This window comes from Nyctibius grandis, chromosome 6, assembly GCF_013368605.1.
Source record: "Nyctibius grandis isolate bNycGra1 chromosome 6, bNycGra1.pri, whole genome shotgun sequence".
Taxonomy (NCBI): Eukaryota; Metazoa; Chordata; class Aves; order Nyctibiiformes; family Nyctibiidae; genus Nyctibius; species Nyctibius grandis.
In genome coordinates, this window is record NC_090663.1 from 75,335,507 (window position 1) to 75,407,595 (window position 72,089).

Here is a 72,089-nt window from a genome sequence, read left to right on the forward strand (position 1 = left end):
CCCAAGTCACATGATATACTTTTAAAAATTATTTTATTTTGTTTTTCATTCTATGAGAGCTAGAGGGCAACATTGTTTCAGAAGACACTGCAAAAGCACATCACAAACTGCGAGAAGTTTTGAGCTAATAAAAGTCTCTGTTCTGACATCTTCTTTAATTAAGTTGAGTTACTTGCCTAAGACATCGTTCTATGAGGTCTACTTAATAAGGCATTTTAAAACTGATCTTTTCACGTCCAGTGACTGGTAAAAATTTATGATGCTTGTGGATTTGATAATACATAAGATAGTCAGGATGGAAGATATATTCTCTGGCCAGCAATAAGGAGGAAGTTAATTTACAAGATAGTATTATTTAGTGAAAAGTTTTTCACAGTGTAGGTGTAGGACAAACAAACATCCAAATAAGATTAGAGACATCCAGGGATTAGAAGTGACCATAACTAGGTGACAGCTACTTTTTCTTTTATACGAATGAATGTTTACCTGAAAATGCAGTAGCTCCAGAGTTTGTGCAAGCTGGTATCACGTTGTTTACTGTCTGAAGTGGATGTGTTTACTACAGTTCTGAATCTGGTCAGTGTTTTTTTGACAAAATTGTCTTAATAGATAATAATTCATTAATTTGTCCATTTGACAGATTTACATAGGTACTGTTGAGTTATGTTCTACCAATGTGTGGGTAACTGCTCTTGTTTTATTCCAAAGCATGTTTGGTGTTTTTTTTTGTTGTTGTTGTTGTTTTTTTTTAAATAATGGTCATAAAAGACATTTTATGGAGCTTGTAAAGTTGGTAAAATGTCCCATCTTTAAATACTCAAGAAATTCAGAAAGATGAAATAAAAATTTCAAATAAAAAATAATCTCATCTAGCTATAAATTTTAATGTTGTGCATTTGGCATCCAAATGTACAGTGGCAGTTCAGTTAAATTGCTACTCCATGGAAACAACGAGCTCAGAAGTTGTATGGCTGGATCATCATGTTCCACTTGGAAAGGAAATAAACACTTCAAAAATCAGTCCTCAGTTCTGAGTCGAATAAAACCTGAAGTTGTAGAAATTATCCATATCAAATTGCTGTTCAAGAAAACTGTTTTGAAAATATTGACTTAGGGTCCAACAAATCTGCCTATTTCTTCCTATTTTATTTTATTTTTGCCTTTGGAAATTGGATTCTAAATGAAATTATTTGATTATAAGAAGCATTCTGATTTCAGCGTAAAGATCTATTGTAATGGAACACAGTCTGAGCAAAAAATGTTATGACCATGGTAACTTGGTTTTATAGTTGCTTATGGTTAATACATTTTAATTCTTGGTTAAAACAATTTTTGAGGTTTTGCTACAAATGACTACTGAAATATGTAGAACAGCAAATTAAAAAATGTCTACCTTATAGAGGTAAATTAACAGAATGAGTAAAAATGTCAAGCTGTAATTTCAGTTTTTTTAATCTCAGTGTTTTTTACTATTCAGGCATGCTATTCTATATGCATTTTTAGAGGATTTTGAGAGCATTAGCGGGCTTGATATGTTTTTATTATTTGTTAATCAAGACCTGATAGAATATATAGTAATATTAAATTATTTCATTCTCTAAATATAGTAAAAATACAAAAAAATAAAAAGACTTTGTTTATCCTTCATTGATAAATGTGAATATATTCATGGTAGCTTTGCAGAAAAGTATCGTTGAATTCAAAACTGTGTTGTCTATGTGCATGTTTGTGTCTTAATGCTATATCTGTAAATACGTGTGTAAAAATATTTATATAGTATCTATTTACCTTAAAGGTGTACTTATATTTTGACAGATGGCACATAATGTCAGAGTCAGTTTTACTTTTCTTCACTTGTCTGATCTGAAAACTGTTTGATAAAACTTAGAAGCTCAGTCATCCCATTTCATTTATGTAATCTCCTGCACGCCTTAAGTGTCCCTGTCTATTTTGCTCCACAGGAATCTTGCAAGGACTATTACTCTCGTGATCACCCAGAGTTCTATTCATCCCTCATTAAATTAAGTTGTTTAATGAGTATATTAATTTCCTTGCATCTTTCTCATGCTGAAAAACACATTGGTGTTTAATATTTTTATATTAAGGAATTATAGTTTAAAACGGGAGAAAAAAAACAACCAAACAAACAGAATAGCTATGACCCCATTCAAAACTGTACTCCAAAAGTGGTGACATAAAAAACAGGAATGGAATTTGGCCCCCAGATTTGAATGGCTTTTAGAAGAAAAGAAAACAAATAGTAGTATTGAGTTTACATTAATTGTGGCTGCCTTTACAAACCAGAAGGGAAATCTATTTGTCATTACTTTCAGAATGATTCATTTATATCTGCCATCAGAGCTTCAGTTTACTTCACGTACTTGTAGAGTATGAGAAGTCTGTAGTTCTTCCATAACCCTCTTTCTCTTCTTCCAAATCCATGATTAATTCATCTGAAAGTATACTACACATAACGCTGTCCTGGTGTTTAGTTATTTCTGTTTTGAGGTCCCTCAGCTCCTACTCGGATCACCTTGCTGGTGGCACCCTGACAGGCTTTCATTAAGAGATCAAGCATGGAGCATCAATATAGGCATAATTTGCCTCTCTGAATTATGGACTCAGTATAGGTTCTGATACTTAATCTCAGACCTCTATGAATTCAATGAAGTGGCAGTCTATCATCAAACATAAGAAGTTAATGCACGCCATGTACTGATGCATAAAACCATGACTTTTAGGAAACATTTTCTCCTTGTGTCTGATATTTGTGTGGTACTTCTATAAAGCATATTTGTTACCACATGACATTGTGGAAGCAGTTATAACAACATTAGATTTAAAGTACAGCTGAAAGTTTGTTTTAGTATCAAAATTATGTCTGTTGTGACCTCAGTTAGGGTCTGTTGAGCATCACCTCTGCTGCAGTTAGGATACCAACTATAAGGCTCATCACAGTGCGTGCTTCAAGGGAAATGTTCTTCAGACCTCAGTCTTTAACGCTGCTCAGGCATCAGGTAGTATGTCCACTGTGTCCAAGTAATGATATTGGCAATAAACCCTATGACCTATATGTTACCTTAAAATAAAACTAAAAAAAGCAACAGATACCATATTTCTATGTTTTCTAGATTACAGATTGACCCTCTGCTTTTGTATGTTTATAAATTTTATGAGAAAATACTAAATTTTTAAAATACACTACTAATCCTGATGATTTATTTAATGTAAATAACAACGGCTCTAGTTTTTTAATCTTCACAATATGACTTTTATTTTCCAAATTGCTTATTTTAGTTAATCGGCTTTGTCTAAATAATTCTGTTGCTATGAATAGATTTTAAGCCTCTCTTTGAGTCTTAGCGGAAAATGAAACCATTCAAGGTGAAAATATTTGAGTCAGGCTTATTTTTATGATTTGCTAAAATAAATAAAAGAAAAATTAATCATCTTTTCCATCATATTTGCACATTAGTAGTTTTTAAAATAAGTCTGCTGATATGAGAACTGAATGCTGAATATCACTTTTGCTTTTATATTTCCTATTGCTGTTAGTATCCACATAATGTGAAAGATTCATTTTGGTACCTTTCAACACGTACTACTACTTGTTTTTATTTTATTTTTATTTCAGTGTCACATAAGCGGAAGCAAACATAAAAGAAGTCAGTGGATATCTTTTTAAGTGAGAAGGAAGCACACAGGTCCCACAACTTCACAAGACGTACATGCTAATCTAATATCACTTCAGGATAGATATTCATGGAATGTTGTTTCAAGAGTTTAGTAGTTTTCCCCAACATTCATTGACAACAAGAAAAAGGTGTGATTTTTTTAGATCTTATGTTCCAGTCTGAACTTTGGTATGGATTAGCTAACGTGTTCAGTCCTCAGATGTCATCAGGAAGGGGTATAATTAGGAGTGTTTTAATTATACATCTTCCAGTTCAGTTTCTGATAATGGTCAGTTGGGATGACATCAAGGAATATCCTTTCACAGGTTTGCTTAGGTAAGTGAAGATGACATTTTTAAATATAAAGAACAGAATAGCGATAGTTATACAAAAGGATGATTCCTTGCCATCCTCAACCTGTCCTTGCTTTACAAAGGTCACTTTTCTGCTGTAACATTGTATTTCTCAACTGAAGCACAAAAATACTACACAGTTTGGATAACGTAAATCAAGGTGCTCTTGTAGGTAAGAGATGATTGCCAGCTTGCTGTACTTTAAGCTAGTACTCTCATACTGCCCACCCTATTTAATCATTTTCCTTATCCAGTTAGAGTATTTTCATGTTTGCTTTTCTTTTCCTCACCTAATTTCAAGCTTTTTCATCACTCCTAATACCAAGACTTACCATTTTGCACCAAAGAATAATCATATAAAGGCAACAGTTTTAAATAGTTCTGTCATAATTTCTTAAATTATTTTTTTTTAAATTAGCACGACTGTAACCTCCCTGTGTCATAAAAACACTCAGTATAATCTCCTAATCTAGAAATTAACATTTAAGAATAACTGAAGAATTATGTATTCTCTATTCTTCTTCAAGGTCAGAAATCTAATGATCTTATCTATTTGCTTCATAAATACAAGCATTCCATCCTAGAAACATGCCCTTATTGCATACTAATTATGTGCTTTTTGCAGCACGGCATGCAACTATGAAAAATATTTCCTTGTGAAATGATTCATGTTATTAAATATCCACATAATAATTATATAGTGGCACAAAATTACTATGAGTACTAGGTAGCATTGAGGTATTACTGATTTTCAGATTACTTGCTACCTGAAACTCCTTCCCTCAAAGACTGACAACATGTAGTGCATTTTCATGGTTCCTTAAACCTGCTAATTCCTTTCATTATACAGATATTAACAGTTGAAAGCTGTCCTGGGGAAAAAAAAAAAATAAAGGGAGATATTTTTATGGGGAATATTCAGCTTTGAACGTTACTTGTTCTGCTAAATTGCTGTAAGTCTGATTTCCAGATGAAAATACAAGAAAGCTGGATAGTTTCCCCAGAAAGGTCTGTGGCCAGACACAGTGTTAATGTAAACTGTAGCTCCATTGATTCAGCAATATTGTTAAAGTGAAGATGACAACTGATTTTTTTAACTATCCTTGTATGATTTCCCATACATAATTGGTTTGTTGTGATGGAAGAGGGAAGGTAACATGGCATCTCAACTGTGCCATGAACAGACATCAACAGGAGACAGGCAGGTTGTGCAGAACTTGAGCCAAAACTGGAGAATCCGTTTGCCTGAATACATCTCTCATCCCTCTTCACCTTCCCGTGCCAGGAAAATGCTGGCAGCAAAGCTGACTCCTTGCGTTGTCCTCTGTGGTTGCAGGAGGACAGCTGTGCCATGTGGCTCACAAGATGATGATCACAGTCTCCATGTGAGCTCTGACTACTGCTCTATGAAAGATTAACACCTCCGAGATCTGTGTCTGATACATAAATTATTCACGGGACTATGTCACATAAAGGTATGACTAAACTCATCTTACAGGGTTGACTTCAGTTCCTTCTTCTTTTACAAGAGGACTGTTGATGGTTACATACTGAGAAAGGGGAAAGTATTAGCACATGATCATCTTTCCTCTCCATTAAGTTTATGCACTTTGGCTTCACTTTACAATGCACAGCATGGTGGAACAGAGCCTCCTATAGAGAGTGCTCTTGCTCTTGCATAGCCTATACCACTGCTATGGTTGAACACACTCACATAAATTTTTGAAGTAATTTACTGCCTTGGAGTATGCTAAAAAAAGTTTCAGATAAAGCAGTGATAATTCAACACAAATTTCTCTGTTTAGCTCGTGAAAACATCCTGACAAAAACCTTTTAAACCGGTAAATTCAAAATTAACGTAACATAGTGTCCACAGTGGGTTATACCAAAGGAACACAAAAGAACTGGAATGAATTAAAGATGGAATGTCTATACTAATTTCTGTGTTTCTAATTTGTTTCATTTTGTCATGCATTAATGGTTTTTACTTTTCTATATTTAATTCTTCCATTTCAATTTTAAATGAACCATATTTTACGGAAAATTATAAACTTCAGGCTACATATGTCAGGACCATAATGGCTCCTTAAAGCAATTTCTGGGGTTTTTTGTTTGTTTGTTTCATGTGATCTTTATTTTGCTCATTTGTAACAATACTTTAGAAATCTTGTTCTTCCAAAAATTTACTGATTTTAAGCATGGCTTTTTAACAATCAGTGTGTGAGGTTATTTCAGAGTAGAAACAGGATTGATGCATGTAGTGCAAACTCAGAATTTCTCAAAGGCAGTTTTGAAAAACAGATCTTCATTCATCTTGTCTCTTGAGTCTTTACATACCTGTTAATAGCACTTGACAGTGGTTTTCTGTTCCTTTCTTCTGTCTTTTCCTGTTAAAAATTGATCATAGCGATTTGCATAAGGAACAAAGTCTTTCCAAGTGCCAAAGAATGTATTGGTGGTAATTTCTCTTATCCTTATATAAAAAAAAAAAAATAGAAAAAGAAAAAAGTTAATCTTCAGTTATATAGGGGTTACAACAAAAGCATCCTCCCTGCATTCGGATCCACTAGATGAAAAATTATTAGGATGATTTTCCATCTAGGATAGGTCATCTCAGCAAAGCAAAATTTTGGGCATTTAATCAAAGGAAATTAATCATTTTTGTATCATTTACTTGCTTATAATCTCTACTTAATTGAAATGCAGATATCATTACTTCGAAGCTGTTTGTATTGTCTTCAGAAACAACTAACCGAAAGCATAACAACGGCTTACTAAAGCAGGGCTTGAACAGGGGTTATGAAGGTAGGAGATTTGTTTGTTTGTTTTTATCTGTGGCTCCTGGAAAAGCAATGCAAGATTTGGTTCCTCAGCTGGGGATGCTGTCTTAGGATGTGCTTCTCCCTTTCAAAGGGCACCTGGAGCATGTCAGCAGATTGTATTTTATGCCAGTTTCCATGCAAAAAAAACCCCAACATTTGAGGTCACATGAGAGTTTTCTAAAATGCTGTTCCATGACCCAAAGCCTGTCAGCTTTGTATCCATAGGTGATGTTTATAAAAAGAAACAACAATGAAAGAACTACAATGCCGAACCATATGGATTTTTGTGCGTGTACTGTTAGCACCGAGCTGCTTCTGCTCTTTTCTTTCCAGCACTTGCAGTCATTTTGACATGGAAAAGTTAGCTGTGAGTTAAGCAAGGGAGCTGCCAAACTACAAAATGTCGTTTTCCTGCTGAACAGAAAACTGGGTGAAGTTCCCTGCTGTCCTGTGAGACCTGAGGTGATCACCAGTAATCCCTCAGGCTCCCTCTGCTCTTCTGGTGATAAAGACAATGAGTGGTTTGGCTGCCTGCCGATTATTTTGCTGTTTTGTTTGGTGATTCAAAGGAAGGGTTGTTTGATCACTCCTTTCAAAATTAATTTTTATTTTCTAGAATGCTTGATGGGAATGAGCCTCCTCTACAAGTTAGTCTCTGCAGTCCTGAAAGCTTTCAGTATTGTTTAGCACTGCAGGAACTTTGCTTAATATAGGAATATTTCAAATTTGCCACAGAGGTCTCATGTTCAGGAGATATATGTATACTGCTGAAAAATGCATCTGTAAATAATACTGTGTGAGCTCTGAGGTTTTTCAGCTTGTCATTATTTTGTTTATTTAATATTAGCAACTTGCTAACAAGAACAACATTTATGTGAACTATGCTCGTTACATGACAAAAAGGGAGAGAGATTTTTTTCTGGTTCCTCCCAAGGTTATATTTCCACAAAGTAGCAATGATGTGGTGGTCTTTGTAAATGTTGGCAGTTTAATAACTGTTTCTATTTGAAATTAAGATTTTATTTAAAATTGTGATGATCATTGATATTTTGGACAAAAAAAAAATGATTATCAATGCAGATGTGTTACTCATAAGTACAAGAGGTATTGTATGGTACGCTTCCATAACTCACAAACGTCTTGTAATTAGACAGAAGACATGCTTACATAAAAAGCTGTAGGCAAATATTTTCTGCTAGTTTCAGCAGAAGAATTTCCATCAAGTGGGAATTTGCTGAAGTGAAGCGAGAAAGAATTTGGTCAATCACATTTTACAGAGAGGTACATACAAGTGGGCTTGGAATGGCAGTTTCACGTACAAAGGTGCTGGATGTGTAAGTCTTTCAAACCCAGAGCTGATTACATTTTCACAGAAAGGTAAATTTATATTATTAACCATCTTATATCAAATAATGCTGAATAAATGTGTTCAGAGGCAACATGTGGTGACTAGTTTTTAAATTGTCTGTGTTATTACTTGGCAAAAAGTGAGAAAGTAATTGTGGATGTGTTTATAATTTCGAAGTAGCAAATTGTGTTCTAGTTGTTTCTCAAGCATTTTAATTCTCTTTTTGAAGCCCTGATCCTCATTCAGTCTAATAGAATGCTTCCAGAAATTGGTTACAGAGACACAGACACCTAAAAAAATAAAATAATCTATTGTGCATACAATAAAATTAAATTTTAATGTTTGATTCTTGCTTGCATTCCATATCTGTACTGTTATAATCAGTGCTTACCTTTCTTAGTATCAGTCCTTGTTTTGGCTAAAGAAGTGAATAAATATTCTAACGTTTTCTATTTATTTTAAACTTTGTGTGATTTTTTGCATTCATCCAAGAGTTAATTTTTTGAAACCACCTTAATGGACTCAAATTTTAAGTGTAATTTGTAAACATAACTTCATGCAAAGATTACAGTAAATCAAATTGGAATTTAATTTATTCACCTATATCATGAAAAATAAACATTCAGCAGAACAGTTAAGGTAAATATTTTCTTTTAAATGCTGTTTCTCTTCTATATGTTATTTGTTGTAATTTCTCAAATTTTGTTAACAAATGATGATGTATCTGTCCTCTTCATTTTCTGTTTAGATTACAATGAAGAGATCATCCTATTGATAGTTCCTTTCTTTCAGGGTCACATTGTTAATGTGTTTTCTTCTAGCTGCTTCTCTTGACTTATACCAAACAAGAAATCATTTCTTCATCTGTTCAGTAGGAATTGCCATGTAAGTAAAGTTGCAAAAGCTGGAATGTAAGCACTGCATTAACTAGACCAGAGCACCATAGTGAACCATTGTTAACATGCTAGTGTGCAATTAATCTTCTTTCTTCCATGCTGGCTAAAACCATTCTACAAAACAAACCTATACCATAGTGACAAGAATCACATAGAGTGATACTTAATGAATTTTTCTGTTATCAAGAATATAATGCAAATATTTTCAAAAGCAGGAGGGGGAATATTCATTAAAATATTCCACACAAATCAAATCTGTTAATTCTATTGCTCTTTTCATTGCTTTTCCATTACTATTCATTAAGTTTATATTCAGGAAGCCTAGTTCAATATGACTGTGAAAATGATTCATAGGTGTACTGAATGCTGTTGGATAGGATCAGCAGTCTACCTTCTCTGATGAGCACCTTATTGTTAATCTTTGCAGCGCTATTCCTGGAAGAGCAGACATCCAATCGCTTAGCGCAAAGTGGAAGAGTTTCAGGAGGGTGAGCGGGTTGTCTCATCGCCAGTAGCCAGACTGGACTCTGTGCTCTGTTTGTAGAAGGTAAAAGGTTTTCAAACCTCTTAGAGAAAAGAATTGAACTGTGGTTTCCGAATAACTTCTAAGTGCTTTAACCACAAAACCATCTGATAAAAAGGATATATATACACTTATAACTGATAATCTTTGTAATAAAAATCACTTGTGCCTATGGCTGTTGCAGCAAATTCCAGCTCTGAACCCCAGGTTTATGAAGGTATCTCTGTATAACTGTCCTGAAGAGGGATTCAGTTTAAACAACCACCTGTACTGCTGTGTTAGGTTCAGCAACTCTGTGTTCACTCTTGTTAATCCTCTTTTAAGGCACCTAACTCTGCTAATAAATTAGATGAGAAACCTAAAGCCAGTTTAAGGATGCGAATATATTACAGGGACCAGGTACATATGAGATATGTTGTTATAGTCCCTCTGCCTCTCTTCTCTCTTGGATTATTAGTGCTCTAATAATTTTAAGAATATATTTTCTCCAGACTCCAGTCATTTTATCAGTTTTCCTTTCACTGTTTGAGGGTATAACATTGGCCTATTAGATTATTATATACTTCACATTTTAGGATTTTTTTTTAATGATTTAATGTGGCAGGAAAGATATTCTTTTATCCCTGGCTAACAATATTGTTATTTGCAGAAGAAAAATGTCATAATTTCCAGTGTGGCACTCACACTCCATTCAGCTTACTAATGAGCAAAAGGAATAGAAGAGAAAGATGAACATATTGGGTTAAAAAGCCCTTTTGGGGAAAAATCTAAACATGCTTTATATGATCTCTATAATTTTATGCATTTAGTGAGTTCAAAACTACTACGTACTTACACAGTCCTACCAACAAGAAGGTCTGTCGACAAGCCTGCTACACAATAGTCCTGTACTTTTTCTACTAGTTAGTCCTTTCTTTTGTAACAGATATCAGCTTCCGTTTTGACATTATAGCATTAACTGTTAATGGTTAAGAAAAGGGGGAAGGAGAACGGTGATAAAGGGTGGTATGCCAGTACATAAGTGAATAATGAAATGCCATCCTATAATTAGCCTTACTTCAACATTTTTTAAAAAAAAAGAAAAATATATAAGGCAAATTTACCATTGGCTTGATTAAGTCATGTAGTTGTAGATACCCACTTCTAATTTGGTAATGGAAAAGTTCAGCAGCCTGTGGTGTACATGAGGTCAGCCTTCATGGTCACAATGATCCTCTCTGAGTAAGTTGTGAATCTATATGGATGAATCATTTTCTTGAGGTTTGATTTACTATAGCATTTTTTCTGAAAAACAATTCTTAAAACTTTGAATAAAATATGAACTTGTCTGATGCTAAATTTCTTGAAACCAGTCATTAAGATTTACTATTTCCATTATGAATAATGTCCATTATAAAAGAAGAAAAACATGACTGTAAGGCAAGCATATATTTTCTGTCATAGCACAGCAGTTTGTCTTCAATGACTGATGTTGTTTGCAGTTTGGGAAAGTAATAACAGAGAAACAGCAAGTAAGAATTGTATTTTTAGGAGAAACTCATTGTTCGTCACATACGTTATTTCCATTCTTCGACAAAGTGAGTGCTATTACTGTCAATAGTGACAACAAAAAGCCAGCTGACCTCTTCTTATAGATTAATAAAACTACAAATATTGGTGAACAAATCATAATGTAATAACCATTTACGACAGGCCTCACCAAAATATACACATCGTGGCATATGTTATGAAGAAAACCTTCCTTAATAAGACATAATTGTCTCCTTTTGTAATGAGAAACAGTTGGATAGTGGCTGTTAGATACACACTGAAACATATATGTTTCTTGAAGTCCTTATATATTAAGAAACATACATATGTTTCTTAAAGTTCTCTTAAAGAGAACACAATGACGATTTTGGCTCATGAGTTAGCAACCTCACAAGCTGGCAGCAGCTCAGCTCCTCTGGAGGTAGGTTGCAGGCAGCTTTACTTCTTCCTTCTCGTTCGTTCTTATTCTTGTGTTCAACCTCTTTGTCTTGAGAGGAACATCTTCCAATCTCTTCTTTCTCATCCCCCTGCTCTGTTTAGAGGAACACAATTGCAGTCAGCAACTAAATAGATATTTCCTGCCTAGTGTAAATACTTGAAGCCACTAATTAAAGCCCAGTCTCATTTTCCACCCTCAACTCCCACATTGTTTGAGGAACTGAATTGCTGATGACTCTGGGGAACCTGAAGCTGCTGCTGACTGCAGGCAACTAATAGTTGGCAATATTCTCAACCTATTTTGTGACCTTGGAGCGCTGTGATCACCTGCTTGAGAAGAGAATGAAATAAAATATTTCCCCAGAAGCAAAAAGTTATTATCAAAGTGACAGTAATTTTCTGTGCAGTATCCCATTGGAGGAGTCTGTGGTGTGTCCTCATAAGCTTGCTTGCTCAGGCTTAGCAAGGGTGCTGGGAACTTGTACACACTGTAGGTGTTGCAGGATAGTATAACTCTACAGGAAGCTCTCTGAACAAGAAAAGTCCCATACCACATTGCGGACCTCACAGGTATTTATTTCCAGTGCTCGTTTTCTCTTTGGTCTTGCCTGCTTGCTTTGTACATCATTGCAAAGCCAGAGGCTGTTGCCATCTCATCTCTTCGATTCCTCAGGGATCAACTGCGCTTATCAGAGACCCATACTGGTGCTGTCACTGTGCATCATGGAAGGTAAGTGAAAAAGCTGAATGAAAGGACAAGAGTGCAACAATTCTTTGTGTCCTCTCAGCTTCCACCTCCAGTCAGTCAGTACAACCCATGGCTGTTAGGCACCACAGTCTGTGTTCCCACACGGTGTCTGCAGTGGCTGTGGGGGCCATTAGGAAGGATGCACACAAAGCTCTTCAAAATTTACACAAGCATTTCCTTCACAAATACAGCTTAGAAACCAAAGAAACTGAACTTAACTTTTTCAATGTAATACTTCAGATGTGTAAAACATTCTGCAGCTGAAAAAATCATTATGAGAAAAAACACAACACTAGGACTCCACGACTGAAAGCATGAGGTTCAGTGCTAGGCCTACTCTCTCAAAAAAAGGCTATATACTGTTACAATACATATGTTTGAGCTGATGAAACTTCTATCAACCCTACTATGAAATATATGGTGGTGTCTTTTTTTCCACATTGATTCTGACTCTTCCTCTCTGTCAGTGGAAAACTCTGTCAATTTCTGTGTGAATATCTCTAAGTATCTAAAATAATTTCATTTAATATGATCAAAATATTATAGAAAATCATTTTACACAACATACAATAGTGTGTAGCTACAATATATTTGAAAATCTGACCTTTATTATCTGTATATCTATAATGCAATTTAGATTTGTGTCTTCACTATAAAAGAGTTTTAGACAAACTTTCCAAAATGAAAATCAAAGAACACTTGGGGAACAGAAGAAATAAATTCATAATGAAGACTTAGTGTTCTGTACGATAGTGAATGAAACTCTAGGAATACAAGTATTTTTCATCATAATTTTTCATAGTAAAGATGTCATTGTAATAAAAGTATGTTTTTAAATTAGTGACATTTGCAAATTGGTTTCAGATTTACGAGAAAGCTGTGCTGGTGGGAAATAATCCAAGAAAGAAAGCTCAAGAATCTGTTAATTACAAAGTACGATTCTTGCTATGTCTTGAGCTACCAGAAATATCTGCTAATTGCTACCAGCCATCCCCTTTCACTTCAAGCTGATCTAATTAATTTCAAAATACACTTGAAATTCAGAGCCTGGATTTCTAGGTTTCAGAAAAATTATTTGCTCTTGAAGACTTTAATAAAAACTCATGTATCATCTGAATCAGGCAGATGACTTCAGACAGATCTCATGTTAGGTAGATCCATGGCACGTTTTCCTTCTTGTATCCTTCTTTCGTTATATAAAATACTTCTGATACACAATGTTCTTGATGATAACTGTACTTGTAGTCAGGAAATGTTAACTCTGCTTGTATGTAGCACACTTAATAATTTAAACAGAATCTACTTTTTTTTTAGTGGCATCTATTGATGTACAATTTTTGTTAATCCCTCACTTCACATGAAGGTGAATTATTGCAGAAATTTACTGTAGATTATAATATGCATGTTACATTTTGCATTCTACAGCCCTTCTTCAGTATTTGACTTGATTTCTATTTTGTGCTTAAGGGTTACCCTAGACCCCTATGTTCTTTTAACAAATTTAGAAGCTGTATTTGGAGACAAAGGTTTGTTTTGAATTGTGTCTAATATTAGAAAATTCCACCTGTCAGCTCTTTGAGAGGCATATTTGAGTGGGGGGGTAAGAATTCTTAAACACAACTGTACATTAATCCTAGATGAAGGTGATATTAGCCATTAAAGTAGGTCAACCCTATCAAATGCAAAAAGGCCACATAGTAAGTTGAGGTTTGCACAAGTGCTCAGAACATTATACTTAAAGTTTTTGAAGTAGAATAGGAAAGTATGTACACATTATTTCCTTAGCAATATTTCTATGCTTTCCCACCATAGTGAAATCAGGTGTGTGTTGGTTTGTTTATTACCTTCAGAAATTACAGATGTGATGAAGGTGCTCAGGTTTTTCCCAGCTTACTTTCCGGTGTAAAGGCAGACTTTGGATCCCTGTTTAAGTCTGATTGACAGACTGTTAGCTTTAGACATTTGACTAGTCAAAGTAGTGTGTAGTGAGTAACCGAAAAGAGTTCTTTCCTTCAAGTATCTGCCCAATGATCTCCCTTTTAGCCTGAAGCAATAATTGTCTGTGCATTTTAACAGTTCATTTGCTTTCACTACGCTGCTTGTTTCTTAGCACATTGGATTTTATGCAGTTTTGAAGAAACCCCTTGTGATGGTTCAAATGACCATTTATATTAGATGCTGTGCAGTGGTAAAAATTACTGATACTAGCCATGTACGTTTTTACACAGATAAGCAGTATCCACGGATGCCACCTCAAAAAGGATGTATTTATATCTTTTGTCTTGTAGCAATGACAGATGAAGGTACTGTATTTAACATATGATAGTATTTTCCCAGGTTTTGTTTTTTCGAACACAAATACAACCATAAATCTAATACTCTATGGGCCCCCAGCACCAAATTAGAGACAGAGATACATTTATGTAATATAGTCTTAGTAGTTTTCAACCACAAGAATCATTTCCCAGATGGATAAAGAAAGCAAAAGAATTAAGCACGCTGATTTCTGAGCAGTCCTTTGGCTCAAGGAATTACACGAAGATGCTATAACATTCGTAAGAGTCCTATAAAGTTATGCAGTCAGCTTCTGCTGCAAAACAGCAGTCTGTACTAGAGGAGTAATAAGGGATGAACTGAACTGTGTGCTGCAGCCTCAAGGGGCAACGTAGCTAGGGATTATAAACACACTTTTATTCTGTTTAAATACAGTACAGTGAAATTAACCTCGTTTCAAATGCTTTTTGCTATTGCAGTTTGTTGGAATGAATTACTAAATTTTCTCTCAATATAGTGGAGAGCTTATTATTTATAGCAGAACAACTTTGGACCAAAGAAATTGGAACTGCATTATAACATTGAAACAGGAAAAAAAATACAGAATAAAGACTGAAGTGTGTTGCACTCCCTTACTTTAGCAGGACTGTCCCTTCTCTCCAGGTTTGATCTTAAACAAAACAAAAAAAAAAGGATGGGGGGAAGGGGGAGCTTTGTTTTTTTTTACCCTGTGTCATTACAATATTACAAGCAATGTATCTTTGTGAACTCTTGTATATCCTCTTTCCTTGTGTAAAGTTGTCTAGCATAATATCTGATTTCTAAAAAAGTAAAATAGTAAGAGATGTTCAAAGAAAAAAAAAGGATGAGGGGAAAATGATTGGCCCCTGTATAATTTGTCTGAATGTGCTATTTTCTTATTGTTTGTACTCTCAGATATTTTCAAGGATTATAACACACTTTAGTTGGGAAGGACCTGCTACATACAGGGGTTTGTTCTTCCTCATTCAGAGGTGCAAAGTTTAGCAATATCTTTTATTGATGGCAAGCAGCAAGTGCCACACTACACCAAACCTATTTTCTTTCCTTTTTTAATTGAAAATGTCTTATAGTCTGTTCTCAAACATCTTATTTAGACCTGCAATACAAGTACATGCTGTTCTATAATATTGTGCAAGTTAACAGCAATCTCAAAATGTACCCAAAATGTCAAGAAATCATTTTCATGTGGACGATAACAGGTTGCAATGCTTATAGAATGTGCTTGTTGTCTTAAACATATATGTAATGATGTGAGGAACAAGTGCAATGGGTATCAAAATGAAAGAACACACAATTTTGAAAACTGGATTTTATCCTAAGTATGCAGCTACTGGCTTCAGCTGAAGACAGTGCTGTACCAGATGACTATCTGCTAGAACTTTCATTTACTGTTTCATCCCACAAATTCATTAACTTATACAGTAAGTTCAAAGTCGTTCTTAAAGTGAGCTGCAATATTGCTGCTCAGTAATTTTTCATTTTGTTCTTTTGGTAATAATTGAACTTTTAGGAATGTGTTATTGTGTTCTTTAAAAAGACCACACCAGCTTTTTCTTGCCTCCAAGGCATTCTTTAGACAATGACTGGATGACAGATGGTCACTGTATGTCCCATCGTAACTGTAACATGTGCCCAAATGTTGCCAGTGTACACCTTTGCCCTTTCGTGCCAACTTGGTAAGAAGAGTTTAAAAAGGTAAGAGATACATGGGGAAAAAGTAAAGTCTCTGTGGCAGTGAAGCCTGACCCTTCTGGATTATAGGGATGTTAGAAATTTTGTTATTATTTAAATCAGTGTGAGTGTAAAACTGTGTGATTGGACTTTTGTTTTTCTGCAGCTGATAACAGAAAGGTATGTATTAATCTCTTCATGAGTAGCTAAGGTATTTCTCTGTTGTGTTCCATGGTGTCATTGTGTTCCAATGTTAATTTTTCATGTCCTTCATTTACATTCCTGGTTGAACTATTAATGTGGACTTGAAACACAGGGTAAGTCTTTAATAACTCTCCTGGTGTTTTTGTTTTTGTTTTTTTTAATTTTTCTTTCTTCTCTTTTTCTTCTCCTCTGCTTCTCCTCTTCTTCTCTGCTATTTTACTTTTTTTCCCTGATCATGTCACCAGAAATGTGAATTGTTCTCTTAGACTGAGCTGTATGCTCTGAGATTTAAATATATGTACACACACAAGTTCAAAGAATTAATAAAGTGTAGTTAAGATCACAAGAGTGATTAAGAAAATGGTCTAATCTGAAGTCAGGTAAACAGCATACTGTTATCGTGAGTATCTGCACTAATTTAGCATTGTGAATGGAAAGATTTTAAACATGATAAAGCAATAAAAATCTGCATGTTCACAGTCAGGATAACAGCCAAGGTGAAGGGAATTTTAACTGCTGATGACTTAGATTTCAAATTATGAAAAGAAAATTTTTTTAAAATCTCAGCACTTGGCTTTATCTGAACTAAATCATATGCTGCAAACTGCTAAGGAATAAGGTACTTGAAGTTATCAAACAGTATTTCAGATATAAATTGGTTAAATAAGTCATTGACATAAACCATGTTAATTGGAACCTATATGGAAAAAAATTATGCTTTTTTAACTAATGCTAGAAGACTATACCCTAAGAGATTTACTCCTGCTCTTGTCTTCTGTCATCTATGCATTCCCTGTATGACATGGTATGAGATCTTGCCAAAATAACAAATATAAGATTATCAATTAATCTCCAATAACAGTACAATAAAGAGCATGTATCATGAACAGATAGCCTACATCCAAACAGAATGCAATTCATTTTACCTAGGGAACCAAATGTTGTAGCACAAATTCTGTGAGCAAAAGCATTCAGCCACAAAGTAACAGAAAACACTTACACAAGCTAAGTAAAGAAAAAAAAATTGTAATCAGTAGCATTCTTTACAAAACCATTCCTCCTCCATTCCCTTAGACCCTATTCCCAAGGGAAACCTACAAATTACCTTCAGAAGTTGACCTTGGAGTCATAAATCTAAAAGAGATTAACAAATTTCAAATTATAGACTCAGCAGATATGTTAGTTTTCTGGCATACCATAAATTTCTTCACATCCAACTTCCAACTAAACATCAATGTTCTAAAATCAATATTTAGCTTTCTCTCTCTGTCCAAGAGGGCTAATGACTTAATCATCTCCCTCTCTCCTTTTCTATTCTTCTTGTTCAGGTCGCTATTATACCTTAAATTGTTTAATTGATTTATATAGTAAATTAACCCCAAAGAAAAGTTATGATGTTTCCTGTTTCTGTTTTACATTTGTGTCAGTCTTTTTGAAACAAATGTAAGAGGCAGTGGAAAAGCTTGAATCAAGAATATAAACTTGTCAGTGACTTAAATGACATTTGTACATAATTTTCATTTTAATTCCAATACAAAGTTAATATTTACTTGCTAGAAACTGTGATAATTAAAATTTCATAAATGTCACATATCAGAAAATTGCTCTATCTTCTCAGTGGCCAAGAACTGGATAAATAACAATGAAGACATTGTAAAAGCCACAGTTTTGTGCAAAGCAGCTATATTCTCTTCACATTTTTGTGTGAGCATTAGCCACAAAGCTGCTTGTTACAAATACATCTGAAACTATATTCAGGGTAGTCTGCTCACATTAAATTTTCAGAGGTGAAATATTTTAATTCTCTATAATTTCTTTAGTGACTATTTTTATTCTTGCTTCAAATGCTTCTCACACGTTTCTGTAGGCCAAATCTCCGTATTAGCACCTTATACTGGAAAATCCAGTATAATTACTATAGCAATGCTTTTACTATTTCTGTGAATTGTCTGAAGCTGGAAAAGCTTAATGAGACATTCTTGGTGTGATAGATGGATTAGTGTGAAATTTAATTTGTGTTAATCTACCTTACACAGGAGAAGTATGGGGGTAAAAAAATGTAAGCAGGAATTATTACCTATTTTAAAGTACAGCATCATTGTTACTAAATACTCACCCTTAGGGATTTATTCTATGAGTTGTGCGGGAATCTAACCATGTGGCTGCTTTATCTGTATTGCATTATACACTTCAAGGCATCTCTTACATTAACTTATCTTTCTTTTTTGAACTTCATTTCATATTTTTCAGAAAAATACTTCTAGTTAGTCAACGTGACAGTCTGTCTCATAGCATTCTGTAGGCTTTGTTTTCAGGAATAGGTGAGGATTCTCCCTTCTGTTTATATGTTTTATAAATAAGATATCAGATCCCCTTAATGTAATTTGATAAATAATTTCTATTTTTGTCCAGTTTTTGTTGTGTACAAATCTAATATATCCTAAGGGTTTTCAAATACGGGATCACCAGTTTCACTAGACTCCCTCAAAACAGCTAGAATAAACTAAATTGTATTAAGGCCATCCAAAGCTGCAAAGCAAATGCTTTACTTAAACAGATAGCATCACTGGGATTTAGGAAGAGATGACAAATTATTAATATGCACATATCAAGGAAATGAGTACACTTAAAACAACTGATCAGGTCTGGAGCTTCTGTTCCGTTTTCTGGATGAAAAATATTTGCAATTAATAAAACTGAAGAGCTTTTGAAAACTTCATCAGATTAATAGTAGAATTTGCATACCAATCTTACATATAGATCTATTTCAGTAGGGTACTATTGACTGATACATACATCAAGAACATTGTACTAAGGAGACTACTATACACATCCGTTAATTCTTAAATGGAAAGATCCATCATTCTGAAAAAACAACAAAGCTTTCCAAAACAAATAAATTCAACTGGATAGCACTTGCAGACTTTGGTGTTTTTGAAGGGGATACAAGTTGATAAAGAGTTTGCCTTAGAGGTATGTGGAAAACATGGATGTTTTCCCACCCACAGCAGGAATTCTTAGGTTAAAGTGGGATTTCAGAGACAGGGATTTTTCAAGACTGATGTCATCCACTGACCAGTGTCATAGATTCTATGTATCTGTGGAAGGGGATGCAAAAACTAACAAATGTAAGAAGAAAATAGCAGATGAAAGCTAACAAAGGAAAATACTAAATCCGCAATGACAGTAAGATTTGCCCAATGAAATTTACTAAACAGAGGAAAATGAAAAATTTTTAAAGTGTTCGAGATCAAAGTATTGTATCAAGGAAAGATGTGCTATTATTCTGATGAATTGCTTATCAATCAGCAAGGACTGAAGATGAAGGAAAAGTTGGGGTTTTTTTTCATTAATTTGACAAAAAAAAAGCTTTAAAATCCTACTGTGGAGAATTGAACAAGGTATTGGCCTTAAAGAACTAACAGCTGAAAGAAAAGACACTTTAAAAAAAAATATTTTGAAAGTTCTGCAGTCATATAGCTGTTGTGAAAGCCAAATACACATGTATAGTGAGAGATTGCTATAAAGATCTGAAAATTTAAGGCAGATGAAACTTTTTTTGTAAATGGCAGGCCTTTCACGATCCTGTATATACATGATCTCCTTTGCAAAGGGACCTTCCAGGTTCACTTAGAACTGTAAACAGAATCTGATAGAAATCTAATGAGAAAAGCTTACATTAATACAATTTAATCTATTGTCTTGAAGTCTACCCACAGGTATATTTTCTAAGGTATATCCCTGCTTTTGTACGTAGTCTAACATACGGGACTGCTCATTGGAGACTTCACATGCTAGTATGGCGTAAGTGAGCACATTGAGGTGATGACAAAATTTAGATACAGAAGCAACAAATGACCTAGCTAAGAAAAGAATGTATAGCATCATTTAGTAGCTTTTTTCTTCTTTGTCGTCATAATATGTAGCATTCTTTTAAGGGATATGATGAGAAGTGATTTTTTAGTTTAGCTTAACTAGCAAAGTTGGTTTGTACGCAAGAATTGTAGCTATAGTATTAAATAATGCAATTTATCCTTAACAACATATTTCCATTTTCAGCCATGAAGAAAATGCCTGGTATGGAAAAGAATGAGAGTTCTATCTGTGAGTAAGAAATACAGCATCAGTTTTCTTGCTATGATAACCCAGGACAAATGCTTACAGAGATGATTTGTTTAATTGACCAAGTCAGAGAGCAGTCAGCTTTGAAGAAAAATCATCTTGGAAAGTTTATTATGCCCAGTTTGAAATAATAAGCCAAATGAACCTTTGGACTGAGGAAGAGTGAGCACGATTGCTTGCTGCTAGTCTGAAGGGATGTGGACATCTTTTGCCCAGCAATTTGTCAGAAAAAGACAGGAAAGTGCAGGCATTAGCAACAGCTACATTATCTTGGCATTCTGGAGTTGGGTATCAAATAAAATTGGCAGAGCTACAGAATTACCTTAGATAAAGTGAAGCACCTGTACCAGAACTGTCTGAAGAGGAGACCATTGAAGATTACTATGTCAAGTACATCTGGATGTCTCTCTCTGAACTAGCTTATCTAAAAGACCCATTTTAAAATGCTTTAATGATAATAGAAAAGACAGTGAAAATATACTTAAAGTCTTTGTTAAACACTGCTAGAATCTATGGAATACACCTTGACTGGCATTATTCAGTTTAGCAAATCTCTAAAATTAAAAGTAAATGAAGGCAGGTGGATTGGGGAAACAGTTGGATCAGATGCATGAAAAAGTAAAAGTTAGGGCACATGCTAACAGAAGATAAACAAAAAACAGGAACAGTAATAGCTGGTAGTGTTTTTCATCACTGTGAGTAGAGTCCAAATCTCAAATATAGTATAAAGGATTTTCCTTACAATCAAACAAACAAAAAAATATCCATCAAAAAACACAAGTAAACAAAGAACATTCCCTCCCACTCCCCCCCACCCCCCAAGTTGTTTCTGGAAAAGTGACTACAAAAATTTTGTGCCACCAGGAATATGGTTTTTCCTGAATGCAAAATATGTAATTAACTTTTCATTCATTTAAATGAGTATAACAGAGATGCCATGCAAGGTATTGAGTTTGTACTAATCTCTTTAATTTTGATATCAAAACCTTGCCAACCTGTGCATTGTGGTATTTCTGTTTTAATAGTATATATTTTCCTACCCATCTTGTCTTTTACATTTTGTTTGATTATAAGTTCACAGAGGTTTGATTATCATATTATAGGACACATAGATACTATATGTTTTACAGTATGTCATGGTCTTTGTGTAAAGCAAAGATTTCTGTTCGTATCCAATGAGTTGTGACTAAATTTTTGATTGGGCAAGAATATCACTCTAGTTATCTTGCTGTAATGTTGAAGTCTTCTAACATGTGACACCTAGGTAAATGGGTAACAGCTACAATGGTCAAGAGACTAACTGAATATCCCAATACTAATCTCTTGGCAATTATTGTAGTTAGCAGCAAAAATACATGAACTATTTTTGTTTAAAATAAAAATTATTTATCAAATTACATTAAGGGGATATGATATCTTATTTATAAAATGCATAAACAGAAGGGAAAAAATCCCTTCATCCTTTAATTTACATCTAGATATTCATAAGAGGGAAGAAAAAGAAGAAAACAAAACCATAAATTCCAAAGAAAAGCTTTAGCAATATATTTAGAAACTAGTCTGTAATGTTGTTCAGTATGGCATGAACTTAGCCTGATGAGGCAACATAGTTGGGATGCATACATGTAATATTTGTACTACAAATTATTGTAAATAGGAAGTAGGAGGATACTCTGGGCCAGATTCCTAGTTGATAGAAGTAAATTTAGTGTATAGATTTATGTCAATTTACACTGTCTTCTTACGTGGTCCTAAAAAAATAACTAAAACAAATTTTTTAGATTATTTGCATTTTGAAGGAAGATAACTGAAAATAAGCTATGCAATTTTCATCAACTATGCAAACAAGAAATATTTTCTTTGTTTAGCTTTTCATTTAACTTTATGTAAACATTTGACAGTGAAATTTGAGAAGTTCAAAAATGTTGATTAAAACTCAAATTAGACTTTTTAATCAGCACTTAAAAATCTTTCAAATACTTGATTAATAATAAATGCAGTTTTATTCATTACTGTGGCAATTTGATGCTAATTTTCTATGAATATATTGGCTTTTAAACTTCCACATTTTTTCCAGATATCATCTAACTCTGAGAATATTTGTACTTACATACTTTTCTACTGTGATCTTTCCTGTGTGTATAGTTTTGACAGACGATCTTGACATAACACACAAATCCTGCTGTACTCGTCCACACTGAGAAAAAACAATGTTCGATCCAAATATTTGAATTGGGGGAATTAAAAATTATAACGTGTTATTTTGCCAAATGTTAAGCATTCAGACCAGCTACCCTGACTTTCACAGTTTCCCATGGTCCTCTTCTGATTTATGTGGAAGGAGCATGTATGAAGAGCTTTGAGAATTAGGCTGCATTCCTGAATGCTTTCATATACAGTGTGCAAGTAAAAATTTAAGTGCTTACATTCTGGCATCTGACCTTTTTGTAGTTGTTATTCTTCTTACTCATTCCTTCAAAATGTGAAGTATGAGGTGGGAACAAGTACTTTCCTTTTCCAAAATGTGCAAGCTCAAGGCAAGATCAAGGTGATCTCCTGCTTTTCTTTATCAGCATTTATGTCCCTGTTAGCTATGCACACCGAACCATGTCAGTAGCGTTATTAGAAATGAAAAATCTGAGTTTGTCAGATTGACGAAACAGACTTTGCCAAGTGGCAAGTAACTAAATTTTCTGAAATAATAATTTCAGATAATTTTCTAAATGAACAAACTGGATTCAGCATTGCTGCAACAGTATGTTTAGTATATTTTCACGGGGGCAGAAGTTAAGAAATTTTCAACAATATCAGCAATATTTTAAATATGCTTAACACATGGTATTGCTTCTCTTTAGATTTTTTTTTTTTAAAAGTTAACATTAGAGAGGAGGAATCGGCTTTTTAGTCTCTCTCATCTTTATTTCTGTGAAGACACTCACATCTCTCGCCAATCTGCTCAGAACTTATAAGGAAGTGCAGGGGTGGTGGGAGTACAGAAACCCCGCCTGGAGAGTGTATGAATGATGCTCGCTGAACTGGAGCATCTCAGGAAATAATTCTGTTTATAAAGCCTCAGTTTAGTTTTACAAGTGTGAGCGTGTCCTACAGTTTCATTTTAGTTTAGTTTTACAAGTTTAGCTTTACAAGTGTGTTTTGTTACCCAGCATGCAGTACACAAAAAGATGACTGTTAGTGTAGGAGATCCCTAGTAAGGAAACCTGTGTTTAACAAGCAAACAGAAGAAAAAGAAATTTAGGATTGTGATAGGAGTCAGGCCACTGGGAATACAAAATTTCCAAGGAAAAATATTAAAAATTACAGGACTTGGGAACTGCGGATGCAAGAAGTAACTCTGGGTATTAAAGATAAGAAAATGAAGGTAATGGTTTTTTTTTAATGTGTGTGTGATTTTTCTAAACAATCTCAGGAGGGAGGGGGAAAGTAGAGGATAAGAAATGGAGCTAACAGTGCCAGGAATAAAGGTTGACATGCTGAAAAAGCTGATAAAAGTTGTTAATTAGTACTGTCACTGCAGACAGCATGAGATTATAAGAGAACTAGAGGGGTATTTTTTTCCAGTTTTGTTGGTTTGTCTGGGGTTTTTTTTGTTAATTGCTGGGCTTTTGCAAGCAACTCAGAAATGTTAAAAACTTGGAGATACTACAAAATTCAGAATTTAAGACTATCTAAGTTTTATATGTCAGTTTTGACAGAGAACAGAGTTTAGAGTTCTCAAGAAAAGTAAGCGTTCTATTTAAAATCTTTGGATTTCTATTGCTGTTTTGAAAGAACCTCCCACACCCAAATGATAAGTAATTACCTGAAGAAGAACAAATAAACATGAAAAGCAACAGCCCTATTACAGTTTTTGTTGAACTAACTTGAATTGGACAATACAATCACCAAATCAAACTGGGTCAGTAGATTAACTACAATTATAACACTCAGCAACCAGCAGTTATCAAATTAATATAGCCAATAATAGCATAATAAGATAAATTCAACGGGTAGCCAATTCATATGAATTCCAGCCTCAAGAATATAGAGAGATTATCTCATTCCAAAGCACAAACCAAGTGCGATGAGCAGGACAAGGGAACATTTCAGAATAATCTGCAAGTAGTTTATCTTTCAGTTCCTAAAGCAAATGTGGACTGCTGATTCCCCTAGAAAACACTTGACTACCATCATGTTAAAAAAAAAAAAAAAATCACAAGAATTAATACAGATCTGTCTTGCTAATATATTTCATTCAACTCTGGCAATGGACAACAATTTTAATGATTTTGTTTGCTTACATTCAGGGAACTATTGTGAGAGCCTTTTTCTTGAAAATTCATACTAAATTCAGGTGGGCAGAAGAATGTACTCATAAATATCTCTGAAGAAATTCAGCAAAATATGATTGGTGTGATTTTTTTTTTTTTTTGCTTTTACAGAGAAACAACAAATGAAAAAAAATAGTTGTTTGAAAGGTGTGAACCTAGTTTACATCTATAGTATGAATTTTATAGTTCATAGTATATTCAGAATCAGGTGTCATCAGGCCCAGGGGTTTTTTTAGGTGATATGACTTTCTGGCATTTGATCTTCATGAATCTTAACGTTAGGCTTTGAATGTCTCACTTCTCGTCTCTCTACAATAACATCTTCAGAAAGCAGAATGTATCGGTCTGTCTTAACTGAAAAATTCACCATTCCTAATTCTTCCAATTGGGTTTTCTTCAATGAAAATTAATGTAACTATTAGCAATGCAAACTCAAAAAAGAAAACAAAAAGCAAGAGCTAGATAGAGAAGCAGCAAAGTGATGAAGCAGAAATTTATCCACTCCGAATACTTGCTGAGGTACCAGATAATATGCATCTTTGAGTGTTGTTGGTGATGACAATTTTATATACCAAGACAAAATCCAGCAAATGATGACAAGTCCAAAAACTATGAGTTTTATTGGACCTGCTAAAACCAAAATGACATCTACCTCTGATATCTGATTTTGTTTAGGACTTCAAGGATACTCCTAGAACAAAAGTAATTCAAAAGAAAGTCAGCAATGTAAAAATACTGTCAATTATCTCTCTAGATTCTTGTGAAAAACACGAGTTTAAAGGATTGGTTTGGTTTTGGTCAGAGACTCACAAATAAGCAATTACAACAAAACCATAAGTGAGACTTATCTGTTTTAAAGAGTTTCAGTGCTGCATAAAAGCTAAGGCCACAGCAGGAGAGTGCAGGAGCCCTGCCAGCAACCTGTAGCAAAATGCAGCACCTCACAGCACCTTCCGGCAGAGCACCAGCAGATGCAGAAGTGGCACATACTCAGGGAAATGGAGCTGCTAGCTGTGGGGTTTTGGAACAGAACAGTTGTATCAATTCATCTTTGGGCACAAGTTGAATGTTAAAGTCTGGATCCAAGGTACCAGTATCATGAAGAAGCCACTGCTGAGTGCACACTCACGATCACAGTGCACGTTATTTAGACTCCAGTCCATGATGCAAAAATAAAGCTCTGCCCAGGAAAGCTACTACTGGTGGCAGACATGCTGAACAGGGTATACCTTCCTGAGCACAACACAGATGGCACTGTGGAACAAGAGAGAAAGTCTATCAACATGCTACATTACCTTCGCATCTGGGAGGCTCCAGGCAATCCAGCAAGGCACTGAAGAGGATCGAGTGCTGCGGGCAAAAAAACAGTGCATACTCCGAGGATGGCCAGAACCAGTGACGCAGGAGGTTACAGCTATTACACCATGAGAGCTGTGTAAAATAGATGTATTCAATTTATTGGTTAAATTTAATTAATATTTAATTAATTTAAATTATATTTAGTTTGTTTAAAAATTCCTTAAATAGAAAGACCAACAGATTTAAGAACTGACATCATGAAATAACCATGTGCTTGAAATGTCCAGGCAAGAACAGCCAACTGAGAGCTATATCAAGCAATGTGTATTGTGAAGAGAGGTTAGTGACAGGCAAGACAAGCAAGCTTTAAATATAGATTTGTGCAATCCCGCTCTTAATCTAATGAAAGGTTGGAACCCAAAGGCCATGCTCTGCAGAGAATGGGAACTTAATAGTCAGGAGTTTATTGGTTTAGTTCATAGAGCTGGACTTTCTGGAGGAAACTTAGTCAAGACTGAGGAGCAGAAATCTAAAGGCACATTCTGCCAAGTATTGTAGATCTGACATGCTGTAATTAGCAAATAGCCTCAGTACAAAGCCACAGATTTCAAATGTTCAGAGCCAAAAGGAAATTTGAATTCAGATACATACTACACAGCAAGGAACAGATTTTTCAGTAAGACAGACAGGAAATTAATGGTCAAGGCAGAAAAAAGGGGAAACCTCCCTTCCTCATGTGCCTGGAATCACTGGACCACAAAGGTACTTTCAACTGTAGTCAATATAGTGCGTTGCATATCCCCAATTCCTTTTCTGTTTGTGTATTTAATTCACTTGCTACCTTTATCAGAAATAGAGAGTATTGTAGAGATGCTGGGTTTTGGCTATTGGCTCGAGTGATTTCTGAACACTACAGATGGGGTTGCGATTAGGAATAGGTCTGGCTGCAAGTGACTTCCCCAAGGCCCCTTCAGTACCGGAGGGAGCAAATTTCATGAGATAACACACTTTAGCATCATTTTTTAATGCTCTGTGGTTCATTTGGGAGTAGTATTAAAGAGTTCTGCAGAGAAGGCTGTACTTAGAAGTGAAGCGAGGTCATCCCTACTTATTCTTCTGTGTTGCTTCTTTGCCATTGGGGAGGGAAGGGAAGAGAGCTGCACAAGAAAAACTGCTGGAAGTTTCAGAATACCTCTTCTCTTCTCTTCTCTTAGAATTCAATATAAGTGAGGAAAAATGTTGTGCTAAATTTTCAAAGTATTTTTTTTCCCATTTTTGAGACAGATAATAGGGACATAGATTATTAATAATTATGCTACTGTGAGATGTAAATCTGAACCTTTAGGCTCCTTTTGCATTACAGCTGAAAGAGGAAAAAAAAAACCCAATAAAAACAAACCCTAAAAAAACATTTCATGAATACTTAATGAATGAACAAACATTTACATCATATAAATATTTTCTTTCTCCTTGTCAGTATTCAGGGGCTGTATTGCCATCTGGCAAAGGTTTCAGTTGACTAACACTGAAGCAATAAATTAATACAGTAAAAGATGCTGCCAACAGTTTTAAACCAATTAAAATGCTCGAAGCAAACTCCTTGCATGTTAAAATGTCATGTCATGATCCTGCTGCACAGAACCGAAGAACTGTAATGAGCCAAGAAGGAATGAGCAAAGATTGCAGGATTCAAAGATATTCCTTAGTGTGAGGTTTATGGCAGGCACAAATAGTCTTGTAATTCAAAATGTTGAATAGTCTGACCCATATTGGGCTGGACGCTAGTTTTACCATAGAGCAGAGTTTGTCTTCTGCTTTTATAGTCTTTAATTTTGACCCAATAAGAAAAAAAAAAAAAAAAGGTAAGCCAAGTGTGTATTTTAGCTCTCCCATGACCATCTGAAAGCTCCACAGAAAAATGATTCAGAAAACCCTCATGTTAGAAAGGAGTTTGCTGGCTGGAGACAGCAAACATTGGATCTTCTAGGGAATTGAATTAAAATAAAGTGTATCCAGTGCCCTTGCAGAGCATGTTATAGCTGCAGTGAACCACTTAGCTAACGTGTTTTAAATGCTCTTCTATGATTTGAATAATGTAATGTTGCTATTGATGTTTAAAATACAGATAATTCTTGTGTACCTTCCCAGCTGCTGTATCTTAATGAACTAGTGCTAGCTGAATGGGTTGAGCCGTTGGCCTATTGACCCATGTTTAAAACAACACTCAGGATGTAGTTTAATTTTGTCTGAAATTATACAAGGCAGATATAATCTCCAGGGAAGGGTCTGTATAAAATAGAGATGGAGCTGCTATTCCCACACCAGACAGACAAGATGATTGAACAGGTCTTTTGCAGGTATGTTGCTACTACTCACATTGAGTTTTAATATGTGCAGAAAAATGTTTTTGTTTGTTTCAGGGTCTTTGTAAACTGCTGCTGTGTTAATTTCAGGACAGTGATCCCAAAACCACCAGCTTCAATTATATAAGCAACTTTTAAATAAAAGAAGACCGAAATGTAAGTTGATGTATTCAATCATAGTCATCTTTATTTTTGCAGTCTGCATGTAATTGTTATAACTGATAATAAAAACCTTTTTTTTGTTCTGAAACTAAAACATTAGCAGTACGCAAATTGGCAGAAATATCAGCGCAGCAGGTCACACAGATGTAGAGTGTAATTCAAAGTTCACTTCATAATACTCTGCCTCAAGCTTGCTTTGATAGCCAGAGAAATACGTAGAATGAACTTATGCTCAGAGAGTTTTCAAACCTAAGACACTGTCTTTATTTTATCATTTTTGTTGCAAAATTATTATCCCAAACAAACCCTGATGGAGTTGTTATTGTTAGCACATTTTTACATCCCGAGCATGATACTTCCACAAAAGAGACAAGGATTTTCAGCAACTGTAAAAAAAAGACTTTGTGAGGTTCATTAAGACTTCTCTATACTGACAATTAGAATAGAAACAAAGGTTGGAAACTTGAAGACTTACCCCAAATTCTTTAAAATTTGTCTCCTTAAAATTTATTAAGATGAGAATATATTTTTATTTGGTATTTTCTGCATTCTACAGAAGCCAGAAACATAGAAGTAGGGAGGGGTAAAATTTGACAATACTCTTTTCAGTGAATTTAGTGAATTATATTCTACCTGAACTTTAGTGTCTGAATCAAAAGTATGTAAAATCTCAGCCCATACTGACACAAAAATTTTAGTATAAATATTGTATAACTGGAGATTTTCCAAATTCCTGAATTTTACCTTAACTTGTCCTCCTTTAGTTGCCTTATGCAAATGCCCTATTTTTCTGTACACTGTGAAATAAAAATTTAGTAAGAGGAATAGTTCAAAATATCTATTGATATATCAGAAATCTGTTTTCTCAGGGTGAAATTTAAAATCCAATTATCTTACTAGACAATGCTGTAACTTCACTTACTACTTTCTGTTCCTGTTTGTTTCACATATCTGTTGTACCATATAAAATATTGCATGCTGTTTAGAATATTTTGTGGAATATGTTTTGCTATGTAAATCAATAATAATATTTTAGGCTACAGTTGCAATTGCAGTACTAATATTAATCGATGCTTAATCAGTTGATCAAACAACTGGTTTGTATGGTATTATCAGATATGTTGACTTTCATGGTACTGTGGTTACTGTAAAAATAAACAATTTATAACAGCATTTAGAAATTTGTGCCTTACAAATTCAAGGGTGTATCTTATTGAAGTCACGTATCATTGCAGTCTGCAACTCCTACATAAATACGTGGGGATTGTAAAGCATTTAAAATTTAGTGAGTATGACGAGGAACGTGTTGAGACAAATTGACAAAACAGGCTGCAGCACACAATCTAAGTCTCGGACATCACGGGAACCCGAGCCCAGCGTGCTATTGTGGCTGTACTCTTCCTGGGAAAAGGTGGAGGTGAAGGTGGAGAGTTGTACAGAAGAATGTGATTATTTTTCCTAACTGGTGATGCTCAGTTATAGGGTAACTTCATTTGGTGCTATGAGGCTTTCTACCTGTGGTTTGTCTTGATGGTGTCTTTCTTCATTAAGATTCTCTTTACAAATATTTTGCCATTAAAATATGTCTTAGCATTTTCCCCAGTAATTTTTCACATGAGATGAGTCTTAGCCAACCAACGGTACTGTATGCCATGCTACCTATGTCAACAGCTGTAGTATATATGCCACACTGTAATGCAGATGATCTGATCACCTCTTGTTCACTGTCAGCTTGAGTTACTTGAGTAAACATAGTATCAGTGGTGTGAGAAGCATGGTACAGTACCTCAACTGCATTTTGTTGGGTAGAGAGGGATTCTTTCCCTAATATTCTCATCCTCAATGTGAAAAAGTCACATAATCAGATGAAAAAATATATTCTAGATCCTGAATACCTCAACTTCTATCTGTTTGCTATTTACCTTAGTGTTGGTTGGGTATCAGGTATTTGAACTAAATAGAAAGATAGATGTTAATAGCAGAGTTTGACCTAACAGGGAAAGAAAAATGTAAACTATAAACATCCTGACAAAATTCAAGAAAGCTGAACTCTTATTGCAGGGTAACAGGTTTTTTTTTGTCATAATTTTTAGCAGAAACTGTGATTTAGATATACGCTCCTGGCAAAATACCAGCAACAGAAACATCTTGGGTCATCATAACAAGTATTTATTATTCTGTTTCATAGTTGTATAGGAGCATCTAGATTTTTTTCTTTTGTAGTCAAAGGGGAAACTACTAACTATGTCATTGGATCCTTAACATTTGTAGATGTGTTCATCCTCTGGGGGTTTGGGGGTCGCATGGGAAGTTGCATGCAAGCTTTTCTTCACGCAAGCTATAAAATGGTTTCTTCCATAATGTTATTTTATGTTTCAAAAGTTTCATTAGGCTTGATATTGTCTTTTTTTTTTTTTGCTACAATATGAGAGAGATTTGTTTAGAAATTTTCTTAAACGAACTAAAGAAAATGTGTGTGTGTGTGTGTGATGACTTAAAGAGAAAGTCATCATCTTGGTGTTTCTGAAACACTTCTACTTGCTGTTATTGTGGCTTCATCACCCTCCATGACCCCTCCTTTGCTTTGTAACATCTGAGGAGATTTGTGGAAGGAAAGTGCAAAGTGATTTTCTCAGTTTCCTAGGCTGCAGGCTGATTAGACGTGTTGAGGTGCACTTTGGCTCTGTGACAGTGCCTGACAAAACTGGTAGAGCTGGTGATTCCCTTGGGGGAAGTTTTTAGTACATAACTCTTAAATAAGAAAACATCTGTTGTTTTTCTTACTATGTTTCTCCCTTCTCTTATTCTACCTATCAAAATTAAAGATACAGGAGACAATTGAAAAAACTTTTATTTCTCCCCTCAAATAAAATAATAAGCCTTTTTAAAAATTATTGCTTCCATATACAAATTAAACTGTTGTTGAGGTTGATCACAGAGGCAGATGGGTCAGAAAATCATCACAGAATTTACATTAGTGCCCATAATTGATAGCTTTTTTCTTTTTTTTTTTTTTTAATCTTCTAGGTTTTGGCATGAATGTTTACATAGCAAATTAATTAAGCTGTTTATTCTTCTTTGTGATACAAGAGCAATTCTAAGGTCTTGCCTGGACATCCATTATAAGCAAACAAATGAAAATTTCTTTGTAAATTACTGCTCTGTATGGTTTCCATAGATCACTCATAAATTGCCATCTTCAGAGGTCACACAATTACCTCTCAAATCAACAGTAGTATGCTTAGAATATAGTCATGTTAAAGTCAAAGAAGCAAATAATCCTAAGTCACTTGGGAGTAATGTTTTCACATCCAGATGACAAATACTGATAGAAAAATTTACTAAAATCTCCATAATCTAGGAAACTCGAGGATTGCCTTATTAGGTATCCAAAGGGACAGTACTTCCAGCTCAAAAAATAAAATTTGCTCCAATCATTCAATTATTTACAAATGTAGTTCAGATAGAACTAATCGGAAATTTTTACTAGAATTTATGTGACATCTTTGCTTAATTTTTCAGGATGTTTTCTGGTAAATAATGGACACACAATAGACCCCTTCTGTATTCACTTGGACTAACAAACAATGTCACAAGCTGTATCATGTCTTACACCTTGGCTGCTTCTCTTCTCTGTGCTGACTGACAGAGAATATTGAGCTGGCATCCCTGACACAGCTGAGTTCAAGACATGAAGCTCTCATTTCACTGATGGCAAGGTCTGATGATCCTGCTTCCCTGAAAATGCAGCACAAACTGATAGGTAATCATGATAAATAAGAGCTATGTCAAAAGGCAAAACATCTTTGTAGTAGTCTAACCTTCAGAAGTCCAAGTTCCATGTGAGACTATTACACTACAAAGATTTTCGGGAACTCTATAAAATGCTTTTATTTCATGTTTTCACACAATGCGGTTAAGGAAATTACTGCCTGCTGCAGGAGGGGAAAAGAGAGGAGTCAAAAAAAGTATTGGAGAAACATGACAGAGTTATTTAAGGTAGGGAAAAAAATTACAAATTTTGAAACAGATAACAGTTGAGTTCTGCTCCATAAAACTAAGAGTAACATTTTGAATATTTGATTGTTAGAAAGTGTTGAAACTTATGCTCTTGATCAAAAATTCAGTGCTGATTTCGAGTGCTGGGTTGTTTTTCAGTCCCATCAATTTATTAAGGAGAAATTCACTGTGAATTGTTTGACAGGAAGATTTCTAGTAGTCCATTTTCAGAGCACAAATTACGTATACCCTTGTGTTTGTGAGGTTTAGGGGCTTCTACACTCTGCTCATAAAGAAGCTACTGAAACAAAAATTACTTTTTTCCAGTTAGATGCATTCAAAACCTTGCATCAGTTTTTATTAAAAATGCGAAATGAATTTTCAGCAGAGCTTTGACACTTGCATTGTTAATGTGCCTTCAGGCATGTAATTAGTAGAAGAGTTTAATCTTTTATATTCCATACTTTGATCGGAGTAAATAAGCTCAGAGAAGCTATAAAGTATTGACCAGCATCTTTGATAAAAGAAAGTTGTAAGCACCACTTGAAGATACTTTCATAAACTTGAATGCACATCATTAGTTCTGCATATAACAGAGAGCATGTTCACTTATTATTGTTATTATTGGTAGAGCAACCCAGCCCATAGTGTTGGGTTGTTTTCTCCCTCTCCCTGTGTAGAAACTTGTGTTATTTTTCAGTATTTATGGAAAAACTTAAAAACTGCTATATGTAGCAGCCTGATAAATAAATGATTCATTCTATAGCTGATTCACTGCTAAAAAATTTAATCGATCATTAACAAAACATGTCTGGTAGGCTGATTGGTAAGATAAATTGTTTGCATTAATATTTTTGAACATATAATGAAGACTGAAGTTAGGGTGTCATTAAAGTAAAATAGGAATTTGTCATTGAATTAGCAGAACAAAACTCAAGTTTGAAAAGTCAGCACTTTGCGTTATAGTAGCTAGATTTAAAACTTTTATAAAATACTGTGTTGAAAGGTTTGAATTTCTTAATTCTACACTTTTCTCATACCTGCATAGATCAGACCAGTCACTAATTGATGTTAGTGGGTGAAATAATCAGCAGATTTCTTTTCATAGAACATCCAAAACTTTTCCTGATGTTTGGAGTTATGAAACATTCAAAATAAAATGGAAAATTGTATTTTTCCACTGAAATAGAATAAATCAATCAACCACAAATAAACATGTTTAGGCACCTCATAGTTAACCTATGAAAAAAACCCAAGAAACTTGAAAAGATGTGTTGGCTTAAAGTCCTTCAGTTTTTTGAAAAGAAACTTGCAAGGGAACATGGTTTCTTCTGATTAGAACACTTATCTGAGACAGAGAGAGAGGGGAAAAAAGCCCACACATTATTTTGTCTGTTTTATACTCATTTTCCTTTGTTTTTTACAGGCTTTTGGTGCTCTATTTCTGCCCCCGTCTCCTGCCCCCAGTTCACCCCTAGTGAGCCTCCATGCACCCCTGGTGAGCAGCCTTTCAATACAGGCAATTGGAGAGATCAAAATAACCTATTTCCAGCTATTTTTTTCTTGCTATTCAGCATAAGTAACAGTGCTGTTGCATTGAGCCTAATTCTTAGTTACCTAGTTCCTCAACACCTACGTAGGCTGTATCTACTAAGGATGACAAATTTCACTTGGGAACCCTGAAGCACCTTCTGCCACCATTGACTGAAACCTTGACAAAAAAATGCCGAGTGTTCATAAACGCAATTGAGTTAATGAAAAGAGCTTCCTGGACAACTGTTAGCATAGTTATTTTTCTGTTTCTTCTTCCGGGTAGCTTCCCGCATACACCTTGTCTGGCACGCTAAACCACAGAGAAATTTGAAGTTCCCTGCAGATAAAGGGTGAATTTCTGCTTGCCTCTGCAGGTATATTTGCCATTGCAGGTAAGTTTTGTCTTGAGGGAGGTGTTGGGCCCAGACTTAAGAGAGAAGGCAAACTTTATGAGAAAGTCTAATGACCAGATTCTGGTAATTTTTTCTTGTTCCATTTATTTCCATAATAAAAATGAAATGTCTTTTTGCCTCTGAATCTTACAAACCTAATTGATATATTTGTGACTTGTAATTCAGATATATGATAGACAAATCCCCAAAGGAGAATTCTGTTGTGAAAGTATGTATGTTCAGTAGTTAGCACATGAAATACAGGACCACATAATGATAAAAAAATATGACCCTAAAGTAAACTTTGTGCTAATTTCAAGAACAATGAAAATAATACATCTATTTTATTTATTCTGTATACCACTGGATTGCTTCACAGTCTACAGAACACATTTAATATACAAAGGAATACCTATAAATAATTCTATATGATCTTTGAGGAATAACAATTTACATATTTTAAATATTGCTTATATAAACAAACCCACTTAAATATAAAAGCATTTTAAAGAATTCTTGGTGTCATCTCTAAATTATGAAACTAGAAACAAACTCATTACTCCAGTCTATCCTCTTGATCAAAAAACTGAATCCAGCACTTGAATTTTATCTCAGACTGTTATCTCATCCCTTTCCAGAAGCAAACAACAGTAAGGTAACAAAGAGCAATAATTTAGCATCAAAAAAAAAGACAACCTTTTGAAATTCCTTTGTCTTTTCTTTCTATAGGGCAGATCACTGCTGCTACATTTTGTGATGACATTACTGAGGCTTCAGGCTTGGGGGTAAAAGGAAATTTGATAGACATTGCTTAGAGGTTATATATTTCAAACTCTTTTGCAAAATAAGATAGTAACAGTTTCTCTTGTCAAATACCAAAATCATTTAAACTAACTATTCCTGAAGAGGAGATGCACATATAACTCAAAGAACTAAATGAAATAGTGGATTTAATGTGATTTTAATTAATTTACCTGTCTCTAGACAATTTCTCACTATTTTTTTCCTTTCAAAGGCTTTGCTCTTTTTTTAATTAGTTAGATGTGCTTGTTCATAAACAAGTTATCTGTGAAAATACAAAATGAATCACTTTCCCATCCTTATTCTAAATTATTCTGCCTTGTGTAACTTGTGTTGATTTATTCACCAAAACAGAATTAATTTTGTAGCTAATATATTTTGATCTGGGTTATCAAAAGAAATGTGCTGCAACCAGAATTAACCATTCTAAGAACAATTTTGCTACTTTCTCTCAAAAGAGACATTTAATTTTGGGATTGTGATAGAAACGTTTTACATTTATTGTTTTATTTTCCTTTTAATGATGATAAAAATCAGATAGTCATAGTTTAATATATGTCTTGGAAACAAGAGCAGAGAACTCTAGTGACTAAAATGGAGCGAGTTAAAACTCATAAGGGATATTTTAAATAACAACATTTAGTTTGTTATCCTTCGTTTTTTATGAATGACAAATCCAAGACTGTTTCATTTAAAATGCAATGCTTTACACACTACTTAGTACCCCCTATATTTAATTGGTGCACTGAAAGGGATAGGAGTCTGTCAGAGAAAAAGTAAAAATAAACTGGTATGATTGAAGAGTGCACCATAATGCGTATTTATGAAGAGCTCATTTAAAATAGCTTTTGTTAAAAAGCCTTTGAGACAATATTTTGTATTTTCAAATTTCAGATTCCATTTGTACATAAGGTTCTGAGCCTATCAATTTGAAAGTGTACTAAAAGTGAAAAAATGACTTATGTTACTTAAAAATCTGTGTAAGTTGTATTTTGCAAGAACTTTCTAACCTAACAAAAAAATAATTGTTATTTCAGATAATAAATGAAGCCTGTAATTAGGTTATTGAAAAGCTTTAAAGCTTACAGATATTGAATAATGTCATAATGCACATATATGCATGTGTGCTAGAAAGACAAATGTGATTTTTCTCCAAATTTATTACAATAAGCTGAATCATTGTTTGTTAAAAATCACGCGAAGAATGAATCAACATTATTAGAAAACCCAGCAAGTTTTACCCTGAAAAAGAATTTCAGCTGCAGAGTAGCATTGACCGATCTATCATACCTCTGTAGCTAGAAGTCTATTTAATTGTGCCACAAGCTTCATTTATCCTGAGCAGTGGCAGGGCAAGTGAGATGCTGTCTCAGCTAGCGACTTGCTGATGGTTTTCTTCCTCTCCTCCCTTTCAGGGGAGCAGGCTCTTGCTGTAGATGACTGGTGGTGCTGAACGTCACAGCTGAAGCTACAACTTGCCTACCAGCTGCAGAGTGAAGATGGATCATCTCTGGACTCAGCAGGGAAGCGGTAGCTATGGGCTGTGACTTTGCAGTTAATTTAGAGAACAGCTAGATGAGGATACTTCCCAGTGAGGGAAGGCAGCAGCTGTTGGACTCCTACCTCCCCAGCAAAGATGAAATGATTGCCCACCCAGGTGTAGGACAAGGACAGCATCCGTGCGATTGACTCTAGTCTTCCATGAAGGCTCATTCACTTGGAGGGACTTCAAGGTAGACTAATATTTCTGCTACAGAAGAGGACAGTCAGGTTTCCAAATCACAAGTTATCTTTCATTAAAATAGTACCATTCCTTGTTGCTAGTGCAGATGTACCCATGAGCATCCACATAGGCACATACTATGTTTCCAGCCTGAGACCAGTAGACATGATGTATATGCTCAGCCTGAAAACTATTGCATATATCTGACAGAAATAACATGAGTACCTCATCACTCATGGTTATCCTGCTACTATACAACAAAACCAACTTTTTTTTAAAAAAAAAAAATCTAAATGCACTCCTCTTGGACTTCTTTGTGTTCTTCTGCTGTTTCCTCATGGTTTTGATGAGCTGGTTGTGTTTTGTATGTAGTATTGATACAATCGGTTAAAGTCTTTGTGTAAGGAGCTACGTGCATCAAGGTTAGCTGTCAGGGTCTGAAAGAAGGCTGGAATGTACGGCTTATGGTACATCTCAGTTATGAGACTGGCAAAATTCTTGCCTGTGTCCAGTGGAGCAGAGATGTCAAGGGCATGGATGCCGTAATGTTAAGGAACTGCCAACAGCATAACTCTGACTTAGAGACATGAAGCCTTGCTTAAAATTTCTCTAAGGAAGGAAAAAAATTTCTCTAAGGAAGGAAATAAAACTACACATGACTTATTTCCATGTTTTTGTGTCAATAATTGAATCCTCCTAGGATAGGAAATTGAACATAACAGCTGTTTATGTAAATTACGTAATACAGTTAAAAAAATCAACATTTTTAGAAAATCATAATATGGACTTAATAGGCAGCTGTTGAAGGAAACATGAGTAAGGAAGGAAACATTATCTGTATTCAACTTGCTTGGAGGTTGGAGGTTTTTTCCTTTTTTTTTTTCTATTTTGTTTTTAATCTCACAAAACTTACTGCTTGAATTGGTGATACACAGAATGTTAAAATACCACTTTGTTTGTTTAGATGAAAGTTAACAAATCCTACATGGTGAAGCAATGTGAAACTAAATTTAACAAAAGTCAGGTGGTTGTTGTTTGTGTACTATAGCACAAGTGCTGGTAACTGTGCAGTGATGGAAGATCAAAGCAAAACAAACAAAACCTTTCAATACTTCTATGCTTCCGTAAAACAAAACAAGAGTATTTAATGTTGGATAAAACACTTTTGGCTGTAAGCTGTTGAATAGTACTCACAGAATACATTATCCTCTCAAAGTAGCTGTTATTCATTAAATAAATTATTCAAGAATAGTCTTGTGCAGTATTTGACCATCTCTCTCTCTGGTTGAATGCCAACTCATAGAACAAATTGTTCAAAAGATAACAGCTTGATTCATGTATAATGTATTTGAAAAGCTTCTTTTCTAGTTCTTACCAGCTCTGCTTAGACTAAGTAACATCCTGTGCATTTATTAATAATTTGTCATTTGGTTGGCAAAAATGAATAAAGGCAGCAATAAAGGACAGGATCTGACTTCTCCTGAGGTCAGTGGGAGCTTTGCCATTGACTTTAAATGGGCCCAGGGTTTCACCCGCAATGTTTAAATGATGACTTTGAAATGTGATGTGCATTGTTAGTACATTTAAGTTTGTCTAAACTTTAAAGAACTGAAAATATTCTAATATCCTACAGTGATGACAATGTGCCATAACATTTTGGTATAAACTTTCTACAGATGATTGATGTAGGAACAGAATCATTATCCAGCGTCAACAGAACCGTGTGTTTTAAAGAGTTACCTCTCTTAAGAGTCATTCTTTGAGCTTATATCAATCTGTAAATCACAGAAAGTATGGAAATTGCAGTATGAATACAATGGTGATTTTGACATTTTTTGGTGATAAATATACAAAGAAAAAACCCTGCAATTTTGTATTATCTCTCTGTTTTATAAGAAGCTAGAGTCAGAGGTGATATACAATAAGCAAGTTTCCAGAAGCCTGTTTGCTGAGCATTCCCTGCATGCTGGAGACGAAGTGACAATGACAAAAGACCCATGCTGTTGATTACATTAGACAAGACAGGACAAAATAGCAGAAGATGTATTAATGTTGAAGTTAAATTTAAAACCAGGTATAAACAACTTCAGGCAGTGTGCATAAAGCAAAAGAGAGCTCAAAAATAAAGCACCATGCATTTACCCAAGGCTAGGGGTTCATCTACCCAGGTTGTGAATGTTTTTAAGAAGAGGTTTGCAACAACAGAATTGTGATTTGACTTGGAAGTCCATGGATTGCCTTACCGCTATCCATAGACCGCCTTACAGCTTGTAGGCACTGCATTGTACACAGAACTCATGTTCAGTTATTTTTCCTTGTAACCTTTCAGCCTTTTCTCACTCATTACTTTCTAAAATACAGTCATCTTATATGTATGACCTTCAATTTCTGCTTATTGCCATGTTTAGATGAGATCAGCTTATTAAATCTGATATTGGCCTATTCTTACAATTATGTAGTATTCCAGTAAGGGTTGTTTTTTTTTCACTCATTTTCTAAATACATTACGAAAATTTTTCAATACTATTAAACTTTGGAAACTTGCTTACAGAATCCCCACTTAAAATGCTTGGATGGTAAGTATATAAAGACTTTTAAAGAAAGAATTGTTTGCTATTGGTTCCTGGGCTACTTTGATTTTGTGCAGTATGAGTTTTACTGAGTGTACCAGTTGAAAGGAGATTTAAAGCCTGAGACACTTTTGTACAAGAGAGTCTTTGTGACTCGTGATCACAGCTGCAATTGAAGTCACTGATTTGTATTTTGCTTATTATGGAAGACGGAGGTAGAAAGAATATTCTCTGGGAGAGATTAAAACCTCTGACACCTTTTCTCCATCTTCCTTTGATACGCCTTTAGGATAACAGCCACCTTCTGAGTTCTTATTTGATTGTACTTAAGGCTGGCTGCTACTATGGGGTGTTAGTGAGACCTTTTCTAATATATTGGTGTATTGACTGTGTCTCATGACTGCCTAATGATTTTATGGCACTAGGAAGATCATCCTATTATTCTATAATGTAATCAACCTATTCAGGTACCTGAAATATTCACACCTGCTTATTTATTTATTTATTTATTTTAAATTAACTCTGTTGACTTCATTTAGCAGGATTTTCCAATGATTGCAAACATTTATCCACCTGAACTAAGGAGGTGATTGATGATAACTAACGAGACTGGAAATATTTTTTTTACGGAGTAGAGCAATGTATTCCCAGAAGAATAATGTACTAGAATAAGGCGCTTACACTAGAAGAGCTAAGAGTCTGTGATTATTAAGACATTGCAGTACAGATGGTGGGTGAAGCACAGTGCACCTGCATCAACAGTGTGCAGGTGTAACATTCTTTCCCTTCCCTGCCTCTTCTCATTTTGCTGCTGTGTCCCGCAATTTAGAGGGGCAAAGAATTCAACAAACAACAACAACAAGAAAGCAATATTGAATGTGTAAAAACATTTGAACACGAGTAACCACAGCTAACACCACCAACTTTTCTCTCTAGCTCTTCTGCTTTGAAACAAAAGCTGAAAATATCACAATATCTTCTGGGGGGAGGAGGGTGGGCGAGTAAAATATTTGGAACTGTATTTTAACCAGTAATTGAAAAACGTGAACACAGCTCATAACACTAAACTCGTACATTGAAGTCCGTATGAGTGGAATATTTAGATGATACATATTTAAGACTAGTTTCTTGTACACAATTTCCTAACTTCAGACCTTGGCATTTTGCTTCCCCTTGTTCTCCAAGTTCCATTATTGCATACAGATGGCAAAGCAGAGCTTTGGTTATCAGATTTGGTTTCTTTTGCTATCTTGTTCCAGTCAAAATATAAGATAAAGGTGTTTTTGAGAATGTAAAGACTTGGAAGTTTCACTTTTATATCGTCACCTGTCCCATATCATTACACTTGGAAGTTTTCAATAGAAAGAACAGAAACCAGATGATTTTTACATTCTGAATAGAGTGATTAGTGCTGATTATGGGAGGATCAGAAGTGAATATGTCATGCTTTATTCTTACCAACACTGAAAATTTTTATATCCCTATTTTTTTCTATTGCTTGGAACTTTAATTATAGTTAAAATAATTACTGTGATTCTGTATCAGAATAACTGGAATAATATTTGCAATGAATATGCTGTCTTCTCAGGAGTCTCTTGTTTATTTTCCATTTTTCTCTTCTTCATGAAAAGAATGGTGGCAAGTTCAATTGCCTGAAAATGAGAGATTGTTCAGAAATAACAAATTATGTTAAAAAGGGGTTCTACTTGCTAGTCTTTGCTAAAACTGATTGAAACTGCTTTTAAAGAGGACCACAGTTCGAAAAATTCTGTAGTGATACTAAATGACCCAAATGACGATTGCCAGTTTTAATGAACTTATCAAAAGACCTCATCTGAAGGTCGCTAAAGTTCAAACTACTTGTCCCCTAAGCAATGTGAAATGCTTCTTTACTCACCTTTAACATAAAAGATGTCATCTACTCAAATCTTAAATGCCAGCCTGCTATTTGAAATATGTTTGAGTAATGGAAAATGATTTTATGGACCTTGATCACTTTTTTCAAAAAAAATAAAAACTATTTGGAAAATCCCTGATACATGTGAATGGAATACACTTATAAGGTTGCTTAATAATTTTTGGAAGAGGAAGGGGTGACAGGAGTTCACTTAGCATCTTAAAGAGTCACCAGTTTGAAACAATCAGATTCAACACTTCTTTTAATCAAATCCTGCTTCTGCTTCAGTAGGAGGGTTGGAACTAGATGATCTTTAAGGTCCCTTCCAACCCAAGACATTCCGTGATTCTGTGATTCTTAAGTAGCAAAGTAGCATATACTCTTTCTTCTGCAAATTAGCAGTGGATCTTGGGTTGATGCCCAAGGTGGTGGAGCTTTCAACCTTAGATTTATAATTGTTTGGTGAAGGTGATCCTCTCTGTTGTCATAGTTTTGATAATAAACTTAGTCTCATATTACCAAGGATTGAAAGTACTGAAGACTTTCTGGTCTTAGGTACTAACACAGAACATTGTATATCCTGGATGTGGTAAGTGAAGACTGAGAAGTAGAAATAAAAAAGAGCAGTAAAAATCTATAACAAGGTATCTGGCTTATAGTATAGATATATCTATTCTTGACATTATGTCTATGAAAGATAATTTCAATAAGTGTGGGTCATTTCAGCTATAAAGGTAAATACCACAAGTGTTCACCTGTGGATAAATTGAAACTTCATCAAGATGGAATGCTGTAATACTATTTTAAAAGAGAATTATTGCAACATTAACTGTTAATATTATATCGGTGAGAATTTGTTAAAGAAGGTTGTCAGAATGTAATTTCATTTAGGTAAACATTTTTTAACAGAAAACTTATCTAATGGATCATATTTGAAATGTGAGAACATTTAGATATAAGATTTATACTTCAGTACCTTTTTTTCTGCATTTACTTTTCAATTTCTGATATTTGTGCTTTGACAAAAGATCTGTTCTTTTAAAATCTCTTCCTTTTTCATTTCAATTAACAGTGAAGGTATTCTTATTGCTTACCAGGTGGTGCTTACCACCTTACTTACCATTGCTTACCATAAGGTGCTGCTATGTAAAGGAACATGTTACCACAGGTACATTAGTGTGATCTTACTAATGGAACCAAGAGGAAGAAGAGAGGGTGGGTTCCATAGGACCTAATAATAATTTTCACTTTCTCTCCTTGGCATCCTGTGCAATCTCAGCAGATACGTCTTTGTCCTAGTTACAGTCTGAGGCTGATTTCTATTTTGAAGTCTCATAGGAGACTGAGACATGAACAGGTTAAGAGCTGGAGGGGTACCTTGTGTACCTACTGCAAAATTAAACGTAACTCAGAAGTTAAGTGAAATCGCTTCCTGGAAGCTCAAGACGTCTCCTGCACCGGATCCATGAAGTCGTATTTTTGAGTCCCGGAGAGAAATTACTTAGGAAATTTCTCTAGTGTGTGTTTGCTTGGCTTGCTGTTTGCAGCTAGTTACAGCTCCCTACCACATGCTGTGATCATACCTCATCTCTCAAGAACGGGATATATGGAAGCGCTCTGGAAACTTGTTTGTCTGTACTCTCTTCTAAAACGTAGACATCCTGAATCTGAAGGAAAGTATCAGTCTTCAGGATTTAAAGACTTGCAATTCCCTTCCCTTCAATATCAGTTCCAACACCAAATACAAGAGGACAAACATTGTACAACTGCATTCAAACTTAACATTTTGAAGCAGATAACATCTAAATGATACAAAGAAACCTAAAGCTTGCCTAGAGATTATATGTTTATCCATAATTAATATGTTGGCAAAACCTAAGACAAAAAAAAATAGCATATGATAATAAAATCCTCATATAGACTTATATTTATATCCAGAAATATTATTTGAAAACAGAAATATAAAGAAGGACTTGGAGAGTAGACTTAGAGACTTGTTATTTTCTTAATTATTTTCTTATTATTAACTTTTCAGGAACAAGCTTATCCTGCAGCAGATGTCACATAGTTACTCTTACAAATTTAACACAGGGAAAGTTATCATGCACGTGCAAACGGGCAGATACCACAATATAAGTACTGTGCTGCTGCAGTAACTTCCAGTGAGGTATTTATGTAGCCATGCCTCATGGTTCACAATTCCTAAAGAATATGTCAGAAAAATTGTTAAATACATAAAAATATTTTTAAAACCATGACATGCTGGCAAGCCTCTCCATGGATTAGTTCTTATCTTCTCTGCTCTCTTCATCAAGGGCTCCCAACATGTGACAGTAGATTCTTTCTGATATTTGGAAGATATAGCGACTTAAATGGTTTTTCATCTTGTGTTAATGTTCTGAGACAGTTCATAATTTGTGTAGTGCTCAGAGACTGGCAGGTGTTTAGGGTGTAAAAGCAGACATGCTTATGCCTGACAACTGTGCATCCAGAGTGATTACTTAAAACAGAAGGTTGAAGTTGCCTTTTTATCCTTTTGTATTGTTACCCTCCCAATTCTTCTACCTTTTTTTTCCTTTAACCCCAAAAAATAAATCTACTTCTGTATTTACTGATTTTTTATATGTAGAGGGTGGTTACATTTAGATTGGAGTTTTTTCTTTTTTTCTGAATATACAAAATCAAATAGTAAAGGTAGTTCTAGTACTACCCACAAACTTTTAACTTTTGCAGTTGATATAACTCCCACTTCTATCATTTCCTACCCTCTCCTATTCCAACCACAATCTCTTATTTCCTGCTAACACTTTATTGAAGGCTCTTCTATCTTTTTACTTGTATTGATTCATTTAGTTTCTTTTTTTCTGAGGCATAAAAAGTTCTCTTTCTAAACCTCCACCCCATATTTTCTTTGCCACTAAAATTAACCAACATAGACATTTTAGAGTGTCTTCTTCTATGGAGAATGGCATATCATCACAGTCTTTTTGTCCTTGTACTACTTAAAAGAAAAGAAGAACTTTGAGTTTGGTCTTCATTCACTAATGGCTAGAAATCTTCCCTTAGGTGAATGGTTTGTAAACCTTCTCATACTTATAGTGAAAAAGGAGAATATAATACTTAATGAAGGCTTTTTTTTCCATATAAGGTAAAAAATGTTGGGTTTTTCCTTAAAAAAGTCATATGTCCCTTCTGAATATTTTTTTAAGTAAAATTTTGAAATCAGTGATATGTCTTCAACCTTTAATCATATTGTGAAAAGAAGTATAGCACTTAGAGTAAGTGTTGAGATGTTTATATATATATATGGAAGATACTGTTAAAGAAGATATGGAATGAATATGAAATATGGAAGATATCCTTAACACAATTAGTTTCTGCTTTGTTTGGAAGGTTCAGGTTTTGTTTAGGAATATTTTTTTAAGTAGAAAGGCTCATGTTTGAGGAAAAGAAAAAAGATAAAAATACAGTCTGAGTTTAAACAAGGACTTTGACACAATTTCCTTCTTTTTTTTAGTAGGGATGGGTCCTTTAAATTATGTTAGTCTATGCATAACTGTATAATTACCGAAGTTCACTAAGAGGTGTGTCTGTTTTTACCTCAGCAAGAGTCATTCAGAAATGTGTCCAGGATGTTAATTTTATTCTTCATAAATTCAAGTTGTAGTGAAAGATGATGACATTGACATCATCAGAAGAAAAAGAGAAGCATTAAACTGAGAATTTGGTAAGTTTCAAACAAACAAACAAAATTATAAACAAAAGCACAGTAACTTTTCATTATGGCTGATATAGTAATTTAAAAAGAAAAAGATGATTAAACATCGTTACCTGCTGGTGATGATTGGTACCAAACATCAAACTTTGTGCATTTTATACCACCTTACTATTAGGCAATTAATTTGGCCATGATGAAATTACTTGAGAGTTAAGGTCATCTAGTTCCAAAGAGCAAAGCAAAATAACAGCATACTGGCAAAGAATATAGGAACAATAAATTTATGATTATTAATGTCTAGGTCAGCTTCAATAGAAAACAGTCATTCTCACTATTAATTTAGAAAACATTTGGGTGTAAAGTAGAGGTGCTTGAGGGGAGAAGGAATATCAGGCAATACTGAGTCAATACTAGTAGGTCATGAATGTAAAGTGATCTTAGATACCTACTGTAATGGCTGTTAAATAAGTCTGAAGTTCTCTGCAAATCTGCTGCTGTTTTGCCTATTTGTGCACCTGCCAGAAATCCCTATTCAAATGCACGTGGTGTCTGAAGAGTGCGATAAGGTCAGGCTGCACAATCACTCCAAATTCTACTGAAACCTGATCTGCTTGGGAGAAGGAGATATCACAGTGCATAAAGAATGGAGCTGATAAGATCCCCTCTGAAAATGAGGCTGACTAGATTCACTTCTTAATAGAGATGGACGCAAATGAAAATTCCAGATTTGCCTCTGAGTTCAGAGCTCTGTGTAGGAAACTCAAGTTTATATTAAAGGCTTTTGTTGCTCCTCATTATGAAAGTATGAAATTTGAAATTATCTTTAACATTTTGCCCTATTCTGCATTTCTATTTTTTTTCATTCCACTTCTTTTTTTTTTTAATCTATGAAAGCAAAGCAGATGTTGAGTTGGAACAACACTTTACATTATTGCCTTCCATGCTGCAAGATATTTCACTAAAGAAGAAGAAAGAAAAAAAAAAAGATTTCTTAAGCTTCTAGTTCTAAACCTGCTGCCTTAAGGAGATAGACTCATATTATCCTCAGCAACAGTTCAAAAATGAAATCCAAACAAAAATCTAGAGATCCACCACATTTCCTAGGCTGATAGAGGTCATTAAAAGTACCTGAAATCAACAAAATGCTCCAAGGGGAAATATCAAGTAGGTAATAGTCGTAATTTAAATCTGTCCAGACATAAGCTGAATGCCTATTTTATGAAAGTCATTGTAACTTTGTTGGAATTTATTCTTTTTGTTTGGGATGTTTACCTCATTACGTATTACAGTCCACTGACAATCTCTTATGTTTCCTTTGTCAGGCAAGGAGATCTGCAGTAACAACATGAAAAGCAATAGATGTAAGTAGACAAACGATTAATATTTCCTGTATTATTGGATGCTTTATATGTATTGTAGAGATTAAAACTAAAGTGGCAAATTGAAGTAGAATACGTAGCAGTGCCCATACAAATGACATTCTGATGGCTTGGCACATCATCAGCAGTAAGATAAAGATAAATTATCTCAGTATAAGTAAAGTAAATACTCAGCAGATAAATAGCCTTCTACATCTCAGCTATCAGTAATGCTCCCAGGTGTATTCTCTCTATAGTTTGCTCAGTTTTGCCACCATGCAGTGGAAGTGGTTTCCCTGAAACACAGTTACAATCTTGTCTACATGATTCTGGGTAATAACGTCAATGAATGACAGTTGAAATTGTCAATTTCTTTTGCATTTTTTACAAATATTTTGTACTTTAAAACAGTCCACTGTTCAAAATCTGAATTTGTTGCATATGCTTTTGCTATGAAATGCCACACTGCAAATTCACAAAGAGTGATTATTTCTTTGTAAATTATGTAATGAGAGATCTCCTAGAAAAATTTTCATTTCAGGTAGAAATGGAACTGTTTTCTCTTGAAAAGTTGCCATACTAAATGGAATTTTCATAGGGCGGGAAATTAAGCTTGTACATAATTCTTTGTGAGACTATAGTTCATAGATACTACTGGAGAAATTACTTTGGTGTTGTGGACCAATTTTAATACAATATTTTGACTAAGGGAAAGAGACTTTTTCTGTAAAGGCATAGCGAAAAGTGAGAAGCTATAGCAGCTTATCTCTTTTACAGACATAATGAGTACATCATTTATTTGCCCTGAAGAGCTTCTGATCTAAAGAAATGAGATGAACAAAAGAATGAAAAGTGAACTGCATAGGCTCATGCAGCAGGTCAACACCAGAGCTGCAAAGGGAATTCAAAGTGTGCATTAGCCCACGTAGCTTTGGAAACGCTTGTGTGAAATGCATAAGTGGGCAAAGGATTATGAGAGATCATTCCTCTATAGTTGATTTTACGGTGTCATTGTATTATATTTTTTGTATAATGAATGTATACCGTCCTCTGTATCTGTAACACGTAGGATTTAACTTTTCACTTTAGGCTTCAATATACTAGAAAAAGGGACTGCAACATGAACAGAACTTGTCATAACTCATTAAGAAAGTTATGGACTTTCTCCCCTGAGAATTACAGCCTATCTAGATCTAGGAAGAGAAAAAAATTAAAGTAAATAGCATTTAGATTCTTAAAGGAAAATAAATACTGTGCTACTATTACTTGAGCAGCTACTGATGAAGCTGTATTCATAGATAACTTACATTTTGGTTGCAAAAATCACTACATCTCTGTAGTTCTGCTTTGTTATCTGCTACTTAAGAGTCTTAGGAGGGTTCTGCAGGTCAGTGATTATCTCATGTCTGTCTCAAGTTTGTTTCAAACCTAATCAGGTTCCATAATGAAATGTTTATTAACCTACCTCATGTTGAGGCCATTCTCTGAAATAAATGTTCTCTGAGAAAAACTAAGGAACTGGTTTCTATACAAAAAAGCAGTCACAAATTTTCTTAAATATGACTGAAAGTAAATGTGAGACCTTCTTTTTCTTATTTCTAGGAAAAAAAAAAATATTAAAAATCCCCCAATCACTCGGTTGTCTGAGACACGACATAAAACTGTGTCTTATATTTCTGTGGAGATTGCATCAAACACATAGTATTCTATAAAAGGAGATGTTTCTCATCCATGGGATCCAGTAGGGATTATTTTCTGAACTAGATAGAAGATTCTGAGTTCAGGCCTAGGTTCATTAAGTGGCTTGAGCCACTTTCATTGGTAGTCCATATTTTGGAAGTCGTATTGCCACTGTATGACACCATGGTGGCCCTTTATAACTTGGACTCAGAGAACACATCTGCAAGAAGCAAATCCCGTGCTATGGGGTTTCTTGCTGTGGAAATGTGCTGCCCACTGCTCTATGGTAAACGAGATGTATACACAAGCAGGACCCTCACAGCATCAGGAGATGAACTCCTAGTTCCCATTGTTATTGGAGAATAACATCTTGTACTGCTTCTTCAGCCGAATTGTAACCTGCTCTGTGGAAAATCAGCTGAGACAGAAACCACGGTGGGGCCATGCTTTCTCCTGTATCTGTGCAGGGAATGTTGTGATATGAAGTTTTAGTGCCAATAGCTGGTGTCCCTATTCTTCAGTGACAATAGTGGCTGTTAGTTCCCTCATCTCAGCCTCTGTCAATGTCAGCCTCTGCAGTCTGACTGTTACTAATTCTTGTTGCTCAGAGGAAAATCGGTGGAGATCCTTTAGGGGTAAGCAAGAAAGAAATCAAAATAGACATCTGTCTTTGCTCCTGGAAACCTCTGCCCTTCTTCCCTTTTTTTCCCATCAGGAAAACTTCTACCCATCTCAACATATTGTAGGTTTTGCCTCTGGGTTGCAGAAAAGTCCTTTAAGAGTGCCTAGGGACTGTGGTTTCTGAAGCTTGCTGTCAGGTTGTTTCTTTCTAGGTTGGGTTTTCAGTGGCTAGGAGTTCCTAAAGTCAGGTGTTAAAGTAGAAGTTATTCTTAAAACTTAGTTCTGTAGCTTAATTCAGCATTCATCTAAAACTGTACTGTTTCAAAGACAGTCATGTGCCATTGTATACTAGTGATTTCAGGTCTTCAGAGAAAAGGGCATGTTTTTTTTACACATCTACAGGTTTTTTTTTATTTTGGTATACAGCTTCAAAACAATTCATCTTGTGTTTTTGAGCTAAAACAATCTACCAGTCTGGAGTATCCAGCACCAGTAACCTCTGGGAACACTCTTACAATATCTCCTCAGGATTTTTTATGCACCAAAACTTTATGTTCACGTGTGCTTCTCTTATACGTTGATGAATGCTGTGACTTTCTTGGCAACCTGCTACATTCCCAAACAAGTTCTTCTGAAATGAGAGAGGATCGCTGTGTTTTATAGTGGGACAACGTGACATAACTCAGCAGTGCTGTGGCATGTAAAATGGTCTTCCAGGTCATGAACTCTCAAAAGGTCTTTTAGAAGCTGGGTGATACAGCTCAGATTAGCCAAGTGCTGGTCATGCCCAAGGTATTTTAAGAGTAGAACCAAAGCAAGAGGCCGTTCCTTTCATCTTCCTGCTCTGCTCTGTCCTTATGCAAACTAGTTTGCATTGAGCATTACCCAAAAACCTTGATCAGGCCATATGAATTCCACCCTGTTCTGCATCAGTTATTTTCAGATTAGAATTTATTTCAGAATTTCTTCTTTCACTGTGCACTCTTCACATGTATAGAATACATCTAATCCTCCTCCTCGCACCTTCTGCTGTGTGTCTGAATTCTGGACACAAGAATATGTCTGAACTTTTGTGTACTCTGCACTTGTATCCCAGCCTCACACTGGACTGAGAAAAATTGATTAAAAAGTCAAAAACGCAGGCTGGAAATGGTAATACTCTGTCCTGGACCCTTATTTGAATGATTGGGAGTACAGGAACTAAGTGCTTATTATTATGCAAATACTGTTCATTCTTAGCATAACCTTTGCCTTCTCATGAATGAATGAAATCCCATAAAACTTATTTTAAAATGAATGATGATACATTCTTTGTGTGAATTGCATTATGGAGCTATATCGTATTTCAAAAATAGTATGTAGTTATTAAAAAAGATTAACTGAAAACAAAGGCTTTGTAAACCAACTATTGAATACTGAATCAAGCAGGATATCTGAAACGTGAGTTGATTTCCTGGCACGTAACACTATCATCTCCAAAAATGCATACCCAAAATTATGGAAAATAACTCTCCAAGGTTGCACAATGACAGGTTTGCATGTCCTCTCTCCATAAAAAAATTTGAAAATAACATTGCAAAGATTTTGCAAAAGCAGCTTCCTGCTCTAGAGGAAACTTGTCTATCTTGATGCTCAGCTGAAAGTAGCAATCTGGTCAGCAAGACAACAAAACTGTTTGTCTCAAAGGCAAACACAGCTTTTTTCTTTTCTTCACCCCCCCCGCCCGCCCTGCCCCCCTCACTTTAATACATTCATTTTTAAAGGTCAAAGCTGGGCTCAGCCTACCCATGTTCTCTTACATAAATAAATTCCCTAAGTCATGGTGAATGTTTTCAGACTAAACTGTTGAATTTATGACAAAAAATGTCAGTTGTCATCAACAATCAGATGCTCTGTACAAAGAGACAGGAGAAGAAATGTCTGCAGCTCAACACACATCGTGCATAACAGATTTCTGCACAGGCTTAAGAACGCTGTGTACATCCCTTTCATAGCTCGAGAGCTCTGCACTGAGCCAAACATAAACAGGTGAATAAGCTACTATTTTTACAGCGCATCAGAGTGTATCCAGACAAAGGAAAATTATTTTATATAAAATAAATTTCTTCTTTTTAAAGTATTTATTAAGTAAAATGGAAATTTCAGAGAAAATATAATCAACTTATTTTTCTATATTAGACAGATTTCATTTGGATACTCAAAGAAGATGCTTTTGGAAATAAAAGTTTTGCAACAAATAGGAATGCCTTAAATCAAAAAGTGGAAATGGAAAATGCAAATACTTCTGAACTGGATCACAGTGGATCTACCCAGACCTATGCCTTCCTTTCCCGTCTCAGCTATAGCATCACATTTTGCTGTTTGCTTTCCAATTTTGCTTCGAATGCAGCAAAGTTACTGAGAGAATGAAGTGTAGGATAGAAGAAATACCATTAGCACAGTTCATGTCTTGACATTGTTACTACTTCTGGACACAACCTTCCAAGCAATTACTCAAATATTGATTCAGTTACAAGGCCTAGCTGATACGTCTTAAATATCTTGGGCATGGATCCATAAAGGGATTTAGTGACTCATGGTGTTCTCCCTGGGCTCCTGCAGCAGAACTGATTTCATTGTGCCCACCCTCTGTGAAGCATAGGGAGTAAGGCACATCGGGCTCTGATGCGCAACAACTTACAGCACTTACATGAAGCAGTCATTGGCTAAATAAAACACATATAGTGCTTAGAGCAGAAACCAAAATGCAGTCCAGCTCCCGGATGAGTGCCTTAACTTCAAGGCCACAGAGTTCTGCTTTTCCAGTCTATTAAAAGTGGAAGATAAATGAGAGAGTGAGACCATCCCATGATACTACAACACACCGACTAGCTTGTTGTATAGTTAGTGTGACAAGGAGATGATTTTATGCAAAAACAAGAAAGGAATGAAGTAGAATCCTCAGCCTTGATGAGTCTTTTCACTCCAGAGCTGTGGAGCAGAGGGCAGTGTGCGCTGCCACTAGCTTCCACTTCTGTGACGCCTTGGAGAGTCGTACCTACCCCTGAGACCAGTGAAGAACTTGATCCAGCAGACGTCCTGGGAGAAGGCTGATGACAGCAGGCGTGTTGGGCAACGCAGGTGAAAGGCACAGTCTGTGCATTCCCAAAGGCCCCCTGTGCCACCCAGATGACCAGCTGTACAGGCTCATAATCAGAACTGTGCTGCATAGAGAGCTCTTGACTATGGAAAACTTTGCTATCTCCAAGCTTAAGCATTTGCGGAGCAGGGTTTAGCATATCTAATGTTGGATTTGGTACCTAATGCCTTTGTGAGTTGGCCTCATTCCTAGCAATTAAATTTGCATTGCATTTTTTTTTTTTTCAGATCCTTTGTATCATGATATCATTTATATATATATTACCATTAATATCAGAGACCTTTATGCTATCTGCGAGGCACATCCACCATGAAAGAAGGTCTCTCCTCTGAAAAATTTAGTGCTGGACACTCTTAACCCTAGGTTATGAACCATCTGCTAGAATCATTATTCCCTGTTCTCACAGTCTCTATGTAGTCTGATCCTTTTTGTAAAGGAGAAGTGTTATCTTCCATATATACATGAGGAACAGAGAAAATAAATATTCTGCCTAAGATTCCCTGTGAAATTTTGGGCTGGAAGAGAGCCAGGCATTTGATTCGTAACTTACCCAGTCCAGAGCTTTCATCCTAATGCTGACTTTGTAACATCAGTTATTCATACACGGCAGAGCAGCTTTCTGGTTTCATCTACAAGTTCCCTTAATGGAACAGCTGACTTCAGAGTTCAAGTTACCTGTACTTACCTGATGAAGACAGTTTAAATCCACAAGTTTATTCTACTATTTAATTTTGAAAATGTCATATATGTGCTTGTTGCTTTTTTTTTTTTTTTTTAATTTCCTGATCTTTCCTTTTAGGAATCACTGAGAACTGCTTGGTGCTAATGAATACAGTTGAAATTGTCTATATTTTTTCTATTAAAACATCATAATTCTTATCTAAAACTTTGCATTTGCTCTAAACAGTTGTAATTCCTCATCTTAGTACTTAGTTTTAGAAAAATATTATTTCTATCAGAAATTCTGAAATTTACAGAAATATAGAAATTGATACAGACTATGCTAGGTTTTCAAATGCTCTCATAAAAATATTTTCCTCACTGAGTGCTGAGCATAAGTGCTACTGAATAGCATATCGTAGAAACAATAACAATAAAATAAATACCTTGCATAATGAAGAGTATCTCAAATATAAAAGTAACTTATCAAGAAGTATAAATAGCTTATAGGAGGTATAAAAATGGATGATGTGGTAAAGTACAAAGGAACAATATCTCCATAACAGATATATCAGTACTCCTTTTTAATAGGGGAACAAGTAATGGGGAGAAATATAACAAGAACAGAATACACAGAAAGGCAGGTGGTGCAAGAGATAATTTAGAAGCAGAGATCAAAAAGTATCAAACTGGGTAGATCAGAGAAAATGATTGGGAGTAAATGAGTATTCTATAATTGTCATATATTTGAAAATATTTGAAGTGCTGCTTTAAAACTTTATATAATTTCCCATAAATGCTGAAGTATATGGCAATAGCTCTTGCTTCACAATATGAATCCCCAAATAGTACAGAGGCTGAGCTAATTAGAACAAACTACAGTATATTCTATATTACCGTATTTGAACCAGCTAAGGACTCTTGCTTAGAATATGGAATGATGGCTGTGAGGAAAGTTCAATATAGGAAATCTCTTTTTTAATAAAAAAGTCAGTATTTATGTAGTATCTTCTGCAAATGTTACCATTAAGAAGAGTCCTCTGACTCATTTCTAACATCTACCTTTTCCTACCTTGCATCCATTTTCATGAAAAGTTAGTTTACACTCCTATTAAAGTTTATATATTGTGTGATTAAATGAGCTAATCTTTTTTCAGCTTCTGTATAAATAATGGTGGCGTTTCTTAACATGAGGTTTGATGGCTTGTTTGTGCAATTCTTAGGCAAAATTTAAACTGAGATCGGTGAGAATTTTACATGTAAAAATGCATAATAGTGTCTAAAGATGTATCAGGTAGTCCAAGAGTGGCCATGGTCATGCCAACAATATGATATTGGAGTAGTACTAGCAAAAGTCCTGCTGGTTAATTGGACTCTGTCTGTGGAAAGAAATGAGTTATCAAGGGCAGATAAAAATAGTGTATCATGGAGTTATTCTAGAGCTCAGAAATATATTCAACCTGGTCCTCTTCAGTGTGGAGCAATAGGCCCCCAGAAAACATTTTTCTCTCTTGCTTGTAAACCACAGGCATGACAGGTATTTTTTTTCCCTTTCTCAGTGCCATGATGGTTTGGGTAGGGGCTCACAACATCAAAAAGATTAGCTAGGCTGATATAGACAAGACTTGTAAAGGTAACTGTTATCTCATTTTAAGGGCCAAGAATACAAAAGTGTGTCCATTCCAATAAATAAATAGTCTAGAGCTTCCTAACTTGCACTGACATGCAGCCTAACTCTTGAGCTAGTAACACTTCTGAAGATCTGATTTTGGCAGGTCCAAAAGCACCTTGTTTATCAAAACCCTAAGCAGTTTCCCTTGTATGCTTTTAGAACATGGCTGCCTAATGTACATAAATGCAATATATCATTGCGTTAAGGTTCTCAGGTGTGTATCTTCAGCTAGAGGAAAGATGATTTTACTTAGCTTTCTCCCTGGGAATTAAGACACATCTCTGTCATCAGTATCTGATGCTACTAAACTGGTTACCAGAACTGGACATTCTAACCTCAGTACACCCCAAAAGGTATTTGATTCTTTCAAATAGTTACTAATGAGGTAATGATCCATCTACTGATTGACTCAACCACATAGAGGGAATAGCACACGCTTTCGTTCACAGAACGTGAGAGGCTCTAAATAAATTTTAATGTCATCTTTTTTATGACTTTCCTCTGGATAACAATTAAAACTTTGAATTTGATTGTCAACATTCATTTGAATTATGCACTCAGGGGGTAAATTGGCAGAATTGCATTGTCTTTGCATTTTTAACAGTTACTTCTAAATAGCTTAGAGCTGAATCAAATTTTAGTTTCATTAGTCTGATTTAAGTTATTTATGCTAATAGATTTGCACTAGAAACCAGCTTTATTATCCATTTCTGAGCTTATTCATATTAATGCTGCTGATGATACTTAGGAATGCTGAGGAATCAGTGTCCCCACTCTTCTGCCCCTCCTTTCCCTTTTTCCGGAAGAGATTATAAAGCTGCTGACTGGACATCTGCTTGAGTTATCTGGGAGAAAAGATCCTTGTAGATTTAACACAATTATGTTTTTATTACCTCTTGTTTGTACCTTGTGGTCTCAGATTGAAATTATCTGTAGCTATACTTATCAGATTTTATTTGAGTGGCTCCTACCTTTATTAGAAATATCTCATCATGTTCTGTGACAACAGAGAAAAATCAAATTATTTAACTGAATCATGTTTAGATGAGATGGAATGTGGACAGGAAAGGCTTTTCTGAACAGTTATTGATTAGACAGTAAGAGCATTGGCTGCATGCTGTCTCAGGCATTCTCCTTTAGGTTATAATTACCATCTTATTTACAATCATTATTTGACATTTGAGCCCTTGTGTGTGTGTTATCATAACAAAATATTAGAAGTAGCTGCAATGAAAGCAAATGCTTTGTGCAAGATAATAGTCCCCCTGCTCTTCCTGACTTTTAGGCAGTTTGGTAAATTATATAAACAATGATATTTTACTGCTATGGATACAAGGAATTTGGATAGGTTTCAGCTGGAGCTACATGAATCTTACTGTTTAACACACTTGTAATTGCATAGGTTATAGTCTCTAATGTTTAAGATTTTAAAACTAATGTCACGATATAAACCTAACTATGTTTACCATTTCTGTTCTCATTTCCTTCACAAAAGCTTGACATTTAAAATTCAAATTTATTTAGTGATAGAAAAGCAAACAAACTAAAAATATGAGTTAAATTCAGGAGAGCAACGTCTTGGTTTGCAGATATGGATAGAAAAGGGTGAAGAAAGGTGATATTCTAGAGAGAAGGATATGCAGCTGAAAAAAGCCAGTAGCCCACCGATTAGGACACAAGACTAAAGGACCAGTTGGGAATCCTGTTACTTTTCTGCCTATGATCTTCTTTACGTAAAAGAGACCCAAACAGACAAACTCATTTTGATATACTTATGATAAATGAAAACAAATACTCAAAATTATAATGATGTGAAAGACTTGTTACCATTCTAGACCTAGGTAGCTGTATGAAATTGTGTAAAATTTGTGTAAAGTTCTTATACTTAATTCTTTAAATACAAAAGAAATTATTCTGTTTAAAAATTTGAGTTTTAAATATTCATTGGGTCCGGAAACAAATTGCACGTTTCCCTCCTCCTTTTCAAGGGTCTTAACTTTGCAGTCCATCTCACCCTAAAAACAAGCACTCCAAAAAGTGCAGAAAAAATGTAGATGTAATTCTTTCAAGCAAAAGACAGGTTTGAATCTCTGTCCTCCTGTATCTTATGGGGAACAGACAACTGGGCAAATAATAATAAAAAAAAAAGAAATCCTATTGAAAAATACAACTGTCTTTGCCATCTTGAGGGTTTTAAAAAGCACTATATGTTTTTAGTATTATCATGTCTGGTAGTATCATACAGAACAGTTTTTTTCAAAATAATCTTTGCAACAGGGACATGGCTTCACAGTCTGCTCTGACAAGCAGCAGATTCAGTCACATTGCATTAACTACCCTAAAACATTGGTTCTACCATAATTACATTGACATAACATCCTATTCCTTTTTGCATATAAGTCCAATAAGGCTATACATAGAATGATGTGTGATTCAAGCGACATAATGAGAATGAGATAAACTTAGTTTTTCACTAAAACATGTCCTTTGTGACTCCATAGCATAGACCTTCCCAGTTTTGGAGAGGGGGTGGGTGTTGTCAGAGATCTCTGTTGCATTTAGTCTTTTCACAAAATACTAGCTAAGGAAAAAAAAAATAAAAATAATGAATTATCAATTCAGTGGAATGATACTATAATATTGAGTGATGGATTGATAGAGTCATACAGAAGGATGATTTTGAATAAAAACCTTTAGAATGTGATTCTAAACCTTTTGTACATTCAATGGCACTACGTTGCTGTTCCTGCAGAGCTGCAATGGGAAAGGAGAATGCCAAAGCGGGGTTCGAGCTCTGAGGAAGTTTTGCCATCACCACACAATCTACACACAAATGCTTTGTTTCCCGTACCTTTATGTTACACTGTGTTCTTCAAGGCAGGTAGGGCTGCAGATTTCTGGGCTTTGTTTCTACTGGGAGGGGAGGAGTGCTTGTCATTTTAAGGTATTTTCAGCTATCATTTTGAAACAGTGTTACCTTGTCTGTGCAGCTCCTTTTTCCCCAAAGTAAATGGCAAATCCTTTATGACTGCGTTCAAGATGAGTTTAACTCACTAGGTCCAAAGGTATTTCTAGGTTCGTGTATCACAAAGAATACAATGGCACCACTCTACAAACTATGACAAGTAGGGAATATATGCAACAGCAAAAGGAAGTGACAGCAAATAGTTTGGTTTGTTACGAGGCAGAAAGTGATAAAGTAACAGGTTTCTGTTTGTTTGTTTGTTGTTGTGTTTTGTTGTTTTTTTTTTTAATAATATGCAATTTAAACACCATCAATATTGTCATTGTCACCTCAACGTTATACATACTACCACACTTGGAAATAGAGATTTGCCAGATGTTGTGACTAATTAGGCAGACACAGGGATTGTTGATAAAATCTAGACTTTTTTTTTAACAGACAGGTGTATTCCTTTCTCTCCCATCTTAGTCCTTTATTTGTCCTAACCTTTGTTCTTCCAGCCAGGAAACAGCAGGGAACGTTCTATTTACAAATCAATCTTATTGATGCCAGAATCACTTTAGTAGAGTGGTAGCTACATGGATGTGAATAACTTTACTTACTATTGTAGTAGAAGCATATGAAAATTCCAGGTGAGTATTTTGTATAGAAACAGTAAACAAGTTAAAAAATATATCTATTGTCAGTCTGATTGCTTGCATGCATTCAATATAAAGACTAATTCTGCCTAAGCAAGACAGAATTCAAGCAAGAGAAATGTAAATTTTCACGTTCCCTAATATGAGCACACTCCTGCACTTGAGATACTTGGTCATCTGTTTCAAATCTGTGTTTTCTTCTACTGAGAAAACCAAGTAAACTAACAATAAATTTTGAGATGTAATGTACTTTCATGATGTGGACTTAAACCCATTAAGATCCAAACCAAGACAGTGAACTGCAACGTTTCTGTTGCTATTAAATACCCTGAAGAGAAACTGGATGGTTTATTGACCTGAATATTGTATTCAGCTCTGTCCTTGCTCTGCAAGGTAACTATTTCCACTGGTAAAATGGGGATGAACATGTTGATCTCATTTCTGTAGTTCTTGTACTGTAACTCTCTCTCTCTATATATATATAAAATAATGATATTTCACTATGGTTGGGATAATATATGGAAAAAATAGAAAATTCTTTCCTAATTAATCCTGATTACCTCACTTCAACTTAAAGAGAAGGATGTAAAATGGCTTCATCTAGCATGTCCTACAGTCTCCTGACTGCTTCAAGTACTCTTGGATACCCTAACGTTGATTACAACCTGGAACTCCAATTTCCATTTGAGCAGATCTGTCTGTACCATAAAATAGATGTGGTGATTCTATCGACACCTTATAAAATAAGCTGCATCTCTGCATTTGTAGGGAGATCAGTCCTACGGGTATCTGCTTAGTGTGCTCTGAAAACACAAGCCATTAGTCATTTGTTACACAGTCCTAAGACTCCTGGGTCAGCTTTGCCATATGTCAGATGCCTTTATCCTTTCCACCTTCTGCTTTTCTCACCTGGATCCTAACCTTAAATGTTTATATTTGCTCTTCCCAGTGGGATCTGATATGGTGGGTTAATATGAATGACTTTGAGCTGACATCACAAAATAGTTTATTAAAGCCTCAGACCTTTTCTGGGCCCTATTTGCATTTGGAATGCAAGTTTTGAGGCTAGCAGAGATAACATTCGTCAGCTTTGCAGTTAAGTGTCGGTAATTCAAATTCCAGAGAATGCCTCCAATGTGACCTTCTCACCTTCCCTGCTTTCTTCTTTTTCCTCCCTCTCCCCCACCCCTCAGTGATTTGAACCAGCATTTGCTGTACAGTTTTCTGTTTCTCTAGCTAATGGTAACTTAGCGTTGCCAGCACTGCACAGCCAGTTTCAACTTTCCCTGTAAATCCTTTCTGAGCAAGTCAGTAATTAATGTTGCACTGATGACTGGTGGCATCTGTATGAGTTTATTGGCATCTGTATGAGTTTATTATCATCTGTACTGAAACACAATGCACATTGAAAACATGGGGGACTCTAAAGAAAAAGTCTAATAAATTTACATGAATTAACATTAAATTTAATTTGCCACATGCCAACCAAACTGTGCAGCAGATCTAAAGCCTTTAAAAGATATAGATTTCTCTGTTGTGGCTTCTTCCCAGGCCTGACTGCTACACTTATTTCGAGACTTTGCTCTGAAGTTTTTTTTTTTACCAAAACAAACTATTCCATATATGATGATTGATATATATGGATTATTTGTTTCTCAATGAGAGAGAAAAAATTTCTTTACTTTTATCTTTTTTAAGAATATTTAAACTATTAATTTACCCATGCATATAATATCATGCACAGAATAAATATGATATATTGCTGTAATTTTCTCTCTTGGCCCAGATATGAAAGGGTACTAATGTGAATGAGATGATACTTTTCTCTGGGTTTTATAGAGAAATTAATGAGAAATCTAAGTCTGAATACAGGCCTCAGCATAGTCCATGCTAGCTTCCACTGAACTCTGGAGTGTACTAGATGTCACAGGAAAGAAAAAAACATAAAGTTTTCCTGGGAACTTGCAGGTCTTTTGATGAGAAAATTTTAGGAAACTGTTTGATTTAAAACAGATCAAATCTCCCAAACCAATGCATTCAAAATAACATGAAGTTAATAGATTTATTTTTTTTTTATTTTTTTTTTTTTAAGGATCTGTGGCTTGATTAACTGAATCCAGTGAAAAGCTGAAAACTGAAAAACTTGCACACATGCAGAAAAATCTGCTAATTTTAAACTTTGGCTTAAAATCTTGGTAATTGCTGCAGTCCATCCATGGGGCAGGCACAGCTGGCTCCCTCCAAGGACATGGGGAGCCATGTGCTCAGAGAAGCTGAGGTGCCTCTTCCCTAGCACCTACTGGTTTAGCTGCAGCTACAGCTTCTGAAGGCATCTGAGTCCTTAGATCTCAAAGACTGAGACTATGCATAATCTCAGATAAAAAGCTTTCTGGATGTACTGTGTACCAGAACACCAGCTTGATTTTGCCATCTGTGCTTTAGAGGAGAGAGCATATTTAAGCAATTTTTCAGTGGCTACATTGGTTGCTACTCCTACTGTAGCTGCTTTAGTTGGTCAGAAGGAAAAAAACAATCAAAGCATCAGTGAAAATATTTTCAAATATAAACTATGCATTTATCATAAAAGCAAAATGTTAACTTATTATTCAGGATCCAGCATAGTTTGCTGCGGGAAAGTTTGGTTGCCAAGTTGCAAATTTCATAGCAACTAACTGAAGGTATGTTAAAATTAATATAATAAGAAAACATATTATTTCCGTTAACTCATCTGTCTTTCACAACTTGTCAAGGTATGTGGGTAAAAAGAAAACGGCAGGATGATGAGTACTTACATATCACAAAAGGAAGAAAAGAGGTTTGAAGAAACGTGAGAGCTACGCAACTTTTTCATCAGTCACGTGCACGTCATCATGGATTACATCAGAAAGGACACAGGTGCTGTCAAGCCAGCAGTGTTTAGTGAGTATACGAAAATTAAACTTTTAATCTAAAATACGATCAAAAGAGTAGAAAATGTAATTAGTCACCCACTTTTGTTTCTAAGGGGTTTTTAGGTTACAGAGGGATTTTCTAGTTTACCTATACTCCGTCCTTCCTTTTCTCCTTCCTACAGTCCTTTTTTTTTTTTTTTAAAAAAAAAAAAAGATGAAAGAAAAGACTGGTTGGAAACAGGATTAGATTAATACTTTCAACAAAGTATTTTAACGTGGCTATGAGAAAAGAGCTCCTTTAGTAACAAGAAATCTTCAATATCAAGAAGCTAGAGCATCTGTGAAACAGTATTTTTTTTTCTGAATGAAATATAACAAGTTGCATGTTATATTTTTAATTATAAGAAACTAAAATGTGCTGTCAACTTTAAACAGATATCTTTGATATCTGCTAAGTCAGGATACTACAGAATTTTTTTGTCAAAGATTTCACAGTAAAATAAAATGTTCTGAAAATAATTGTTACCCTTTATTTTCACATGTTTTCTAAAAGTACTTCGTTTCTTGTGTATAGCTACTTTATAAAATAGCTTGGCAAGAAAACTCTTTCCACTTCCCCTTCAGCTGTCTTTTAAAAGCAGCAGTCTAGAGCCCGGAAAGGATTTGGGACAATGTGTACAGTGACCATAGGTGTTCGTCCTTTGCAGTCCAGATTCTGACACCTACGTTGAAAAGAGATTTAACATGACTGCTCCAGAAGTGAACATCTTTTTAGCATGCAGACTGTTTTAACTCACTATAGAAACTATAATTCTTCATATGAATTATACAGGGAAACTGTAATACCCTAAAGTTGACATATCAATGCTTTATGTTACCAGGTTGGCTCTATTGGAAAGCCTGAACTTTTTCTCACCCTACACGTTCAGATTTCATGTTTAGCTTTATCTGTTGCAAGTAAGCAATGCTTTCTGTTTAGATCTTCTAACCTTTGAGAAGGATTAAATGTTTCATCTTAGTCTGTTCTGTTGTGAGATTAAATAGTTTGAAGTAAATGGAGAGAGAAATTATTATACCTGAAGCTCTACTGAACCACATAGGAGCGGTTATTCTGAAAGGATTTTGGGTCTATCAGTCCATACAAGACTCACCTAGATTTTTTTCTACAGCCTTAGTCTACAAAACACAGCACTGTCCCATGAAAAGCTTTAAGAGGCATTAAGAGGGATCTCAGTGTTTCTATATGAAAAATTAAAAGCCAAAAAAAAAATCTATTCACTCGTTATCCGGTATGGCTTATTCAAACAATTGGAAGGGCTTATGTATTCATCACTGGAAAATAAGCTGCAAGTTTAAATGTTCTATGGATTTTTTTTTTTAGCACCAGAAAGTCAAAATATTTGTTATCCAACTTGAATTTCTATGAAGAATACAACTGAAATGTTTTTTTCATCACAGTACATTTAATTCCTGTATATCTTAAATCACTTTCCAAACTTAAAATAATTTACTGTTGCAACATACTTCCTTCAGAGAAAAACGTCATGTTTGTCAGAAATCAAAGGCTCAAATGTATCTAACTGTTATTGAATTAACTAAAGATATTGTCTTTTTCACTTTCTGGTGGTTACTGCATCAGGTATCTGGCCAAAAAGAGAACAGTTGCCACAATTACTAGATCAGCTCTTGATAATTAAGAGCTATATAATCTCAGGTACCCATAGGCGGTTATAGAAATCAAAGAGTACAGGTTTAGGTTTGTTAAGGAGCACTGAGTCAAGCAGGAGAAATACCTGAGCTATATTTTTTAAAAACTCTCCAAAATGCATTAAGGAAAACTGTGTTTTAGTGGAATTACTGTTTTGGATAACGCATATTGGACAACACATCCAGGCATCAACTACTGTTTCTAAAGGCAGTATAAAACTTTCTAACATAGCGTTGCATATTCCAGATAAAGGAATTTTAGATTTGGAACACAGTATGTCACACAAAGACGAGTGGAAACTTAGATTAGCCTAGAGAACAAAAAAGGAGTTCTTTAGCAGAAGACATGCAAGTAAAAATGGGCGAAATGCCCATAATATTGCTAAGTTGGTCATGTTCCTCTCATCCTAGGCAAAATAATGGAAAATATTCAGATGAAATACTGTTTACAAGTAGTTAAACGAAATTGTGTAATTGGTTTCAGAAATCTATTTTATTAGATAGAAAATAGGTCACATCATGATGAATTTGCTGCATTTTCAGAATTTCTAAATCTGTCTGGTAAAGCAACTTGAAGGACCTATCATATTGCCACTTATGCAGCCAAAAAGAAGATGATTTAAAAACCCAAACAAAATAGATGTAAAACACTTATTAAAAGGACTGTGAATTTTCCTACTTAGAGGTGGAAAAATAACAAGAAGAAAGAATCAGTAATAGCAAATAACTAGAGTGATGGGTACTGCAGGAATCTGCACTAGGCCTTGTAAGACTCAGCATATTCATCAGTGATGGGGAAATGAATATCAAATTGCATGTAAATCACATTATAATTAAATCTGTAAATGGTACCAAGGTTGGTGAAATGGTAAGAATTAGAGCTAACAGTCTCACATCCCTGACTCAAGTAAACCCACCGAAACAAAATACTTTACATATGCAGCCAGAAAGACTGCAGGCCATCACTTTGGAATGGCAGGCACAGGGGCAGCCATGTTATCAATTTAGTCACATGCAGAGTGATCTTTATGTGAATCTCCTACGTTTGTGCTTTGGTTCACACTGACCTGTGCTATTTGCCAGCACAGAGAGCACCAATGTGTAACTGAAGGTAGTGCAGTTGTCTAATCTAGGTACATACCTTATTCTGAACTTCTGCAGTGATACCTTGCAGAAAGGGCTGATGCCACTCTCAGGTGTTTCATCAGGGTGGTAGTGAGTAGAAAAAGGGGAGCTGAGTTTTTCTTCAGTACCCTTCCCCTCTACTAATTACATTAGTTGTCATTACATGCTGTTAGTTGCATTACTAACAATGTTAATGAGTCAAATGCTCTAACACTGGACTGGCTCTTGCCAAATGTATTTTTAAAAGGCTGTTCAAATTTTAGAGAAGGTTTCAGAAAAGATCTTTGAATTATTCAGTGGGTAGTAGACATGTCTTAATATGAGAGCTTTAGAGAACTCAGTCTCAAAAGATTTAGAGGTAACTTGATTATTCTGCACAAGTACTTTCCAGGAGAGAATAGTGGATTCTGAAGGACACATAAATCTGACATAATAAGAGCTAGAAACCAAAACCAAGCATATGTTTGCTTTTCCTGCCATATAGCTGTGCAGAGATCCCTCCAAACCTGATCCTCTTTGAGGTACAGGGTATTCGTGACCTCTGTTGTCCAGCCATATTAATGAATGACTGTTATGGAATAATCAGTGCAACCTATGTTATCTTTGAACAAGCTGGTTGGGATTCTGGAGGAGATGTAGTCTACCCAGGAAAGGTGCCCTTTATCTTGGCACAGATCAGGTAAACTGCTGTGCTAATCTACCTTTTGAAAACTAGGCAGAAATGATAAGATATTTTAGGTTAATAAAGAAGTCATCTGAAAAATAGTGTTAAAATCACAGACACGTCTATCTGTTGCTGACTAGCATTCTCTTCTGTTCTCTGGCAAATCATTGAACCATTTTAATGTCTTTCCTATTTATCGAATAAAAAAAAGGTATTTGCCTTTCTCTACAGAATATTTGTATTTAGTTACTAATTTTAATATTCTGAAAAGCAAAATCATAAAATATTACATTTATTTAAAAGATTCCTTTCCTCAGATATCAGTATTTGTTCTAGTTTCCTACATTAGCAGTTTTTTATTTAATTCTCCTGTTGCACTGATGTATGTCCAGATGAATTCTTCCCGGTCTGTGGAGTTACACTGGTGTGAATAATAGAACCTTTTCCATTTCTTTGACAAACCTGATGATTTTATAAAACTGATTTAGAGAACTGTTAAGAAGAATTACCGCTATATCTCACACTGTGGCAATATTTACTCTGGCTGGAGTTTGGTTCGGTTCAGCTTGGGAAAACTGACTTATGTTAGACTGGTAAATGCTACTGAAACTTAATGGCAGTTGTTCCTTTAGTGGTTTTCCAAGCTTAAAAAACTGTCTCACAGTAATATTGTCTATAGAAACGATCATGCTGCTGAAAATGAGAATGCTGTATATTTAAATAAGCAGGAATTGATTTTAAACAAATTCTTTTATGAACAAGTTGTATACCAGAATTTGATGAATGGTATGCACTGTAATATATACCGTTCAGTTATGACCTTTGATTTTGGAAGTCTGTATTTTTAAAGAGCTTTTCTTGAAATTCAATAGCAGTTAGATAAAGTACAATCAGAAAATCTTAATAGAACAATTAGAAATATAACTTGAGAGTATTTTTCAAAACATTGTGATATTTCTTCATGCTCAAATACATTGCTAAGTTAAAACTTTGCCTAACATAAAACTCAAAAAGCTTTGTAAAGTTTATGTACTTTTTAATGTAAAGTTTGTGGGAATTCAGTCTGGGAAGTAGAGTCTAAGGCTGTCATCCTTTAAAATTCTAGGTTCGTCTTATTCTAAAATACATGTAACTCCAAAAAGAGGAACATTTTGTTGAGCTAAATCTTTGCCTGAAGAATAAATGAGATTGAAGCGAGGGGAGTGGTTGAGACATGCTGCTTATGATTCTTGGTGCACTTCTGACGCACGTAACACCAAACTTCAGACCAGAGGCAAGTACACCAAAGAGGAAGGGTAAGCCTCTGGTTTTGGGAAGAAATAGCTTGTAGTGTAATTTAAATCAGTGATTGGGCCCTGCCTGGAAACTCTATAAGCTTTGACCTTAGCTCAGACACTCCATTTCTCTCTCAACCCTTAAACTAGAGCTTGCAAAAGGTCTACTAGAATCAGCTTTATGCCCAAGTCATACACAGAGTCCACCTTTAGTAGTTTCATTCTATGTGTACAGAAGGGATTTCTCTAGCCAGAGGAGACCAGAGAGTTTCACTGTTGAAAATCACAAAGGAAGAGAAAATTAAGACTGAAGTTTATTCACTGCGTTAATTACAAAATTTAAAGCTTTGCAATATAAAAATTAGAGCAACAGCCACTTTTTTCTTCTTTCTGAATGGGGAAAAGTGTATTATAAACTGTTTTGTGTGATTCAATATTAAACAAAGAGCTGGTTTTATTTGAAACTTGCTTATAATATTTCCTGTAATATTTCAATGATAAAAAACAAAGTAAACAACCTTTTAAGTAGATGTATATCCAGTATGGAAAACAAAGCCATTATAAAAGGGAAAGAGTACAGCATAAAGAAACCATAAGAACATACCAAATCACATGAGTGCAAATCAGCAATTATAAAATATAATATCTGCCTTCTCTTTAAAAATAATAATAAAGAAAAAAATCAACCCCAAAACCCCAATCTTTGATTTAGCTATAAACTATTATCTATGTACAGCAAAACAAAACAAAGACATTTTTCCAGAGGAGTTTTGTTGTTTCTAGAGTTTTTTGATGAAGGATTGTTGGATTGTTGTTTGGGTTTTGTTTTTGGTTTTTGTTTTTTTTTTTTTGAGGGGAGGGGGATGTGGAAAGAGAAGAGGGGAGAAAGAAGTGCTTATATGTATCTAGTTCTTCAATTTCTTTTTAAAATGGATAATTTTTTTAAAGGATATTTATTTTAGATTATAATGTTTAAGAACACTGTATTTACTTAATTAAAAGCTACCCAATGCATATTAAAGTATCCATAAGAGCAAATACGGGAATAATTTAATGGCAGTAATCCAGTATCTGGTGAACAAAAACAATTTAATCAGTTGCTTCTCTGTTCAGAGAAGAAAAAAATTGGTTAGGCAATTTATCTGGTATCCTGACTCTGATATAGAGGCAGATTTTTTTTATCCTAGTTCATTTTCTTTAGGCCAGGTAGGAACCTGTGTCCAATATTTTAAGTGTGTGACCTCATGAGAAGGTCACAGTCTGTGAGAGCTTCTTGATTTGCCTCAAATCTTTCGCTCACCTTTTTGCCGAAAATCCTGCTCTCTCATTAGCACTCCCCAGAATCATAAAATCCCTTCTGAGGCATTTCACTGGAAACTATTTAGTGGGATTTGAAAAAAGGAAAATGAGGTGTTCATGAGGAGAACAGTTTAAAAAGAAGAGGAGGTGATTTAAGAGAGAAGATCTCTTACTGCAGTAAAGGACAAATGACTGGTTTTAATTGATAACTATTATTATTTAATGTCAGGTGAAAATCAAACTACTTAGAAAGCATCCAACTATGGATGTGAGAGCTTAAGCAAAGGCTACTTTACTTTATCCTTTTAATTTGTGAATGTGCCATCTCTATCCTCGCTTCCTTTACTACTCATGTTTAACTTTTGCCTCTGAAATAAAAGATAGGGTATTCCTTAGTCTCCTCTTTTTCAGAAGCAGTTGACACCTTGACTGTCTCTTTATAGCCGTTACACACACAGACACACACCCCCTGGTAGTTTGTGTGCTATGCTTCTACGCTTCACCAACCCTGAGAAACTATAAGTCATTAAAACTTTGCTAAGCCAACTTTCCTACCTAGTGACTGTTTGGTGGTTTTGTTATTAAAAATGATTAAAAAATAATGGGAATTTTGAATCCCTAGAAGGTTGCACTTAAAACCCAATAAAAACTCACCTCATTCCTAAGTCTAATAATGTTAGATGTAATTTAGCATGAATATTATTCAAAAACTGCTATAGTAGAGGTTTGCAGGTAGGGTCTACGTTATTGTTAATGCTAAACTGCTGTCGTTGCCTTATACTATATATTGTCATTAAGTATCTAATAATTTTACAGACTTTTATTACAGTCAGCAGGATTTCATTATTCAGGTGCCCCCAGTAGGACATTAGGAACATGTAGGAAACCAGAACATTTGCAGCAAACCCTATAGCACTGCAGGAGTTCTGCTTTGTTCTTGCTGCGATTAGTCACCTTTGGGTAGAAAGAAAAACTCATTAAATCCTTTATTACTTATGCCTATTAGAGAGGATATTTACAGTGCTGTGGTTTAGAACTTGTTAGTTTTGAACATCTATGGATCTTGAAGAAAGCCACGTTTTGCTGTTCTCCCTCTGCCCACTTCTTCCCTCTCCTCTATTTCTGCTTCATTCTCTAAAACATGTCAATCATTAAGACCAATTTTGCTCTTGGAAGGTTTATGTCACTGCTGGATCCTTACAAATGAACTATTAATGTGCAAATATCAGGATCCTCCATTCCCCCACAGCAGGCACTTTGTCCCCGAAGCTTACCCTTCCACCACTCTGACGCACACCACTGGCAACCTCATGGCTTGGAAAAGTTATTTTTTTTCCATTTGAAGATTCTGTGTACACTATGTGGCCCATCTATCAATGACTTTCTGGTTATTAATTGCTCATAAATGTTCATGAATCTGTGTCACTCTGATGAGTCTCTTAACTTGCATACAAGCTATTAATTATTCATTTGTAAGTAATTATGCTGATGATTTTTGCATCCTCTATAGCTGCTCATTATGTAAACTAACCATGTTAACAGTCCCTGTACGGATTCAGACTTGAGATACAGCTCTCCCTGACAGCAGCCAGAGACTGTAAGATCAAAGATTTTTATAACAAAGTAAAAATTAGTTACTGATAGATATTAGTTATTGCCTTTGTAATAGACAAAATGAAAATCTTTGTTCATAAATGTACCTACCAATATCATACTTTAATCACTTTTTAAAAAACCTATAATCATTTCTTCAGTTATAAAAATGAAAGGTGAAGTATTAAATATTATTTTAAATTAATTTCTTTTCTGAAGAAAAACATTTAGTCAGGTGATTGGGGGGGGGGGTACTTTGTGGGGGATATTGTGGGGCTATTTGGGAGGGGTCCCTGATGAAGGGTGTCTTGGGGTCCCCAGGGTGGTATTTGAGGAAGGGGTTGGCAGGGTTGCAACTCCAAACTGCACCACACTGTTTTTATAACCCCTTATTGATGACCATTTTTGATAAGGTGAACACAAAAGGATCTTCAGACTATGAAAATAACCATTGAGGTTAATAAAATAGGATATTTTGATCCACAGGAAAAAAAAACCAACAAGCTTCTAGCAAAATTCTCCATCTTTGGCGGAGAATCGAAACTTGTTTTTCTCAGAGGTAAAGTGTCATATGGTAGAAGTACAATGCTCTACAATCATCTTTTAATTGGAAGTGCTAATTGCAAAATAACTTTCAGGCTAGATACACAGAGAAAAAGACTCAGCATCCAAGGATAAGTTATCAAACCCATGCACTTGTGAACCCAAAATTCAGTGAGTTGTAAAAAGCATACAAAATATTTTCAAGCATTATGGAAATCAAAGAGTTTTTTTTTTCTGTTGCTGTTTTGTGGGGTTTTTTTTTGTTGGGGAGTGAAGGGGAGGCTGGAGGGACTTACTTTACTGCTACTTAAATTCTGCCACTCTTGATTTGCATTTATGTTCCTGGGTTTCTTCATACTGTACTGTTGGGGACTGATGTGGAAGTATAAGTAAAAATAAATACATTGAGTCTTGGGTCTGAATCTCAAGATCCCAACTCCTTTGCATCTAGGCACTTTGCAGCACTGGAGTTAGGGATGTCTGCTAGGTAGGGCTCCCTGTGACTCCAGAACAGCCTTCTAAGGGCAGCCTACAAAATAGGGAAAACCATCAAACCACAACCTGGTCTCTTCTCCTTTTTCTTCCTAAGAAATGTGTCAGATGTCCTTTTGCTTAATTAACATATGAAAAAAATGTAAGAAACAGTTCTTTGTCAATTCACTTGTGTTTTTTTTTTTGTGCATACTGTGTAGCAGAGCTTTTTGCCATTTCACGTGCAGTCTTTACTGAAGGACTCGTGTGCTGCTATGCTGGTAAATCTTCACTATTCTGCACTGGGATAATCCTCTTCTAATTTGCAGTAAAGGTCTTTTGGGTAGCTTGCAGTGTGCTTAAAGCCTTCAGTTGACATACAGAGGAATTTAGTAGTTTAAATTATGTAACACATCCACTTTCTGTTTATTATCTCCATTCTCTTTCTTTAGAAAAAAGCCATATTAACTTGAGAATATGTTATTTTATTTAATGATAGAAATGTTTTCGAATATATTTGAGTTACCATGGGAATAATGGATATTTGCTAATAACTATTGTAGTATTGTCTGTAATTCCTGGATTAGTAATAACTTTAGACAATTTCTGGTCTCTATGAACAGATACATGTTCAGGGCAACTACCAAGCTGGTGTAATACATGAGCTGCAAGGATTACTAAAAAAAGTAGGAAATTATTTTTGAAATTGCTCTATTTTTGGCAGTGAGGATCAGAAGTACAATTTAAGCATTTAAAGCTCATGTAGGTACCTTCAGAAAGCGATCAATAGTGCAGATTCATCAGAGACTTATTACCAGCCAACATGCTACACCTATCAAAGTGCTTTTCCTTTAAATTTAGGGGTACCAGTCTTATTAGTGACATGTATTAACCACCTTCATCTGGGATTTTGCATCAGTCGAGTAACTCTAAGATGGTTAGTTTATATAATGAGCAACAGTACAAGAAGCAAAATCTTCAGTATAATTAATTAGAAATAAATAATTAACAACTTATACTAACAAGTTCATCCAGCTGATGTACTACAAATGCATGAACGTTTTAGAAATTAACAGCCAAAGTGATATGAGTGCATGATAGTTTAATGCTATTTTTATACTTTTTGATCAAAATCCTGCTGTCTACATAGGACTTTTCAAGCTCTAGTGAACTGAGTGGAAGCTTTGCCTGTGACTAGTAAACCACCAAAGGTAGACTTGGGCTCAGCCTATACTGCAAGATTCTCATGGGAATCAGTAAGTGCCCATAATCCGTAAACTGAAATGCATCCATTGTTACAACCTGATACAGTATCAGTACAAGTATGAAGTTTTGGTTTGTGTATTAAACAACACACACTGATGATCAAAATTCAGATAATATCCAGATGTGACTAATATCCTTTTTGATGAACAGATATAAGAATATAATAGTATATGAGCTATAGCTTCTATAAGAGTATATAGAAGATATTAGCTCTTTGTATTTTTACTTAATTTCACATATATTCGGGATCAGGAGGCTGATTTCCTGTGAAAAAAACACTCGGAGAACTATCCTGTTTCTATACATGTCTGATGAGCCCTCTTGACTGATAGATGTAGAGAGTTTCCAAGGACAGCTAACTCTCACATGTTAATGAAAAAAGGTACTTGAGATACACCTGATAAAAATACCTCAGGTGAGGGAAAAGCCAACAAGCTCCTGTTATTAGATATTTCAGCAAATCCTTACAGAAGATAGATCTCATAAGCGAGTCTACTGCAGGAAAAGCTTCAGTTTGTGCTCACACCTTTCTTGACTCGAGAAACATTCTACCATGGGACACAAATCAGAGGACAGGCTTCATTAGTTCCAGTTCTACAGTTTTCATTGAGCTACTTGTATGCTTTTGTTTTTTTTAAACTTAAATCCTTGCTGGTTTAATGCTACGTTGTCTAATTTATTGACCAGTAATGGGTTTGTTTTCAATTTATGAATGTTTTACATTATTTTAATTGACATTTCTGGGCTTTTAAATTATTTCTGCGTGGAACTCATTCTCAAAGGGTTTAATTTGGATCTGTGTAAAATTTGATGAATGTACAGAGGAATGTGAAAGAATAAAAACAAAGAGTTGGATACAAATCTCACAAGTCAGAAACAGCTCCCCAAAGGGGGATTCTTTCAAGCAGATCAGTCTCTTTCTGTGTCAAAGTCAATGGAGCTACACTGGTTTACACCTCCTGAGGATCTGGATACACACCATTAATACCTGATTCAAAGCCCATAGAAATAATTTGCTTTTAGTATTGTAACTTTATGGCTAGAATAATCTGTTGGTATTTATGAGCCTCCTGCTTAATGAGTTCTGACATGT